Below are 72089 nucleotides of genomic sequence, written 5' to 3'. Positions count from 1 at the left end.
GATTGTCTTGATCATGATTAGAAGTAGAAGATTTTGGCCCACTATGAGTAAAACAATTCTCAGATAGACTTTCCTGGGTTGTATAGAAAAACTAGATAACTATGAACCTGTAAGTGACCAGAAAGCAAGCCGTCAATCTTTATTATTCCATGGCTGCTGTCTTTTAGATTTTTACCTCCAGATGTGTCTTTTAAATCTCTATGGATATTTCCTTCAGTGATGGATTTTTGAGTTGTAAATTTTTGACTTGCTGATTTAAACCTATCAGGTGCTGAAGTTGCTTTTAGTAATAGAAGACCCAGCTATACCATGCCTAGGAATATACCCAAAAGATGTTCCAACATATAACAAGGGCACATGTTCCACTATGTTGATAGCAGCCTTATTTATAATAGCCAGAAGCTAGAAACAACCCAGATGTCCTTCAACAGAAGAATAGATTGAGAAAATGTAGTACATTTACAGAATGGAGTAGTACTCAGCTATTAAAAACAATGATTTCATGAAATCTGCAGACAAATGAATGTAACTAGAAAATATCCTGTGTGAGGTAACCCAGACCCAAAAAAATACAAGTGGTATGTACTCTACTGTGCTCCTCCATCAGAATATATGCTAATGTCTATGTTATCTTTTTATATTATGGTTATTTAAATACTATGGCTGTTGAAAAATAAAAATTAGATCATTTAAATGACTTTAATACTGATATATGAATCTATAATAATCACTTTTTTCTATAGTAATTCTATTTTTGAGTAAGAATTTGGACATGAATATCATGACTTATAGAGAATAAAATACATTCGAAGACTTTTTAATGAGAAAGTAGATTATTGTGATTAAAATGGAACATGTAGTTTATAAATGTGAAACATAATAGATTATACTCATCAAGAATCAAATATAATTTGTATCCAAGCTTTTAATATAGTTATTCTGATCTTATTAGGATGTACTTTATATTCTTTGTTGTCATTATTTTATTTGTATATCTTTATTTGTATTATTTTATTTGTATATTTTCCTTCATATGTGTGGATAGAACAGTTGGGTATGTGATGTGCATGTGGGAGAGGAGTGTGTGTGTGTGTGTGTGTGTGTGTGCAGCATGGATGCTATAGTATAGCAATGGAATTAATAATAGAACTTGTCAGATTGGCAAAATGCAGCTTTACACATTATACCAAGTTCCTGTCTCTATGTGAATGGGTAATAATACTATTATCACAACTTACACAACAGAGTAACATCTCAATACATACTACCTATTACTAGAATTATTTTATTTTTAGTGGATGTTACACAAAATATATGCCCCCAAGTTTTTAAGTCTTGAAGACATTTAATCATTGTGTATGTCTTGTACTTTGTTTCAATACTGTGGGAGATGAGAATGACTGGAGTTTTACACAGAATATTTTGTATAATAAGTTTAGTAATTGAAGATTATATATCTTTGAAATTGCAGAAATATCTTAAAGTTTCACAACCATATCACCTCATTATTACTCATGTTTCACACACAGTTTTCTATTTAAATAAACAATATAAAATATTGTATCATTATAAAGAAATTTTTGTTTTATTTACTCAGAAGTCAAAACTATGTATCTTGTAGCATTGAAATGGTGATTTCATTTTATTTCCTGTGGAATTATTCCTTATTGAAGTAAAGAAAACTCTATAACTTGAAACTTCCTAGTTATGTTTCACATACTAATCCATGTTATCCTAATACTGTAATATATTCCCCTATCTTACCACTGTAGATCAAGATAAGCACATATTTTCATTTCTTTTGCTAGAATTCCTTCACACAAAGAAAGTACTGAGAGATTTTGAAAAAACCTGACATCTTACTTACTATCAAATGATACTAATGAGCAGCTGTTGGAAGTAAATAGTCCAATTTTGACTATTTTTCATAATACCCAGGTATGTTGCAGTTAAATTATTTCCGATTCGGTGATATAATGAATACTTGGAATAGATAGAAGCCTAGTTCTTTCCCAACATCATCAAACATAAAATAAAAAATAATAAGCAAATAAATAATTAAATTTAGGAGTTTTTCAGAACCTAGTTTTTTCTGATTCTTTTGAATATTCTCACGATACAATATGTATGTTTTAAATGGAACATGTACTTCCCAAATATGAAATATAATAAATTGTCCTCAGCAAGAGTAAACTGTAATTTATATCCAAGCTCTTGATATAGTTACTCTGGTATTATTATGTAGTACTAATAATAAATACATATTAATTATACTAATAATATATCACTAATTATAAAAATTGCTTTTTCCCACCAGTTCTAGTTCTTATTTCCTTTTAATCTATTGATATATCATATATCTCCCCACTTAGCTTTAGTGATATTTTAAAGATTTATTTATCTATATATGTGAATACCTGTATTATGGAAGTGTACTGTTTATTTGCCTTATAACTAGAGGACCAGTAAAGGACTTCAGATCTTCTCTGGAGGTACAGGCACTTGATAATTGCCTTATACATAATGGGAACTGAACCCCTGGTTTTCTGCAAGGTCAGGAAGTGCACTTAGCCAGTGAGCCCTCTTTCAATGTTGCTTTTCATACATTTTATGAGTACTTGTGTGACAGGTAGCATTTATTGGAGGCTCATTGCAAGATACCTATGATTTATGAAAAATTTCATTCAAATGTGTGCCATTCACTTCCAAACGTCCATGTTTCATATTACTTCATAGTAAATTGGATATCTTCTTTTTGCCAGAAGCACTCATTACTCTCCTGCCTGAATGAATTCTAATAAACTCATTAGTTTGAATGTTAGGCAATGCTCCTATGTTCTTTAGTTTTCTGTCTGAAAATGAGTCTGGATGCTCTAAATACCACATAAAGTAGTTTTGAAGCAGTTTTTTAAAATCCAATTTTCTAACTACTGCCCTACTTTCAGGCAATTTTAATTAGCTTGCTGCATTACCATGAAGCAACAACAGATAAAGAAGTTTCCCTAAATGTTGATTTCAGCCATCACAGAATAGACATCAGCGCTGCAAGCACCATTTTTGTCTATTCTACTGGGAAATTTTAAAGAAAATTTCTCTGGGTTACACTTGCATGAGAAACATGAGCATGCATAGAAGTTATTTTTCAGATTATTATTAAAATTTGAGATTAAAATGAATATAAATTCATGACTAAGGTAAGATTGCAAAATATCTCATGATTCACTTTCACATTGATGTCCTGTTTGAAGCGCGTGCGTGCGTGTGCGTGTGTGTATGTGTGTGTGTGTGTGTGTGTTTGCAAGACTTAAATTCAAAATCTTAATTAAACTGCATTTATGTTTTATAAGACCTTAGCCTAGAGTAGGTGCAGAGTACTTTTGAGGTTCTGGTTTGGACTTCAAAGTAAAGGCAGGGAAGTTTACTGTAATAATAGGACATTAAATATGTACCTATGTTTTGTTAGAGATGCTGATAATCAGTTTGCATTTTATTTAAATATAAAAGGATAAAAGAAACAAATCTGTAGAGGTGTGTGCCACATCACAGGAAATCTGGACATTTGAAACACACATATATGTGCAGAGTTAAAAGGCAGATGTTTCATAATTCACAAAGCAAAAAAGTTTCCTCAGAGAACAGTATTAGGTTTCATATTGGTATTAAACTTCCAGTACCCAGATGGTTAGAAATTGGACATTATATGCTACCTCACTGATGATTGCATATGGCAAACTAATGTATCCATACAAAAAAATCTGTGTAATCTATGAAACAGATGCTGAGGATATCTACAAATACCCAAATGTTTCACTAATATGTAAAAGACAATTATTTCTGAATAGAACCAACTCTTTTTTAATCAGGTTCATTTGCTATATGAGAATGCCCATCTTTGAACTCTTTAATATCTGTTAATATTTTTTCATCAACCAATACTTTGTCATCTTTACTATTCCATAATTAAAATGACTTGACATGTGTGAATCCACCAACACTGTTCTTCGTATTAAGTATTCTCCTAGCTGCTCTACATTTTTGCCTCTCCATTCAATCACAGAAAGGATGACTTGCATAAAGTGTCACTAATAATTGATTGGTAATGTTCTGTTCCTATCTATCAATCATGTGGGGTTGAGAAATATTGAGTCTGCTGTAATCATAGATACAATGTGCTTGGGTTAATTACTCATGCTTACATTTGAAAACATGGACCAGGAATAAAAGAATCTATTAGTGACATCAAGAAAGAGCTTGTTGCTGGAGACTGAGTCAAATCTAATGCACAGTATGTCAGATTTTTATTTTAACATTTATTTATAGTTAATCAGGTATGTGTCTGTAAATGCTTTTATACTTTCTTTTTAAGTATATATGAACATCATATGTAAATAAAATCAATATGTAACATATGTTTTGTGAACCATTAATATAGCATGGTCTACATTATCTTGGTAAAAACAATAATCACCAATGTCTTGATGCACTATTACCTGTTATATTTTAGATAATTTATTGGTTTTAAAATATTGACCAATGATTACCCTGACTTTTTATTCTTCTCTTTTTCTTTTTTTTAATAATAAAAATTGATCCATAAATTTTTCACTGGTTAGATAATGTTTCAACACCGAGGTGGCCTACATTTATTTAATAAGTTCCATGTCTCTAAATATCTCCCAAACCACCAATTTCAAACATTGTATGCAGAATAAGACTACTATTTCCCTAAAGAGTTCGTTACTTCCCTGGGATATCACCTTAGTCATAACATCACTAGCACTTCTGATAAGCGCGTATTGTTCTCCACCCTCTATGTCCTTTAATTACTTTGTTCCCCTAAGTAGGACTGAAGCATCCACCCTTAGGTCTTACTTCCTCTTGATCTTCATGTGGTACGAGAGTTGTATCATGGATATATCACTTGCTTTGCCTAATATGCACTTATCAATAAGTACATACCATGTGTGTTCTTTTGTGACTGAGTTACTTCACTCAGAATGATGTTTTCTAGATCCAACCATTTGCCCATGAATTTTATGAACTCTTTGTTTTTAATAGCTGAGTAGTACTTCATTGTGGAAATGCACCACCTTTTCTGTATTCATTCCTCTGTTTGAGGGACACAAGGGTTAATTCCAGCTTCTGCATATTTTAAGTATGACTTCTATGAACATAGTGGAGCATAGGTCCTTATTACATGTTGAAGAATCATCTGGGTATATGCACAGGGATACTATAGCTGGGTCCTTCGGTATAGTACTATGTCAAATTTTTTGAGGAACCACCAGATTGATTTCCAGAGTGGTTGTACCTACCAGCTTGCAATCCCACCAACAATGGGGGAGTTTTCCTCTTTCTCCAGATTTTCCAGTATCTGCTGAGTTTTTTATCTTAGCCATTCTGACTGGTGTGAGGTAGAATCTCAGGGTCCTTTTGATTTGCATTTCTTTGATAACTAAGGATGTTGAACATTTCTTTAGGTGCTTCTAGGGCATTCGATATTCCTCATTGGAAATTTCTCTGTTTAGCTCTGTTCCCCATTTTAAATAAGGTTATTTGACTGTCTGAAGTCTAATTTCTTGAGTTTTTGCATATATTGGATATTAGCCCTTTACAGGATGTAGGATTTGTAAAGATCTTTCCCAATCTGTTGGTTGTTGTTTTGTCCTATTGGCGGTATTCTTTGCCTTACAGAAACTTTGCACTTTATGAGATCCCGTTTGTCTATTGTTGATCTTAGAGCATAAGTTCTTGGTGTTCTGCTCAGGAAATTTTCCCCTGTACCCAAGTGTTTGATGCTTTTCCCCAATTTCACTTCTATTAATTTTATTTTAACTGGTTGTATGTGGAGTTCTTTGATCCACTTGAAATTGAGCTTTGTATAGGGTAATAAGAATGGATTGATTTTCATTCTTCTACATGTTGACTGCCAGTTGAACCAGCACCATTTGTTGAAAATGCTGTCTTTCCCCCCCCACACACACACACACACTGGATTTTAGCTTCTTTGTCAAAGATTGAGAGATGATAACTGTTTGGGTTCATTTCTGGGTCGTTAATTCTATTCCATTGATCTATCTCCCTGTCACTCTACCAATACCATCCAGTTTTTATCATTATTGCTCTGTAATACAGCTTGAGGTCAGGGATGGTGATTTCCCCCAGATGTTCTTGTGTTGTTGAGAATAAGTTTCACTATCCTGGGTTTTTGTTATTCCAAATGAATTTAAGAATAACAAATTTAACTCTTTCTAACTCGATGAAAAATTGAGTTGGAATTCTGATGGGGATTGCACTGAATCTGTAGATTGCTTTCAGCAAGATGGTCAGTTTTACTATATTAATCCTTCCAATCTATAAGCATGAGAGATCTTTCTATCTTATTAGGTCTTCTTTGATTTCTTTCTTCAGAGACTTGAAATTCTTGTCATAAAGAACTTTCACTTGTTTGGTGAGAGTCACTCATAAAGAACTCTTGTCATAAAGAACTTTCACTTGTTTGGTGAGAGTCACACCAGATATTTTATATTATTTGTGGCTATTTTGAAGGGTGTCATTTCCCTAATTTCTTTCTCAGCCTGTTTATCCTTAGAGTAGAGGAAGGCTATTGATTTGTTTGGATTAATGTCATAGCCAGCCACTTTGCTGAAGTTGTTTATCAGCTGTAGGAGTTCTCTGGTGAAATTTTTGGGTCATTTAACTATACTATGGTATCATATGCAAATAATCATATTTTGACTTCTTCCTTTCCAATTTGTAACCCTTTGGCCTCATTGTTGTTGAATTGTTCTAGGTAGAACTTCAAGTATTATACTGAATAGATAAGGAGAGAGTGGGTAGCACTGTGTAGTCAAATGTTTTTCAGCATCTAATGAAATGATTATGATATTTGTTTCCTTAAGTTTGTTCATATGGTGGATTAAGTTGATGGATTTCCATATATTGATCCATCCCTACTTCCCTTGGATGAACCTATTTGATCATGCTGAATGATCATTTTGATAAGTTCTTGATTCAGTTTAAGACAATTTTATTGAGTATTTTTGCATTAATATTCATAAGGGAAATTGGTCTGAAGTGCTCTTTATTTGATGTGTCTTTGTACAGTTTTAGTATCAGCGTAACTGTTTTCATAGAATGAATTGGATAGTGTTTCTGTTATTTTTTTTATTTTTCTGTTTCTTATGATATGTCTTCCTTTTCATTTTGGATTTTGTTAATTTGGATATTGTCTCTGTGTTCTCTGGTTAGTTTGGCTAAGGATTTATCTCTCTTTTAAATTTTTCTCAAAGAACCAGCTCCTGATTTTGTCCAGGTTGAATCATTGCTTTTGTTTCTATTTGTTTGATTTCATGCCCGAGTTAGATTATTTCCTGTTGTCTACTCCTCTTGCATGTATTTGCTTCTTTTTGGTCTAGAGCTTTCATGTGTGCTGTTAAGGTACTAGTGTATGCTCACTCCAGTTTCTTTTTGGAGTCACTCAGTGCTATGAATTTTCATCTAAACACTGCTTTCACTGTGTCCCATAAGTTTGGGTATGCTGTACCTTTATTTTCATTAAATTACAAAAAAAAATCTTTAATTTCTTTCTTTATTTCTTCCTTGACCAAGTTATCATTAAGTAGAACATTATTCAGCTTTCATGTGTATGTGGTAGATTTTTCCTTTGACAAGTACAAAGGATCCTTCTTAGTCTTTTTGATAACTTTGGATTGAAAGTTGATTTTGTTTGATATTAGAATGGCTAATCCAGCTTTTTTTTGGGGGGGGGGGCATTTCCTTGGAAATTTTCCAGCCTTTTTCTCTAAGGTAGTGTCTGTCTTTGACACTGAGGTGAGTTTCCCGCATGAAACAAAGTGCTGGGTCTGGTTTACATAACCAGTCTGTTGTTCTATGCCTACTTTATTGGGGAATTGAGTCCACTGATGTTAAAAGATAGTAAGGAATAGTGATTGTTGCTTCCTATAATTTTTGCTTTTAGAGGTGGAATTACATTTGTGTAGCTATCTTCTTTTGTGTTGGTTGAAAGAAGATTTTTTTACTTGCTTTATCTAAGGTATAGTTTCCCTACTTGCTTTGGAGTTTTCCATCTATTATCCTTTGTAGGGCTGGATTTGTAGAAAAATATTGTGAGCCGGATGTGGTGGCACACGCCTTTAATCCCAGCACTCGGGAGGCAGGGGCATACGGATTTCTGAGTTCAAGGACAGCCTGATCTACAGAGTGAGTTCCAAGACAGCCAGGGCTATGCAGAGAAACCCTGTCTCAAAAAAAAAAAAAAAAAAAAAAGAAAAATAGAAAGAAAAGGAAAAGAAAAATATTTTGTAAAATTTGTTTTTGTCATGGTATATTTTGTTTTCTACATCTATGGTAATTGAGAGTTGTGCTGGGTATAGTAGCCTGGGTGAGCATTTGTATTCCCTTACGGTCTGTATGACATCTGCCTAGGATCTTCTAGATTTCATAGTCTTGGTTGAGAAGTCTGATGCAATTCTGATAAGTCTGCCTTTATATGTTAGCTGACATTTTTCCCTTACTGATTGTGATATTCTTTCTTTGTTTTGTACTGGTGTTTTGACTATATGTGATGGGAGAAATTTCTTTTCTGGTCTAGTTTATTTGGAGTTCTGTAGCCTTCTTGAATGTTTATGGGCATCTCTTTCTTTAGGTTAGGGAAGTTTGTGTCTATAATTATATAGAAGATATTTAATGGCCCTTTAAGTTGGGAATCTTTGCTATCTTCTATACCTATTATCCTTAGGTTGGTTTTCACACTGTGTCCTCGATTTCCTGGATGTTTTATAGTAGGACATTTATGCATTTTGCATTTTCTTTGACTGTTGTGTCAATGTTTTCTATGGTATCTTCTGTCCCTGAGAGTCTCTCTTTTATCTCTTGTACTCTCTTGGTGATGCTTGTTCTGTGATTCCTGATCTCTTTCTTAGGTTTTCTATCTCCAGGGTTATACCCCTTTCTTTATTGTTTCTATTTCCATTTTAGACACTGGGTGGTTTTGTTCAATTTCTTTACCTGTTTTGTTGTGTTTTCCTGTAATTATTTAAGAAATTTTTGTGTTTCCTCTTTAATGGCTTCTACACTTTTACCTGTATTCTCCTGTGTTTCTTTAAGAGAAATATTTATGTCCTTCTTAATGTCCTCTATCATGAGATGTGATTTTTCAATCAGATTCCTGCTTTTCTGGTGTGTTGAGGTATCCAGGGCTTGCTGTGTTGGGAGAACTGTGTTCTGATGATGCCATGTAACCATACTCTTGGGAGGCCTGCTCACTCCAGGTGGGACCTGGGTATGGAGATCTGTGGCAAAGGGTCAGCTCCAGGAACAGATGGAAACTTTTGCTTACTTTAATAACAGTACTTCATTAAAAATTATTAGTTCTATTTCTATATACCTATAGATAACTCACAGAGAATATTGCAAAGTGAGCTCTTATTTCAACCATACTTTAAGTAGAATGTTGGAATACTTTTTGTTCCCATACACACACATGTGTTCATGTATTTTATGTATATTTACAATTCAGGTAAGGTTTAAATTTACAGTATAAGCAGTTTTTCTTCAGAAATATTGTATGCATTCATGTTTGGCAAAAAATTGTGTTATGGTAAATAAATATTATACTGAAATGTAAGAAGTAGACTTGACCAAAATTAAGATAAAGTAGTTTACTACATGAAATTGAAACTAGCCTTTCAAAATCTACATATAGAAATGCATACCTCTCTACATTCTGCACAATGTGAAGAATTGCCTGTATCTCTGTCATTTGAAATTGCTGTAGGCCAGTATTGGGAAATACTGCACACCTACATTATCACAGATACAAAATAGACATGGACACTTTGTAGAGAAAAAATCTTAATACACTTTAGTAAGAAGAAGATATATAATTACAAATTTTTTGTAGTACTGTCAATATTTTCGAACTATTTAATTCAAAAAAATCATTCAGCTCATGAGCTACATTAAAATTAATTTTGGTTGGGCTGGTGAGATGGCTCAGTGGGTAAGAGCACCCGACTGCTCTTCTGAAGGTCCAGAGTTCAAATCCCAACAACCACATGGTGGCTCACAACCATCCACAACGAGATCTGGCGCCCTCTTCTGGAGTGTCTGAAGACAGCTACAGTGTACTTATATATAATAAATAAATCTTAAAAAAAATTAATTTTGGTCATGTGTGGCTGTTAGAACTAATATATTTATTACTTTTAATAGAAATAGATGTATAAATTCTGTGCTAAAGAATAATATTAAAATTGAAAAAATCAACATGGCTGTTGAGCTGTTTCTCATTTTTTCTCATATCCAATTATTTTTAAAACCTTTGCAACCCTCTCTTCAATTTGTTAGTAAAGCCTAACCTACTCCTTAAACAGTATTGGCTATTGCTGTAGTCCTTGGTTTCCACTAGACCTTGAGTTTGAAGATATGCCTTTTTACTGAAGATGTCATATATTTTGGACACATGACTCAGAAAGTTTGATTTGGATATGATCTGTAAACCACTTCTGTGAGTCTTTTGCGATCATCATGCCAGAAGGTATAAGCAATCAATAATTCTAGGCAAGGGCTACATTTATGAACCACAAAAATGAACAGTATAGAAAGGTACCCCCTAAAAGTACAATATTAACAATCATTTGCTGGTAATAATCAATAGCTATCTGATTGGTCAAGCCTGTTTAGAAGGAATGAGACCAATGTGGGCACTACAAACCTAGTCAACTACCAGAATCTATTGAAGTCATGGGTCTTAGCAAACCACAATAGGTTGACTAGTATAGCACATTTTCTGACTGCATTCTAAATCAATATCCTTATAACCACAGATAAGTATACTTGTCATTCCTTGTCAAAGAATGTTCCCTTTGCAGCAGAAGGAGACATCACAGCAAATCTCAACAGTTTGAATTACAGACAACTGCTGATCATGGGTGCCCTGATCAAACAGATACAGCTACCACACAACTGCTATTAAGGTTAAGAAAACATAATAGAAGAGAGAGAGAGAGAGAGAGAGAAACTGTATAAGAGGAATGACTATGAAATCTTCTGTGACATTCCTTTCTTTTTTTTTTTTTTTTCTGGTGTGTGGCTGCCTTTATTGTTTCTGAGGTAGATTGGGTTAACAGCAATTTGTATTATTTAAAAGTACATGTTTTTTAATGTAATTAAAAGTAGATGTTTTAACGGTATTAGCATTATTCAAAAGTACATGTTTTTATTCTTTAATTACAATAGTGAAATTACTTCACTATAGATAGGAAGTTTAGGAAAACATCTTGCAATATACAAGTCCATATGACTAAGTGAAATGATTACATCAAGATATTTTTACAGCATTTTTCTGTACATACATACAAATGACAGGAAAGTGCAACCTGATATAGTACTATCCATAGTACTATCTAAATATGATATGAACCAAGAAATAACACTGTTAGACTTGCTAATGTGGAACAGAAATTCTGAAGTGGCCCCACCCCTAGCCAGGCAAATAATCACTGTTGGAAGAGAGAAAATTATTATTTCCGGGGAATAGACCTCATAATTTTTTATGAAATACCTAGGGATCAACCCCTAAAATCACACAAAAAGAAGCAAAAATAATCAGATTCAGCAGGATATATATAGACATAGATGTAGACATAGACATAGACATAGACATAGACATAGACATAGACATAGACATAGACATAGACATAGACATAGACATAGACAGGCATAGGCATAGACATAGATATAGATAGATATAGATATGTGTGTATGTATCTTTGTGTGTGTGTGTGTGTGTGTGTATGTGTGTTTGTATTTGTAGCAACAATGATTAAAAAACAGCTGTAAATTTAACAGGGTTAAAGCAACAGGGTAAGGACCTGGGATGAATTGAAGGATTCATGGGCAGCATAGAAATTTTGTAATCATGTCTTAATTAAAATTTTACAATTTTTTAAAAATATTAAGATATATGTCTAATAATTAAAAAGACAACTATACAAACTAAGTAATAGCTTCTGCAATTGAGATTACAGGTAACATGTAGGAAACATTTTTCTGCATAACCTCCATGTAGTACAAATAATATTTGTCATGAGAAAAATATCAGTTGTATATGAAATTCAAATATGAGTTATATCTGATTACCATTCTATAATCTAGTAACTTAAACACAATGAAACTTGCTAAAAAAATTATTTAAAATGTTTGAAGGGCCTCAAACTTACTTCATATGTGAAAGCTTTTGATGAATGTTTGTTTTCATTGGAAAGCTTTCAAACAGGATTTGATCAAAGTATATCTGTCTTTTAGCAAATTGGAAACTGCCAACAAAGCAGAAAATCCAGAAAAAATAAAATAGTGAATGTAAGCAGTTCTATTACAACTAGGGAAGAATTTTTAATGAAGTTTTATTTTTTAAATTGAAGATTTATATTCTCAGTGCAGTGGATTGAAAGAGAGAGGATACATAATTTTTACTAGTTAATTTTAGAAAACATTCAAAATAATTATAGAGAAAACTCACATGATGAGTTTTGACTCACAAATATGCTTCATCAAGAAAAGTGGTCTGTGTAAATGGAAAAATCAGCAACTTCTTAAATATTTAAGCTCAAATATTTATATACTTCAGTAAAAGATTGAAAGTGAGAGTATCCTCCGTGTACTTAAATTAAGTTTAACTCACTAGAAAGTAAACACCTGAGGAAAAAAGAAGAGAGTATATTTCTCAAAGATATAGTAATGTACAAAAAAATTAAAATTGAATATGATAGTAAATTGACATGTATTTAGCATGTAAAACAAATGAAAACATATTGTGTACCCTATCACAAAACAATGAAATTGAACATCTGTAAGGAAACAAAAATTGGAGTTTGTATATCAGTATAGAATACAGAATATAATTAGAGAAAAAACTGCCTTGATAGACACACTGAGAATCAACACATGTACACCAAAAGTAATTTTACTTACATTACCTTTAATAATTAAAAAAATTATTGAACTTGTGTATCACTGGGAAGGCCTTTCTTTTTTGCTACCACTGTGATTATCCAAGTTGATGGTGAACTGAGAGATTAGTCAATATACATGTGTATTAGATAAATGATAGTATCTGTGTATTAACTATGGTGAACAGGAATATAATTTAAAACATATGTATACTAGGTAATAATCATATTTATGTAATAGCTAGTGTACATCCCAAACAATGTTCCCTTTTTAAATTCTTAAATCAGATCTCAGTGCTAATATATTTTGGTAAATACAATTAGAATCTGTTGGTAAAATTTTACTAATCTTTTTTTCAATGACTGCCAATTTTAATGATTCACAGTTACTTCTATATTCTATGAACATTTGTAACTTAGAAAATATTTTTAATGTGGTATTAAATTAAACTTTTTTCATTATCTTTAACTGTAACCTGATTGATAATGTACTATAGCTTGTAATCAAATTCAAATCCATACAGTTCTGAAAATGTCATATTACAGACTAAAAAAAAATGTTAAATATACTGCAATTATTTTATATCATCTATATTTTTTCATGGAAATCAATATTTCAAATGTAAGCACATTAACTTGAAAAATGTGAATGATACGAGTGGAGAAACCTAATTTAATCCAACAAAACATATTTTATAACATGTGCAGAAATACTACAGAGCTACTGACAAAAATTATTGCTACATATGTTTTTAGTATTTATACACAAATTACAAAATCTGATGTTATATTATTATATATTACCTTATTTTCATTTTTAAAACCACCTTTAAGTAGACACTATCTTTATTTTTATACTATATATGCAAAAACAGGCATAAATCATTTCTCATTTTATACAAATAGGACAAATAAAGCTGTAAGACATTGGATTAGGCTTCATCTCAAATTAATGGTGTATTTTATTACTTCATTATAAGAAACAGTTTTCACCAATATTAATTGCAATTTCATACTAATTTTTCCAGAGATATAAATATAACCACTATTCCTCAAACAACTTTATGAAAGCAATGCAATATTTATAACTACTAATATTTGTTATAAAAAAAAATACACCTAAAAGTATATATGAAGTCACAATGTCAGGACTTCAGCTGATATCCACAAATTTAGGATAATCAAAGCCTTATATTGCTTCTGAACACCTAAAGTTTTATAATACTACTAAAGAATGTGATACAATCATTATGTTGGTTATTCACTAGACTAATTGTACACAGTTAAATCCGCAGAAGCAGAAGACGTCTTTGAGGAATCACTGTTACTTGATACAAAAACAAAGATGCACCTTCTCAGCATAGTAAAAGATGGGGAAGAAAACCTTGAATAAATATCACGTTAAAATAATGAAAGAGGTTCATTAAAATAAGGAATAATAAACACACAGATGCATCTTTGTATCAAGTGATACTGTGTTTTTCACGATGAAAAATCAATAATTGGGAAAACATTTTAAATAAAAAACTAAAAGTAAAAAGATTGTTCTTCTATAGAGAAAAATCCAGCTATCTGTATTAAAATTACCATGGAATATTTTGAAATTTCTCTGGTAGCGATAGTGTGTTAGGAATATACATTGCTGAAGAAGACATTTATATACAAAAATATAATATATACCTACAATTTTTTTAAAATTAAGAAAAAGATAAGCTTAATTTAAAAGAAAAAAACTAATACCTAAAATTTTGTAATGCAACAAACTTAAATGTGTGTGTGTAATAGGTCTCAATTTATGTAACTGTTATCCTGTCGTCATGCTCATATTTATGCTCAAGACAATGTCTGTGAATATCACAGTAGTGTTTGCTGCTTGCCAGTACATACTTAGTTTTATGAAAATTTTAAGGGTTTCATCCCTTCCCTCTAAACACATATATATTTCAGTACCTCAGTGGTTGTTGTATTAGGAACAGTGTTTTTCATGAGACAATTAAAAATATAAGAACAGACACTCAGAGGTTTACTGCTGAATAGCCTTAGCCTTTCTAGTTCTTTTTAAACTCTAGATGCCTGGTTCAACTCAGCTATTCTGGCTTAACCTCCTCTCCAAGTTGACTTCAATTTGGCTTCCTTGGGGTTCACCAAATTGCTCCTCTTTTTCAAATTAATTCTGGCAATTTATTTGTTCTACAATTTTGGCCTCTCCTTATTCTCTGGTTTTGACTGCATCTGCAGGAACTCCACTTCACTGCACTCCCTGCACTGACTCCCAGCTGACTAGACTGAACTCAACTGAACTTGAAGGCATTGCCTGAACTCAACTGAACCCAATCCAGCACACAAACTCCCAACCAACTAAACTCTCTCTCTCTCTCTCTCTCTCTCTCTCTCTCTCTCTCTCTCTCTCTCTCTCTCTCTCTCTCTCTCTCTCTCTCTCTCCTTTAGTAACTTCTTTTCCCTGTGCTGTTCCTATGATAGTTGGGCATATGCTATCTTTGAGTAATACTGTCACAACCTTCTCTGAATCCTCACTGTCTACCTCTCAATTAGATATCACTTTCAAACATGGCTGCTTTCTTCCTGAACTAACTTTACCATGCTGGGCGTGGTGGTGCACGCCTTTAATCCCAGCACTTGGGAGGCAGAGGCAGGCAAATTTCTCAGTTTGAGGCTAGCCTGGTCTACAAAGTGAGTTCCAGGACAGCCAAGGCTACACAAAGAAACCCTGTCTCAGAAAAAAACAAAAACAAAAACAAAACAAACAAACAAACAAAAGCAAAAAGCAAAACAAACTATACCATAAAGATGTGTACTAAAGGATTCCAGCTGAGGGATAAAAGCTGTGTTGCATTTCTGCATTACAGCTGGATCATAAAGACCTAGAAGGTCTTTGTATGTGGTCAGCACAGATGGGTTAAATTTTCTCTATGGAATTCTCCCTAGAGTCACCCTTATAGTTTACAGGAAGTTTCCACTGCACTAGGGTTCCATTGTACCCACCAGTGCTCCCTGAGTCCAACCGTTTCTCCACATATTCTCTCTCTTGATCCTTTGCTCCCCTCCCCCACATATCTGAGCCTTACCACTGCCATGGAGTACATTAGAACATTATGTGAAACTATTTCAGTGATTACATGCACAGAAAATATTTTACTACTAATCACATGTTAGATCCTATAGAAACATCACAATATTTAAATGATAAACCATTACATAATTAAAGTACTATGGATTATCATTCTGTTGCTTGTGAACAAGTGAACCAAAGTCAAAACATATATCATAAACAGAAATTGACATTTAAATAGAACTTAGTAGAAAATGAAAATGGGGTGTCATTAAATATTTTCATAATCAAAAGTTCCAATACAAAATAACTTTAAGTACATTTTCATGGTCATAGTTAAATGATGTAGATTCATACCCAGATTATCACTAAACATATATTCAAATAAATCCCAGGAAATATCAAGTCATATTTCTATTTACTATCAAACATTTATCATTATGTACAGTCTCTACGAACTTGAGTTAAAGACAAAATAGTAAGACCGAGCACTAGGGAATTTCTTCCTAAGAAGGCTTTCCCCAGCAGAAAGGGTTACTACAGGGAAGCCCTTAAAATGGACACCATCTCTGGACGCTTTGAATAGATTGGAAATTTCCCAAGGAACCACCTTGCTTTAGCCCCTTTCCCTCTCTCTGTACTACATTTCTAGCTCGATTCTTAGATCCCTGCTAGTGAAAGAATCTTAGAAGTCTTGAGGTTGGAATAAAGTCATGTGAAAGCAATATATATATATATATATATATATATATATATATATATATATATATATATATTCAGCTTTTTGCCTTAGGGCTTTAAAAAAACCCTACTAAATTATATTATTTTTAAAAAGCTACAAAAGTACTATATCTTCTCTATTTTAAAGTGGTAGCTAAACACTAAGTGGGACTCTGAAGCTCTTTAGCTCACTGTACACCTCAGTCCAAATCCTCATTTATCCAGTAACATTTAAATTAAGTTCATATTTTCAATAAAGTGATGTTGTCTTAGTTCCTGTCCCTCTAAGCAATCCACGTGCTAGTTTCTTCAGATTTTTCTCTACGATATCGCAATATATCATCACATCACTATCTCTTTGCCAGGAAAAAAAAAGCCATTAAAAAAGGAAATGTACTTAACAGACCATCAATTTTCATTTGTTTTCCATTCAAAACACTGCAACTCATTCAGGTCCTAGAATGAAAACCATTCCTAGGCAAGCTTTCTAGGCACAGATTCTTGGAAGATAGACAACTGCTCCAATGGCCAGGTTCATGGCAAAGAGCCTTTCTTTGATACAAATAGTTTTTATCCGGCATGCACATATGAAATTAAGAATATAATAAGTAATTAGACAATAAATTCCTTGGCTTTCTCATTTATCACAGGCCTTTTTACTAGGGTTTCAAATTGTAGCCTATAAAAATAGGGGTTAAATATTTATGTCTTGAGGTAATAATATTCTTAAATAAGTGGATGGAATGAATTTTCCATCATTTCTGCATTGTGTTTCTTTTTTCATTTCATTTAGTATTTACTTGAATGTTTCTCTTAGTTAAGTAATTTTGGAATGAACAAAATTATACTTCGAAAGGCTAACAAATCTTGCTCTCTTATAAGGAATAGCAAAAAATGATATTAGAAAAAATGACACAGTACTAGTAATGGATCAGTGAGTGGGTAAACATTCTGGCTGTTAAACCGAGTAACTTGAGTTCAGTCACCAGAATTATCAGAATTATCAAAGGAAACCAAAAACCTCTACAGAGTGCACCCTAACCTCAGCACATAAGCTGTTCTACTTCTGTGTATATCATAGGTCTGTTACTAGGGTTTCAAATAGTGGTCTATGTAAAATAGGAATTAATATTTATGTCTTGAATTAATATACTTTTTATTAGATATTTTCTCTATTTACATTTCAAATTTTAATCCCTTTCCTCATTTCTCCACTGAACCCTGTCTGCCCCGCCTCACATTAAAAAACTTCTGTAAGGCAAAGGACACTGTCAATAGGACAAAACAGCAACCACCAGATTGGGAAAATATCTTTACCAAACCTAAATTTGATAGAGGGATAATACCTAATATACACAAAGAACTCAAGAAGTTAGACTTCAGAGAAACAAATAACCATATTAAAAAATGGGGCACATAGGTAAACAAAAATTTTCATCTGAGGAATTTTGAATGGCTGAGAAGTAGCTAAAGAAATGTCCAACATCCTTATTCATCTGAGAAATGCAAATCAAAACAACCCTAAGAGTCTCCCTCACAACAGTCAGATTGAATTAGTATTCTTAAATAAGTAGATGGAATAAGTTTTCCATCAATTCTACACTGTGTTATTTCTAAAAGAAAGAGCATTGTTCTTTCATTAACTTCATTCTCCTGTGATTGTGCCTGTGGAGTAAACATTGTATTTTAATATTATTTTTTAAAATATCATTTAACTTGTTTCATATTTACTTTCAATTTTATTATGGAAAATGTGGTTTCATAGAAAATCATCTAAATGATATATTTTAATTTTTATTTTTTTTTATATATATTTTTATTACATATTTTCCTCAATTACATTTCCAATACTATCCCAAAAGTCCCCAATAGCGCCCCCCACTTCCCTACCCACCCATTCCCATTCTTTTGGCCCTGGCATTCCCCTATATTGGGGCATATAAAGTTTGCAAGTCCAATGGGCCTCTCTTTCCATTGATGGCCGACTAGGCCATCTTTCGATACATGTGCAGCTAGAGACAAGAGCTCCAGGGTTCTGGTTAGTACATCATGTTGTTCCAACAATAGGGTTGCAGATCCCTTTAGCTCCTTGGGTACTTTCTCTAGCTTCTCCATTGGGAGCCCTGTGATACATCCAATAGCTGACTGTGAACATCCACTCCTGTGTTTGCTAGGCCCCTGCATAGTCTCAAAAGAGACAGCTATATTTGGGTCCTTTCAGCAAAATCTTGCTAGTGTATGCAATGGTGTCAGCGTTTAGAAGCTGATTATGGGACGGATCCCTGGATACAGCAGTCTCTAAATGGTCCATCCTTTCATCCCAGCTACGAACTTTGTCTCTGTAACTCCTTCCCTGGGTGTTTTGTTCCCAATTCTAAGAAGGTGCACAGTGTCCACACTTTGGTCTTCATTCTTCTTGAGTTTCGTGCGTTTATCAAATTGTATCTTATATCTTGGGTATCCTAAGTTTTGGGCTAATATCCACTTATCAATGAATACATATTGTGTGAGTTCTTTTGTGATTGTGTTACTTCACTCAAGATGATGCCCTCCAGGTCCATCCATTTGGCTAGGAATTTCATAAATTCATTCTTTTTAATAGCTGAGTAGTACTCCATTGTGTAAATGTACCATAATTTCTGTATCCATTCCTCTGTTGAGGGACATCTGGGTTCTTTCCAGCTTCTGGCTATTATAAATAGGGCTGCTATGAACATAGTGGAGCATGTGTCCTTTTTACCGGTTGGGACATCTTCTGGATATATGCCTAGGAGAGGTGTTGCTGGATCCTCCGGTAGTACTATGTCCAATTTTCTGAGGAACCGCCAGACTGATTTCCAGAGTGGTTGTAAAAGCTTGCAATCCCACCAACAATGGAGGAGTGTTCCTCTTTCTCCACATCCTCGCCAGCATCTGCTGTCACCTGAATTTTTGATCTTAGCCATTCTGACTGGTGTGAGGTGGAATCTCAGGGTTGTTTTGATTTGCATTTCCCTGATGATTAAGGATGTTGAACATTTTTTCAGGTGCTTCTCTGCCATTCCGTATTCCTCAGGTGAGAATTCTTTGTTCAGTTCTGAGCCCCATTTTTTAATGGGGTTATTTGACTTTCTGGAGTCCACCTTCTTGAGTTCTTTATATATATTGGATATTAGTCCCTTATCTGATTTAGGATAGGTGAAGATCCTTTCCCAATCTGTTGGTGGTTTTTTTGTCTTATTGATGGTGTCTTTAGCCTTGCAGAAGCTTTGTAGTTTCATGAGGTCCCACTTGTCAATTCTCGATCTTACAGCACAAGCCATTACTGTTCTATTCAGGAAATTTTCCCCTGTGCCCATATCTTCAAGGCTTTTCCCCACTTTCTCCTCTATAAGTTTCAGTGTCTCTGGTTTTATGTGAAGTTCCTTGATCCACTTAGACTTGACCTTAGTACAAGGAGATAGGAATGGATCGATTCGCATTCTTCTACATGTTAACAACCAGTTGTGCCAGCACCATTTGTTGAAAATGCTGTCTTTCTTCCACTGGATGTTTTTAGCTCCCTTGTCGAAGATCAAGTGACCATAGGTGTGTGGGTTCATTTCTGGGTCTTCAATTCTATTCCATTGGTCTATTTGTCTGTCACTATACCAGTACCATGCAGTTTTTATCACAATTGCTCTGTAGTAGAGCTTTAGGTCCGGCATGGTGATTCAACCAGAGGTTCTTTTATCCTTGAGAAGAGTTTTTGCTATCCTAGGTTTTTTGTTATTCCACATGAATTTGCAGATTACACTTTCTAATTCGTTGAAGAATTGATTTGGAATTTTGATGGGGATTGCATTGAATCTGTAGATTGCTTTTGGCAAGATAGCCATTTTTACAATGTTGATCCTGCCAATCCATGAGCATGGGAGATCTTTCCATCTTCTGAGATCTTCTATAATTTCTTTCTTCAGAGACTTGAAGTTTTTATTATACAGATCTTTCACTTCCTTAGTTAGAGTCACGCCAAGATATTTTATATTATTTGTGACTATTGAGAAGGGTGTTGTTTCCCTAATTTCTTTCTCAGCCTGTTTATTCTTTGTGTAGAGAAAGGCCATTGACTTGTTTGAGTTAATTTTATATCCAGCTACTTCACCGAAGCTGTTTATCAGGCTTAGGAGTTCTCTGGTGGAATTTTTAGGGTCACTTATATATACTATCATATCATCTGCAAAAAGTGATATTTTGACTTCATCTTTTCCAATTTGTATCCCTTTGATCTCCTTTTGTTGTCGAATTGCTCTGGCTAGGACTTCAAGTACAATGTTGAATAGGTATGGAGAAAGTGGACAGCCTTGTCTAGTCCCTGATTTTAGAGGGATTGCTTCAAGCTTCTCACCATTTACTTTGATGTTGGCTACTGGTTTGCTGTAGATTGCTTTTATCATGTTTAGGTATGGGCCTTGAATTCCTGATCTTTCCAAGACTTTTATCATGAATGGGTGTTGGATCTTGTCAAATGCTTTTTCCGCATCTAACGAGATGACCATGTGGTTTTTGTCTTTGAGTTTGTTTATATACTGGATTACGTTGATGGATTTCCGTATATTGAACCATCCCTGCATCCCTGGGATGAAACCTACTTGGTCAGGTTGGATGATTATTTTGATGTGTTCTTGGATTCGGTTAGCAAGAACTTTATTGAGGATTTTTGCATCAATATTCATAAGGGATATTGGTCTGAAGTTTTCTATCTTTGTTGGGTCTTTTTGTGGTTTAGGTATCAGAGTAATTGTGGCTTCATAGAATGAGTTGGGTAGAGTACCTTCTGTTTCTATTTTGTGGAATAGTTTGTGAAGAACTGGGATTAGATCTTCTTTGAAGGTCTGATAGAACTCTGCACTAAACCCATCTGGTCCTGGGCTTTTTTTGGTTGGGAGACTATTAATGACTGCTTCTATTTCTTTGGGGGATATAGGGCTGTTTAGATCATTAACCTGATCTTGATTCAACTTTGGTACCTGGTATCTGTCTAGAAACTTCTCCATTTCATCCAGGTTCTCCAGTTTTGTTGAGTATAGTCTTTGGTAGAAGGATCTGATGGTGTTTTAGATGTCTTCAGGATCTGTTGTTATGTCTCCTTTTTCATTTCTGATTTTGTTAATTAGGATGCTTTCCCTGTGCCCTCTAGTGAGTCTGGCTAAGGGTTTATCTATCTTGTTGATTTTCTCAAAGAACCAGCTCCTTGATTGGTTGATTCTTTGAATAGTTTTTCTTGTTTCCACTTGGTTGATTTCACCCCTGAGTTTGATTATTTCCTGCCGTCTACTCCTCTTGGGTGAATTTGCTTCCTTTTGTTCTAGTGCTTAGGTGTGTTGTCAAGCTGCTAATGTGTGCTCTCTCTAGTTTCCTTTTGGAGGCAATCATAGCTATGAGTTTTCCTCTTAGAAATGCTTTCATTGCGTCCCATAAGTTTGGGTATGTTGTGGCTTCATTTTCATTGAACTCTAAAAAGTCCTTAATTTCTTTCTTTATTCCTTCCTTGACCAAGGTATCATTGAGAAGAGTGTTGTTCAGTTTCCACGTGAAGGTTGGCTTTCTATTATTTATTTTGTTATTGAAGATCAGCCTTAGTCCATGGTGATCTGATAGGATGCATGGGACAATTTCAATATTTTTATATCTGTTGAGGCCTGCTTTGTGACCAATTATGTGGTCAATTTTGGAGAAGGTACCATGAGGTGCTGAGAAGAAGGTATATACTTTTGTTTTAGGATAGAATGTTCTGTAGATATCTGCCAGATCCATTTGATTCATAATTTCTCTTAGTTTCACTGTGTCCCTGTTTAGTTTCTGTTTCCATGATCTGTCCATTAGTGAAAGTGGTGTGTTGAAGTCTCCCACTATTATTGTATGAGGTGCAATGTGTGCTTTGAGCTTTACTAAAGTTTCTTTAATGAATGTGGCTGCCTTTGTATTTGGAGCATAGATATTCAGGATTGATAGTTCCTCTTGGAGGATTTTACCTTTGATGAGTATGAAGTGTCCCTCCCTGTCTTTTTTAATGACTTTGGGTTGGAAGTCAATCTTATCAGATATTAGAATGGCTACTCCAGCTTGTTTCTTCATGCCATTTGCTTGGAAAATTGTTTTCCAGCCTTTCATTCTGAGGTAGTGTCTATCCTTTTCTCTGAGATGAGTTTCCTGTAAGCAGCAAAATGTTGGGTCTTGTTTGTGTAGCCAGTTTGTTAGTCTATGTCTTTTTATTGGGGAGTTGAGTCCATTGATATTAAGAGATATTAAGGAAAAGTAATTGTTGTTTCCTGTTATTTTTGTTGTTAAAGTTGGCATTTTGTTCTTGTGGCTGTCTTCTTTTAGGTTTGTTGAGGGATTACCTTCTTGTTGTTTCTAGGGCGTGGTTCCTGTCCTTGTATTGGTTTTTTTCTGTTATTATCCTTTGAAGGGCTGGATTCATGGAGAGATGATGTGTGAATTTGGTTTTGTCGTGGAATACTTTGGTTTCTCCATCTATGTTAATTGAGAGTTTGGCTGGGTATAGTAGCCTGGGCTGGAATTTGTGTTCTTTTAGTGTCTGTATAACATCCGTCCAGGATCTTCTGGCTTTCATAGTCTCTGGTGAAAAATCTGGTGTAATTCTGATAGGCTTGCCTTTATATGTTACTTGGCCTTTTTCTCTTACTGCTTTTAGTATTCTATCTTTATTTAGAGCATTTGTTGCTCTGATTATTATGTGTCGGGAGGTATTTCTTTTCTGGTCCAGTCTATTTGGAGTTCTGTAGGCTTCTTGTATGTTCATGGGCATCTCTTTCTTTAGATTTGGGAAGTTTTCTTCTATAATTTTGTTGAAGATGTTTGCTGGTCCTTTGAGTTGAAAATCTTCATTCTCATCCACTCCTATTATCCGTAGGTTTGGTCTTCTCATTGCGTCCTGTATTTCTTGGATGTTTTGAGTTAGGATCTTTTTGCATTTTACATTTTCCTTGATTGTTGTGCCGATGTTCTCTATGGAATCTTCTGCACCTGAGATTCTCTCTTCCATCTCTTGTATTCTGTTGCTGATGCTCGTATCTATGGTTCCAGATTTCTTTCCTAGGGTTTCTATCTCCAGTGTTGCCTCATTTTGGGTTTTCTTTATTGTGTCTACTTCCCTTTTTAGGTCTAGTATGGTTTTGTTCATTTCCATCATCTGTTTGGATGTGTTTTCCTGTTTTTCTGTAAGGACTTCTACCTGTTTGATTATGTTATCATGTTTTTCTTTAAGGATTTGTAACTCTTTAGCAGTGTTCTCCTGCAATTCTTTAAGGGATTTTTGTGCTTTCTCTTTATTGTCTTCTGCCTGTTTAGCAGTGTTCTCCTGCATTTCTTTAAGTGTGTTATTAAAGTCCTTCTTGAAGTTCTCTATCATCATCAGGAGATATGCTTTTAAATCCGTGTCTAGCTTTTCCGGTGTGTTGGGGTGCCCTGGACTGGGCGAAGTGGGGGTGCTGGGTTCTGATGATGGTGAGTGGTCTTGGTTTCTGTTAGTAAGATTATTACGTTTACCTTTCGCCATCTGGTAATCTCTGGGGTTAGTTGTTATCGTTGTCACTGTTTAAAGATTGGAGCAGAAGCTGTGTTCCACTCACCAGCAGTCTCTAAATCCTGCGGCGGGGGTCATGGGTAGCTGACGGTACCCCGGTGCTGGTCCAGACGGAAGAGGCCTGTGGTCCTACTCAGGCCGTTTTTCTGCTTCCCTAACTAATGCAGTCTCTGGTCCCGCGTTCAATTGGATTGGAGCAGAAGCTGTGTTCCACTCACCAGCAGTCCCAAAATCCTGCGGCGGGGGTCGTGGGTAGCTGGCGGGTGTCAGGCAACTCTGTGCTCCCGCTACCCCGGCGCTGATCCAGCTGGATGAGGCCTGTGGTCCTACACAGGCCGTTTTTCTGCTTCCCTAACTAATGCAGTCTCTGGTCCCGCGTGCAATTGGATTGGAGCAGAAGCTGTGTTCCACTCTCCAGAAGTCTTAAGATCCTGTGGCGGGTGTTGTGGGTAGCTGGTGAGTGTCAGCCGACCCTGCGCCCCAGCTGCCCTGGTGCTTTTCTGACCGGAAGAGGGTTGTGGCCCTATGTAGGCCGGATTTCTCTCTCCCCAACCAGAGCAGTCTCAGGTCCCGCGTGATTGGACTGGAACAGAAGCTGTGTTCCACTCACCAGCAGTCCCAAAATCCTGTGGCGGGGGTCGTGGGTAGCTGGCGGGTGTCAGGCAACCCTGCGCTCCCGCTACCCCGGCGCTGATCCGGCCGGATGAGGCCTGTGGCCCTACTCAGGCTGGTTTCTGCTTCCCTAACTAATGCAGTCTCAGGTCCCGCGCAATTGGATTGGAGCAGAAGCTGTGTTCCACTCACCAGCAGTCCCAAAATCCTGCGGCGGGGGTCGTGGGTAGCTGGCGGGTGTCAGGCAACCCTGCGCTCCTGCTACCCCGGCGCTGATCAGGCCGGATGAGTGATATATTTTATTATCACTGTTATTTTGAAAACTAATACATAAATAAAAATAAAATAAGAACATTCATTCCATTTATTTTTAGGAAAAGTCTGGGTAATAGTTTTAAAACGATTAATTTTTTAAATTGTTTATAATATCTCAAAAACTTTTGTGTTACAATTAATTATATATGTTTTATTTTTTCCAATGTATTTTCCACCTTTGTCAAGCTTATTAAAAATTTATTGAAGACTGTGGCCTCCCTTCCCCCAGCCTGGAACCTGCCTGCTCAAGGGTGGAGCTACCGGCTCATTCGTCCTGCCACGCCCACTGCTCGAACCTGCCTTTGCTGCCTGGAGGCACACACGTGTTCGTCCTGCTACTGGACCCTGAGTTACTTGGCGGGATATTGGGTTCCCTCCCCCTTCCTTTATAACTGAGGGTCTGGAATTAGTAAAATTGAGCCTTGATCAGAACTGGTTGTCCTGGCTTCATTCTTTTCTCTCGCCGCCTAGCCCCTCTTCTCTTCCAGGTTTCCAAAATGCCTTTCCAGGCTAGAACCCAGGCTGTGGTCTGCTGGCCGGACACAACAGAAGACAGTATAGATATTTCATTTTATAGCAGTTATAGTAATGTATTCACATGTAAAATCTAACTACTAACTAATATATGTATACATATATTATTTTAAATGGAACACTTTTCTTACAATGCAAAGATATTATGTTAGATACACTGTAGGAATCCCCATGACAAACAAACAAAAGATGGCTTTGCTACAAACTACAACTTATGAATACATTATCAAGTCAATCTGATATTTTTTATAATGATTCAATAAAATATATTATTTGTAATTGACTCACCTCTGTGCTGGTCTGCAATTTATGATCCAGATGACATTAACTAGATCACTATTACCTTCAGACGTGTTGCATAAGAGTAAAAGGCACCATAGCAATCACTGGAACGAGTTTTCAAAAAATGAGTACTAAAGATTTAAAGTGAAATCCACAACTCAGAACTGCTTTATGTGGAAACTTTGTAATCATTATTGTAAAAATTTGTAATGTATTGTTTCCATTACTCATTCTATTTACTACAAATGATATATTTTTAACTGTGCACTTTTTCAGGATGAATACTTTAGGGTGACATTGAAAGACCAAACTCCTGGAAGTTTGCTATCCAAGACTGTGACAATGATGCTAGGGGGAACTATTAGAATAAGAATCTTTATAGTTAAATGTAGATGCAGTCCTTTCAGATGTCAGCTTATTTCTCATGATATTCTAAATAACTTGGCCAAAGAGAGTAACTACAAAGAGAGAAAGTATGGGCCTACCCAAAAGTTCTTCCTCTCAGTTGAAAGATGGTATCTCATTCCACAAAGCTGCTCTGATATGAAGATATTATCTGATAATTATACAAGAGGTTTGTATTAGGCTCACCAGACTGAGACTTTTAATTTTATAAGTCTTGGCTTATGTATTTTATTATATTATGTTCATATATTTTAACCAAGAAAATATAAAAAAAAAAACCATACATTTACACTATTAATCGTTTGTGTTGCACATAAAATATACTATTCATCTGATCTCTAATTCTATATCTTATGCTATATACTTTCAACATTAACATCAGAGAAATTAAAACAGTTCATGAGGGAAATTGAAAATTACTTTTCTCAATATTAAAGAAGCACACATTAACTTGTTAGGTTATACAACAATTCTATTGCCAGAATTGAAGCTCATTCAATGTAAGTAGGTGGATATTACCCACAAAAAGTACAGAATACTTAAGTAGCAGTACAAAGAACACAAAAAGTTTAACAAGCAAAAGACCCCAAGAGAGGATGCCTCAATCCCAATTGGGATGGAAAAGAAAGCAATCACAAGAGGGAGGAGAGAGGATCCCGTGTGGGAAAGGGGACAGGGACAGGAAGAGGGGAACCTCATCAGGCATTGGGTGGGGGAAACATACTGAAGCCCTGAGGGCCAGCAGAAGGAATAGAAACAGGCAACCTCAGGAGACAGGAGGTGTAGGCACCTTCTAGAATGTACCAGAGACCTGGGAGGTAAGAGACTTTCAAGACTCAAAGGGAGGGACCATAGATGTAATGCCCTACAGTGGAGAGAGCGAACTTGTAGAGCCAACCTCCAGCAGAAAGACAGGGCATTAAATAAGAGATGGGGTTGCCATCCCACAGTCAAAACATCTGATCCAGAATTGTTCCTGTCTGAAAAAACTGCAGGAACAAAAATGGAGAAGAGCCCGATGAAAAAGAGGGCCAGAGACGGGTTCAAAGTGAAATCCAGCTCAAGGGGAGGCACCAAGGCCTGACATTATTACTGAGACTATGGAGCACTCCCAAAAAGGAACCTATCCAGACTTCCCTCTGAAATACTCAACAAGCAATTGAAATAGTCAGATGCAGATATTTACACCCAACTAATGGACAGAAGCTGGTGATCCCTGTGGTTGAATTAGGGAAAAGCTGGAAAAAGCAGAAGAGGAAGGTGACCCTTTAGGAGGACCAGCAGTCTCAATGAATCTGGACCCTTGAGATCTCTCAGATACTGGACCACCAATCAGGCAGCATACACCAGCTGATATGAGGCCCCCAACACATATACAGCAGAGGATTGCCAGGTCTGGGTTCAGTTAGAGAAGATGCAACTAACGCACAAGAGCCTGGAGGCCTTAGGGAGTGAAGAGGTCTGGTGAGGTGGACTTGAGGGGGTGTCGACATCCTTGTGGAAGGGTGGGGTGGGGATGAGTAGGTATGCAATGTGAAACAGTCAGAGGGTGGACCAGGAGGGGGATAAAAAGATTTATATATATATAATATATATATGTATATATATATTTCTATATTTATATATATATATATATATATATATATATATATATATATATATATATATATATATAAAATTCTACGTTCCTGTTTAGTGAACCTTGGGTAGAACCATACAACCATGTATAAATCCATAATTTAATAGACTCAAGAGTGTTTCTTGCACTGGTTATGGATTAGCACACTGTCAGTAACAGGCATGTCTAAGTAAGTCCAGTTCTCTTTTAGAAATTGCAAGCAATCTCTTCTAGAAGAGGATGCTGTACACTCAAAGTTCTTAGTCCATCTAAGAACTATACTCAGACAGGAAAGGAATAAGAGCTCCAGGTTCAATCATTATTTTCCTTCTTTTAAGCATGTCTGCCTCTAGTTAGGCAGAAATCATAACATGATCTGCAAACATTGCACTTTTACCAGGAAACAAGAGTTGTGACAGATTACTGAATCTTGGTTTTGGACACTGCTTGGTACCTAAAGGGAAAAATATGCAGATAGAGCTCTTGCTTAGTAGGTGAGGATGAGTGAAAACCAGATAAACCTGGCTTCCCTTGTGTGAAAGCAATGTCATTCTTAATTTGTAAAAAAATCTCTTGGTGGTTGGGTTCGGGAGGACCCTCATAGAAGCAGGGGAAGGGGTAATGGGATGGGGGCTTGTGGAGGGTAAACCATTATGGAGAATAACATTTGAAATGTAAATAAAAAAACCAATAAAAAATAAAACAATCTTCAATTAAAAAATTAATGATTCATATACCAATATATCTATAAGGTGACATTATAAATGATAACCCTCTTTCAAAACAAATGACAAAAGAGAAATAATATATATTTACTAATATTTATATATCATATATCTTCTTACATCCCATGTTTAAGATTTTCTTTCATAATGATAAAGTTTATCTCTCTACCTTCAATTTTGTCATTGACCTGGTCGACAGATAAATGTTATCTTTACTGAAAGATCTTGAGGTCTCACATGACATGATAATGGTAAGAATGCAAAATAAATTTAAAAATGCAAGTTACCATGTAGGCTTAGATTTTTCAAAGCCTATTTTAATAAAATTTCTCAAACACTTTAACATCCTGCTTCTAGACAACACTCCAACATTGGTGGAAAAAATTGTAAATAGGACAAAGAGATGTGGACCTGTTTAGAAGTAGTTCTTCAGGGCAACTTCAATATCCATTTGTCAGAATACCCACAGTCAAGTTCTAAAGCTTCACTAAACATGAATCAGCAATGGCATCATGATCCAGAAGAAACAGCCAGGTCTCTGCCAAAGCACCACAAGGAGCAACTGGAACCAATGCAGATGCCATTAGTTCTCTGCCATGCATCCTCTCAAAAAATAAACTTTACTGGAGATGGGAGACCAATGCATTATACAGCTGGATATGCAAGCCTCCCATCACTGTCTGTTGAGTCCTACTTATACTCTATAAATAACACAAGTTCTCCCATGGGTGTTGCCTCACCAAACCACCATATTTGTCTGCCTCAGCAAAACATCATGTGAGTCTATCACATGACACATCAGAAACATCCACTTCCACATATCCCAAATAATAACATGTTCCATCATTGAATAACTCAGGTAAAATGACATCAGTTTAAGACTAAATAGTTACAGAACTAAATGGAACAAATATAGAACATTCCTTTATACCACTCCTTCCTCTATGGTTACTTTCATTGAAGTCTGAAATGGAAAATGCTGAGACAATATTTAGGTCAAAATACTGAGATTGCTCTTTTAAATATCAAATTTTCAATTCATAATTTTAATTATGTTTTTTAAAGTGTACATTTTAATATCTTAAACTCTGAGCCTTAGTTCTCTAGGAGAAAATGTTACATAAGTGTAACACATACCTCTCTGTCTTTACCACAATGCCACACAACATTTTAACTTTTAAAATAACTGAACTTTATACCCATGCTTACATAAAATAAAACATACATATATATAAAATATACTTATATACTTACTAAAAATTACATATAAAACACCCACATTTTTATTAATGCTAATTTCTACTCTTTCTTAGTTTAATGGGTGATGCAGAAAACATGAAAAATTTCTATCCTTTATTTATGTAATTTACTGTATTTTTATAATGAAATTGTGTTCTCAAAGACAGCGATAGCATTGCAACACTGACATATTTGCCTCCTTCTGTAGCAAATGTCCAAATGGTATCTGTCAGCTGTACCCCTCCCAGATGCCATGCCATAAGGCATATCTGACAATACTATAATTTTGAAAATTAAACTATGGGAAAAATGGGACACACACTTTGTGGTGCAGAAAATTTTAAAGGGAAAGTGTTTCACAATTGATGCTAATTTCAGCTATAACTACAATTGGCTATAAGTTGCCCTGTGTCACTTTCAAAATTATTCGTAAATCTACTCATTGTGTATTCTGCATCGTTTTACTATTTTTTATATTTCTGAAATCATAATGTAATTACATCCTTTTCCTCTTCCATTTCCATTTCTACAAAACCTCCAATATACCCTTCTTTGCCTGTCTCCTTCTAATTTAAAATCATGGGCTCTCTTTTAAATTAATTGTTTTTACATGCATACATGTACCTATACATCCCTAAATATAAACTTCTCTCTCTGTATAAAATTACTCATATGTATGTTTTCAGGACAGATCATTTGGTATTAGATAACCAATCAGCGTTCTCTTCCTTAGGTAGGACTCTTCAGTTGATTGTGCAGGGCATTCTTGCTCTTCTCCCTGTTCACATTGCATGTCTATTTTTGTTGGTCTTATTCAGCTCCGGCTTAAGCAGTCATATTGGTGAGGTTTTATGTGTGTATCTTTTGAATGTACCAAGATACAGAATCTTACACCAAACTCCCTAAATCTCTGGGTATTATTCTCTTTCTCTACCCTCTTCCCCAGGGTTTCCTGAGCATCTGGAGATCTGGAGTGATAGTATTATTATTTTTTTTTTTGATGTACCCATTGTGAATGAAGTTCCCCATAACTCTGAATTTTGATCATTTGTTGTTTGTTTGCTGATGTTGTTGTTCTTGTTGTCTAGTGCAAAGAAAAGTTTCCTAATGAGGTGTGAAGACTATATTATTATGAGTATAGAGACAAATAATGTAGTTAGCAATTGTGTATTATGTAGTTAAGATTTTGTAAATTGATGGTTCAAGACTTCAATAGTCCTGGATAGTTGGCTAGGTTTCTAATACCAGGCATAATCTCCCTCTTGTTTAGTAGGTCTTAGGTTTGAGTATAAATATACATACATTAGTTTTGAAAATGTCTCATCTGGAATTGACAAAGCTCTTTAGTACTCGGTGAGTCCTTATTGATGCAGATACCATGCACTTCACACAAGAAGGTCTTGAGCTGGAAATGATTAGAATGCTCCTCCTATCAATCTAGATGCCATAGTATTAAAAGGCACAATGCAAGCTTCCAAAGTAGGAAGACAGCCAACAAGCCCACCTAGCTATGATGCCTATGAACCACAGAGATGAAGAATATGTCAGGATAATATAAAGATTACAGGCATAGCAAGCATCCTGTGGCAGTACACAAAAGCTCTCTCTTGTAACTCAAGATGTTGGAAACCAAACAACTCCAAGATTCTACCTCACACCAGTCAGAATGGCTAAGATCAAAAACTTAGGTGACAGTAGATGCTGATGAGGATGTGGAAAAAGAGAAACACTCCTCCATTGCTTGTGGGACTGCAAACTAGTACAACCACTTTGGAAATCAGTTTGTCAGTTTCTCAGAAAAGTAAACATAGTTCTACAGGAAGATCCAGCAATAACATTCCTGGGCATATACCTAGAAGATGCTTCAACTGGTAAAGCGACGCATGCTCCACTATGTTCATAGCAGCCTTATTTATAATAGCCAGAACTTGGAAAGAACCCAGATTTCCATCAACAGAGGAATGGATACAGAAAATGTGGTACCTTTACACAATGGAATACTACTCAGCTATTAAAAACAATGAATTTATGAAATTCTTAGGCAAATGGATGGATCTGGTGGATATCATCCTCAGTGAGGTAACCCAGTCACAAAAGAGCACACATGATATGCACTCACTGATAAGTGGATATTAGCCCAGAATCTCAGAATACCCAAGATACAATTTGCAAAACACATGAAACTCAAGAAGAAGAAAGACCGAAGTGTGGATACTTTGATCCTTCTTAGAATGGGGACCAAAATACCCATGTAAGGAGTTACAGAGACAAAGTTCAGGGCAGAGACTGAAGGAATGACCATCAAGAGACTGCCCCACCTGGGGATCCATCCCTCAAACAACCACCAAACCCAGACACTATTGTGGATGCCAACAAGAGCTTGCTGATAGGAACCTGATATAGCAGTCTCCTGAGAGGCTTTGCCAGTGCCTGACAAATACAAAAGTGGATGCTCTCAGCCAACCATTGGATGGATCACAATGTCCCCAATGAAGGAGCTAGAGAAAGTACCCAAGGAGCTGAAGTGGTTTGCAGCCTCATAGGATTGGCAGGATATATATAGAAACAATGCCCATCTTGCCAAAAGTAACATACAGATACAACACAATCCCCATCAAAATTCCAACTCAATTCTTCAGAGTTACAAAGAGCAATTCTCAAATTCACCTGGAATAACAAAAACAAAACAAAACAAACAAACAAACAAACAAAAAAAAAAAAACAGGATAGTGAACACTCTTCTCAATAATAAAAGAACTTCTGAGGGAATCAGCATCCCAGTCCTTAAGCTGTACTACAGAGCAATCCTGATTAAAAACTGCATAACATCCCTACTCTGACAGTCAGGTAGATCAGTGGAATAGAATTGAAGACCCAGAAATGAACCCACACATTTATGGTCAGTTGATCTTTGACAAAGGAGCTAAAACCATCCAGTGGAAAAAAAGACAGCATTAATTTATTTCAAATAAATCATACTTCAAATTCTATAAAGCATAGAAAATGAGATAGAAAACATGCTATGTAGTATCTGCTTACTTACCAATACTTCAGTAATATATGTCAGGATAATTGTTCCATAGGCATTGAACATTTGTGTGGATGTACATATGTACACATGTGCTCAGATGCATGGGATGCCAGATGATAAACTCAGGCACTCTTTAACATCATTTGATGCACAATCTCTAACTGATTTGCTACTTAAAACTTGGCCAATCTTGACTGGCCAGAAAGTCCTAGGAATCCCTCTGTCTACTCCCCCCATAAAGGGACTACGAGGAATTAACTATACACTCCAGGATGCCTCTATATCGTATATGAGGATAAAATTCAAGTGCTTTTAATTACAGATAAGCTTTTAATGGACCAATCCAACTTCTTAGCCTGCCCTTAACTTGTAACAACATCTGGTTCCTCCTGTCCACACTTCCACACATATTTCGTTATATTCAGTCCTATAGGTTTTTTTTTTGTTTTGATTTTTAATTCTTCTGTTCACATCCATCTACACAGAACTCTTTTTAATTACAAAATTATGTAAACATTTATTTTTGAGTAAGTTAGCAGAACAATTTAAGGTACAAGTGCCATGAAACCTTCATATGCTGTGAGGTTGTATGACCACATTCATAACTAACAGTTATTTTTTCATTGAACAAATGAATGTATTTATATTTGATCACATAAAAATAATATCAAATGAATATAATTCTGACATGTGGTGCTATATCTCATTACTTTCACCATTTCTTATGTGGATGATATTTAAAAAGACTCTAATTTTGCCCTACCAATCTTGTCAAATATCTTTAATTACTATAGTCAGAGATATTATTAAAAATTGAAAATTTCACATTATACACACCTAACTCCCGTCACCTGTTAACTTCAATCAAATTTTAATTGTAAACCACTACATCAAGTAACCACAACATATAGTGGGCATTAACTCCTAAAATACTATAATAGCTAAAGGATAGTGTGACTTCTTATTTTTCTAGCTTCTTACAATCCAGTTCATCTTGCTACAGCTAATTTACTTTCCAATTCAATTTAAATATATTTATTTTCTCCATGCTAATCTCTAAGTATGGAATAAATGAATTCAAATCTTTACATTTGTATTGCTTCACAAACTTGCTGCACATAAACATATATAATTATGTAAATGTAAAAATTTATTTACACACATAAATATATGTATATGTAGGAATAGTCTCTTTTAAAATCTTATATAGGTAAGCAAAGACATCTGAAATATTTTGCTCAGGAATATTATAATTTGAAACCCTCATCTACATTTTCTACAAAGTAGTATTGCTTGCAGAGTCAGTTTAAAAAGATTTGAGTCTAGAGAATATAAGTCCTCACAGCATGCCAACAAGAAGTTCAAATTAAAATGTTATCTATGCAAAAATTCAATTTTTCAAAATTCTAAGCTAATCATTTTATTGCTACTTTACTGATTCTATTTTCCAACTCTGAAACTGCAATATTGGGTAAAAAAGTAAACATTAGTTTTGTCAAGATTAACCTTTTGTTACACTGAAATTGAGTTTCAAACACATATATGTTTTTTTAATATCTTTGGCTGACTTGCAAGCATATATCTACCTCTAACCTTCGGGCATTGTAAAGCCATAAAAATATACAGAGAATAATTAAGTTCAGAATATATGTAGCCAATGATATGAAGCTAGGAATGTGAGTTAAGATGGTGAGAACAATAAATAATTTCTAAGGAATAATATGAAAACAGCAAATAATACAGAATAAAGAAAGTATAATCCTATAAATGAATATATTAAAAATCTACCTGCCTAGGAATGGATAGAAAATGTCTCAGATTACTAAGACTGGGAGCTAAGGTTTGGAGACATGTGTGATTTACAGTAAATCTGTTATTAGGATATGCATCTAAGAAGAGCCCTTTTCTTTGAAACATTTAACTAGTTTATCACTTTCTGAAAAAGGGAGCCAATAATGTAAAAATTCCTTAAAAGCTGAGATCAAATTACTCCTTAGACACTTAAACTACAGCCCTTGCTGTAAGTGGATTTCAAAATACATAGGAGGTGAATGCCGTTGTGTAGCCTAGATGAGCAAAAAGGAACAGTACAGGATCCATTTTATGCTTTATTTTCTATTGGTTCAGCCTACAAGAAGTATTGTCAGTATAACATGGAGAAATGAATGAACTTTGAATCTGTATACATGTGTAAGTTAGAAGAAAAGCAGAAGGAAAGTTGGACCCTGGTACTTAACAGTGACCGCTGGGGAACTTTGAAATCTAGAGCTCTTCCCCCCCCCCCCAATTATTTTCTATTAGTTATTTTCTTCAATTACATTTCATGCTATCCCCTTTCCTAGTTTCCTAACCCAAAGTCCCTTAACCCTTCCCCCTCCCTCTGCTCCCCAATCCACCCACTCCCTCTTCCTGGCCCTGGCATTCCCCTGTACTGTGCCATATAATCTTCACAAGTCTAAGAGCCTACCTCCCATTAATGGCCGACTAGGCCATCCTCTGCTACATATGTAGCTAGAGACACGAACTCTGGGGGATACTGGTTAGTTCATATTGTTGTTCCTCCTATAGGGTTGCAGACCCCTTCAGCTCATTTGGTACTTTCTCTAGCTCCTTCATTGGGAATCCTGTATGTATTCCAATAGATGACTGTGAGAGTCCACTTCTATATTTGCCAGACACTAATAGCTTCACAGAAGAAAGCTTTGTCAGGGTCCTTTCAGCAAAATCTTGTTGGCATATGCAATAGTGTCTGGGTTTGGCGGTTGTTTATTGGCTGGATCCCCAGGTGGGGCAGTCTCTTGATGGTCATTCCTTCAGTCTCTGCCCTGAACTTTGTCTCTGTAACTCCTTCCATGTGTATTTTGTTCCCCATTCTAAGAAGGAATGAAGTACCCACACTTTGGTCTTCCTTCTTCTTGAGTTTCATGTGTTTTGCAAATTGTATCTTGGGTATTCTGAGATTCTGGGCTAATATCCACTTATCAGTGAGTGCATATCTTGTGTGTTCTTTTGTGATTGGGTTCCCTCATTTAGGATGATGTCCTCCAGATCCATCCATTTGCCTAAGAATTTCATAAATTCATTGTTTTTAATGGCTGAGTAGTACTCCATTGTGTAAATGTACCACATTTTCTGTATCCATTCCTCTGTTGAGGGACATCAGATTATTTTTCCAGCTTCTGGATATTATCTATAAGGCTGCTATGAACATGAAATCTAGAGCTCCTGGAATTCCTACTTCAACTTAACTTTCTCCACCTCTTGGGTCTAAAGTTATATATGGCATCAATTAATAATGGAGAAAGTTTTATTAATTTAAATCAAAGATAACACAGCACACCCATTCTCATATGGCCTTACGATTTTCTTAGAAAACTTAAAAGTTCTAGGTAGTACCGGCTTGATCAGGTTTACATCCAGCGCCTGTTTTTGATATCTTGCCAGCACAAGACAAATAATGCATGCTTCTCAACCAGAACTTACCAATGACAAAGTCATACTTATTTACTAAACTCTTGCCTTGTAGATCTGGAGTTCATTGAAGCATCCTGGCCATAGATCAAACCAATTTAGATATTCATTAGATATTGATTACATTAACACAGAAGATGTTGGGAGAGTCTCTGCAACTTTGTTAGCTAGGAGTATTATCACAGAGTGTGATCTCAGAAATTAATTATTAGATAAATGGAAAATAATAAATTATCAAGTCAATGAACCAATCAATAGTAACCCTCACCAGAAAGCACACTAAAGTTTCACATTAGTTGAAATCCCTGGGAAAGACTTACATGATTTATTTCTAGCAAGGCATAATTTAGCATGAAATTGAAGAAGACTATAGTGTTTGGAGAAGTGATGACTATTCAAGGAATAAAATTACTTAATACCATTGTGTCTAAGAACTTATTTATGAGAGGATTATTAAAATAAATATGTCAAGCTATTTTTTTAAATCACCAAACCATTTGTCTGTGAAATATTCTCAAGAAAATATTTATTCATTTCCTATATGATTATCAATATACTAACAATTGTAAAAGCTCAAAAAGATGTTTCTGAACCTAGGCATAATATTTTATTTACACTAAAGAATAGCTGTGAAGTATTAGAGGCACACTTATAGGTTAGCATGATTATTGTCCCAATATACCTTTAAAAGTTACATTAAACAGAAAGAGATGGTACTTCTGCTCAGTTATGCAAACTAACAAATGGTATGTATAACTAAAATACTCAGAAAAGGTAAAATATTTTCACCAGTGTTCTAGAGGAAATTTAGCTAATGCTATCACAAATAGAAAAACATTGTATCACTGTGACTATTCTGAGATAGAAAAGGAAATAAGTGGAGTTCATTTAAAATAGCAGGTTTAAGTGTGTGTGCCTGCATGATATTTAAAACAGGAAAATAGCTAGGTGTAACTAGAAGTCAGGAAAAGTTATATCCCCCAGAGTGATTTGACTGTAAAAGTACACATGAAGATTTAAGACTTAACTCTAATATTCTTTTTTTCTGCGTGTGGTATTCAGTTTGTGACAATCTACTGTGGAATATACTTAAGACTTCTACTTTGGACATATACATTATACTTCATGTCATTAAAATTGATGGAAATAATGTTCTCTCAAAATAGAAAAGGTGCATACTATGGTATTTGTTTATATTGTAGATATTTGTTTATTTCAATAATGAAGTCATCATTGCAATCAAGAAAGTTTTTAGAAATGTTTTATGCATATTAATGCTTAGCACCTTGTATGGGTGTGCACCATGTGCATGCCTGCTGCTGTAAAGGCAAGAAAAGGATATGAGTTACCTTGAACTGGAGTTCCAGAGTTATGAGCCAACATGTGGGTGTTCTGCAAATGCCATTAAACCACTGAATAATTACTTCATCTCTGAGAAAAATCATCTTTTGTAAGTATAAATGTAAAGTAATATCTAGCTTTGACAAAATACCTGAACGAAATAATTCAAAGGACAAATCCTTTATTTTGGTTCATGTATTGAATTGTTCAGGAAATGATTTTACTACCATGATTTTGTAGAAGACATCATGCAGAACAAGAAGGACAGAAGGATAAAGAGGGAAGAGAAAGGGAGAAAAATAGATTAAGAACAAGATGTCCCATTGACTTACCCCAATAGTTAGATTTCTTCAGCTATTTTCAACCTCCTAAACATTTCACAACCATCCAAAATAATATTTACTAAATACTCAAAATATAAGCCTTTAGGGAGTCTATCAAATTCAAATCATAGTATTTTCTCCTGCCAGAAAAAAACAAAAACAAAACAAAACCACAAAGCTATCTCATGAAACAAAATGTATTTATTCTTCTCATATAGGAGCCAAGGTTTTTAAAGTTCAAACGTTACTTGAAGATTCCAATTTCAACGTACATTAAGAATCAAATTGTACTTTTGGCTGTGACCCACATAAGCTATAAACAAAATTCTCTATTTCCAAGATATCGTGTTACAGAATAAGAGTTTAACATTTTTTCAATCCCAAAGTAATAATGGAAAATTAAAAAGGAACAAGTAAGTAGACCTTATTTACTTTACTTCAGATCTAAGTAAATAAAATTTATCTGCTCATAGCTTAAAGCCTATAGCTCAATTATGTAATATCTAAGATGTGTACAGTAATTATACAAGCTCTGGAAAAATAGGCAGACATGCTGCTATAATTGTGCTAATGGTGGCAAGTTGCTGTCTGAGACTAGCTCCATTATGTGCATGTTTGTATGTGTCTGTCTGTGTGTATGCATGCATGCATGCTTACTTATTTATTTATTTTTGTGGCTTTCCTAGGTTGGCTATTCCACGTTCCTAGTGTTTCTACTCCTCATAGTTTAATTCCCAGAGCTTCACAGAGCAACCTTTTAGGGAATCTTGCCGCTGAAAACACCGCTTAACCCTCATGCTTCTCTTTGAAAGTCATGTATTCATTTCCCTTTCCTTTCTGTTAGATAACAGTTCTTTCATTTTCCCCAGAAAAATTATCATGAGGGCAAGAACTTTCACCGGTTGGAGTGATGGATGGACAACCTTGGTCCATAATGTTATCTCTTTTGGGGCAATGGGCTACACACAGACAGCCTTTTTTCCAGTCGAGGCTAGATCTTGAAGCCCGGGACCCAGAAGTGATAATTCACTTACATGGGACGGAAGGAGTTCTCTCATGTCTCCTGGACCCTGGTTCCTGTCAGACCTACCGCCCCCACAACCGCTCTCCCCCAGGAGAGGCCTGGCTATCATCGACTTAGGAACAGCACCAAGCCCTCTCACATCCAAATAAGGTTTCCCCCAAACTCTCACCCCAAGAAAATGAGAGGGGCTTGCTGTCAAACTCTAAATCACTGCCAGAACTATAGGGAAAGCCATGCTTGGAATTAGAGGAATGCGAGAACTATTCTTTTGTCTGGCCCTTTTGTTCCAAGAGCTATAACTTTTGGTTAGAGATCTCTCAAATTCCTCACTGGATTGTCTGCTTTGTCTGTCTCCCTGACTGCTCTCACTCCCCTCACTGGGGCCTTCCCACCCGGCCTGGATAGAGGTCTCCATGGAAAACTTCTGGTACCTAGGCCCACAGTCTCTGATTGCCAAATCATGTAAATATGGTAAAATAAATTCTGACAAAGCAACTTCTTTGCTAAATCAATGTGAACTCAAGAAAAAGCAACTTAAATTAATTTAAACTAGTATTCTGTGGTCCTATGTCATGTGTGATCTGGCTGAGTCCTAATATTTGGGGCTTGATTCTCTATTTCTGAAATGCAAAATAAATATTTCATAACAGCCATCTTCTTTCTACTTCCAGTTCCTCCTTTTATTGTCAGAGGTCAAACTGTTATGTTTGTGTTTTGCTCTTAATTCCTAATTTTCTTTCTAAACCTAGCCAGGAGCCAATAATAATAGCTATGCTGCAGATAGACTGGTATATCACAAATTTATTTTATGAAATTAATCAGTTTGTTTCTTTGAAAATCTATCCTTGTTTAGTTTTCATACCTGGAAAAAATGTAGACATGTTTACCAATTGTAACAGGAATAGGGTGTGTGTGTGTGTGTGTGTGTGTGTGTGTGTGTGTGTGTGTGTATGTATGTATGTATGTATTTATGGGAGTTCAAAGTGTTGCTTCATTCTGCTGCTTCATCTTGCAGTCAGATTGCTGGGAGCCTCTGACAGGGGTGTTTCAAACTGAAACTGGATCAGGTGGAGAAAGCGTGTGTGTGTGTGTGTGTGTGTGTGTGTGTGTGTGTGTCATAAGCCTTATATAAGTCATATATGAGTCATATACGTCTCATAAGCATTATCTGACATTGGTTACTTAAAATACAAGGAACAGTCATTGGGTCTTATTGGAATGAAAGGAAGTACTGACTAGCACAGTACATTCAGAAAATCCTTTATATATTTAAATCTGTTTATGTAGTGGTGTTGATAATGAAATGAAGCTTCACTCATTTATTCCTTTTTGTCATTCTATATCAAATGTTAGTCATCTGGAATGTTGTGAGAGGTAGGATATGAGCTTTGGAATCAGTTAGTGTCATTATGTTAGAAGTAAGATACCCCAGACTCAAATAAGATACAACAGTAAAGAGCATTTAGTCTGCAGAGACCTAACATACAGGTCTCTACCATACAGCAAGATAGAAGGCTGTGTGTGCTTTGACAGGTCAATTTAAATCCTGTGTGAGTAGTAATAGGTGACTTTTACCTTTCTTGGCCTGGATTGGTTGGCTCTGGCTCTAGGGATATGATGCCTTTATAATTGGTTAGGGCACTGGGGACTTTCCAGGGTGGCAAGGCATCCTCAGATGGGCTGCCAGGAGCTTTGGTTGACTGATGACACGTTCCTGGATCCGGGTTCTCATTTCTGGGAAACAGAATCAGCCTTGCTGTGGCTATCTCAGTCCTCTCAGTTAGAAAACAAAACTTAATGATCATACCTGTACTGTTCCTTTTCCCAGAACAAATTCACTACACTCATAGACAATGTGTCCAGAAAGTTTATGAGATACAAAATCAGGTTTTTTTTTTAATTTTATCCTTTAGGGATCTTATTTCTTATTAACACAGATTGTTTAATTCATTTTTTTAATTATAAGATCAGCACTCTTACATAATTATTTGACAAAGAGTACAATGAGGTTTAGAAAACAAAGGCTTGCTGTTCTAATCAGTGTTAATAATGACAAGGTCTTTAATTTTTTCATATTATTGGTTTAAATTATGTCTAAATTTAAGGTAATTAACTTAATCTTTGACTCATTTTCAAAATTATTTCATTATGTTTCAATGAGTACCCGGAATTTGTTTATTCTTTGAACTCTAGAATGCTGGATATGAAGTGAATATTTTTGTATAAAAGTGGATATTAATTTAAATCAAAATGATTTAAATTGTAGCGCAATTGTCTTATTCATTAAAAATAGGAAGCTATATAAGTATTGTGGCTTACAAGCACAATGAGAATAGATTTAATTGAGTAAATTAGTATATGAAATATAACTTCAAGGCAAAGAGTCTACCTACTGTTAATTTCTTATGAGTCAAGAGAAAATCCCTACAAAATAAAAAGTGTCAGTTTATAATGCCTTGCTTAAAATGCATTAAAACCTGCTGTAACCTTAGGAGAAATTCCCAGGAAAAGTTTCTACATTGTTTGTTTGTAGTTTTTTATTATTATTACAGTGTAAGTGACAGTGAAATCTATGAATCAGTGAAATTTCCAAAAGAAAGTACTTTTGCAGGAAATTTATGGAGTACAGGATAAAACCAGAATGGGATAGGGTCTTCAGGATGAGTATAAGAATATGTAGTGAACAGGATTTATGGTTAGAAAGGAATAAACAAGTCTCAAGCTCCATAGATCCAGGAAAAAAATTCATTCAAAAGAACTAAAACATTTTAGTTTTTAAAGCCTTAAATTATTAATTACAGTAAGGATGGTATAGATTTGATTATTTGGGTTGAATGCAAAAAGATCATGATAGTAGTTCCCATGAAATAGCAACAATATGTGAATATATAATAATCATGAAATTTTTAAAAGTTTTTACCTGAAGTTTGTTCATTGTACACATGTGTATGTCTGCAAAAAATGTTCACATAAGAAATATGCTTTATTCATTAACTATTTTTAGAAATGTAATTTGCCTCATGAGATATTGCTTTTATTGGTAAAATTTAACATAAAAATTAAAATAAATTTTAAAACCCAGTATTTTCTCTTGTACTTTTATTACTTTTCCAAAGCATGTTACATAAGAAAATTGAGTTAACAATACTTTATTTTTGGTTACAAAATTCAACAAGCCTGTCTAGCAAATATATCTTAGCACATAGAGTATGCCTGTAGCAGTTATATTTAATATTGATGTAATTATTTTTAGCACTGTGTGCATGTTTTAAGGAGCCAGGGAAACTCGCTACCACTGATGCACATTAATAATGTTGTTTACAGTTCAATCTTTCAGTCAATTCTCATTGCTTGATAGGAGTCAAATGACCTCTCAAAATTCATTAGCATTCTCAGTTTTAAAATATTACAGAAATTTTTAATGTGCTTTTCTAATAGATACTCAACTATTAAGCAGTTTTTAAAGGTTCTATGTCTTCTTGTACACATCTGTATACTGTCAAAACAGAATTCTAAAAGTTTTCTTGAAATCAATTGAGAGATGTCTATAACCAAGCTTCATGATACCTGCAGCAAAGGATGTTTTTCTGATCAAAAGGTGCTTTAGACTCATAGAAGTTTAAAGTCCCAACCCTGAAACTATAGGTCCTTTCTACACTATCACAGTGACCAAGAAGTTCTCCAATGCATCTCAGAGTATAGGGAAATCCACCTCAACTCCATCTCCTCAGTGTTATCCTAGACTGGAAAAATTACTGGTATATTCTTGCAGATTAGCAAAATCCTGGGTAAAAATAGCCATTTATTTGAAAAAACTACATGAACTATATTTACTACATTGTTAATGAATTTTTGAGAATTTGATACAAGCATACAATGAATTTTGATCATATTCATGTCCTTTTCAGTCCCAACTCCTCTTAGATATCACTGAAATCCCTCTAATCTTCATGTCTTCCCTTTGAAAATAACTCAGTTTTCAGGATAAACCTGTAAGAGACATTATTCCTAAAGAAAACTGACTTTCCTTTCTCTAGCAGTCATCAATTCTCACTACCTCCTCAGGTAGAGCTAAGAGGTTGTGTGCCTTTCCTCCATCTATGCTGGAATATTGACTGGCTTGATCCTTCACAGATATCCTGTGGGCAACCACAGCTGTTTTGTATTCACTAAAGCAACTACCTTCTCAAGTACAGAAGAGAACGTTTCATTTCTGGTTTCCTGGACCTGTGACTCTTATAGTCTTTTCAACCCTCTTAAGGGAAGAGATCTCGATATATATAAGATGTGTAGGGCTGTGCTGTCCAGAGACACTTATTCTCTGCATTTTGACTAGTTTTGAGTCTCTGTATTAACCGCTGTCCACTGCAAAATGATGCCTCTCCAATGGCAACAAGAGGTCTCCAATCTATGGATGTAGACATGTATATTTAGGAGTCAGTTTGATATGATGTTCCATCTATACCATAATCAAAACAGATGAGGTATTTTATGGCCCTTTCTGACCTCATTAGCAATGTTTGGTTTGACCTTGGACAGTTTGTCTCATTAAAAGCTGAAAATTATTTCTTCTTTTGAAAGACTTAGGTCCTATAACAGAGGTCAAAGTTTATTTGTGTTAAGTTGTTATAAAGAAAGTTAAGGGTTTTCTATGAAATAAATTATCACACACAGACACACACAGACACACGCACACACACACATATAATGGTAATATATATTAAAAGAGAGAGAGAGAGAGAGAGAGAGAGAGAGAGAGAGAAACATGAGTAATTTTCCGTGGTACTATTTGTCTCCAAAAATCTAAACCCTCACACTCAAGAGTTTGTATGTCCTAATAAAATATAATACAATTTGACCTGTCCAGCAGGTCCAGTTATTCGAGGGTCTTGAGGAGACCTTTTCCTAAGAACCAAATGGGGAGAGGGAGAGATGGACACCAAGTGCAAGAACGACACGGAAGTAGTCTGAGTAGCATCAAGGTGTCTCTGTATTCAGCAAGGCTCAAGGCTTAAATGCACAAGCAAAAGGGGAAGTACTTCTCAGCAGGAGGAATGGGGCAGCAGAAATGCACAAGCAAAGGAGGAAGTAATTCTCAGCAGGAGGGATGGGAGAGCGGAAATTTTTCTTTTGGCAACTACACGGGGAAGCAGGAACTTGGTGGTATCAGGGTACATCTTGTGGTCAGGCCATCTGGCGCTGACTTAGGGCTTGAACATTCTGTGATTGTTCTCTGAACGGTGCTTCAGTGGCTCACTTTGACCCCCTTTTCTTCTCAGGGTGGGGGGGAGAGGCCCAATTCGGAGATCAAGACAATAGAGTTGTCTTAATAGTTCCCAACAAAAATTCAAAGCATGAAATTTTGTAGGGAACCTCAAACACCAATAAACACCAATAAACACCATAAATCAAAATTATTCCAATCCTGAGAAAAACTAAACATACAGATTTTTTGAGGCGTTTAAGGCATATCTTGGCAAATGAAGACAATGTGCCTCTTTACTCCTCAATGGAGAGGGGAGACTCAGGGGTGTTTGCAGTGCCAAGTTCTATCTGTTTTAAAATATCGCTTATGTAATTCATACTTTTTATTTTCAGATGAACCAGATACAATGTGAGCAAATACATGGAAAGGAAGTGGTGATACCAGGTAATCTGTAGGTATAGGTAAGCTTATTAGAGTTGTATAACATTAAAACTTGGTGTTGGTAGGATTCATTAAGGCATACCTTCTAAACTCAATGTTTTCCAAATTTTAAATGAGTGTTTACAACAGAGGTTCGCAACCTGTAGGACACAACCCCTTTGGGGTTTGTACAACTTTTTCACAGGGGTCAATCACCTAAGACCATTCAAAAACACAGATATTTTTCTTTCTACATGAAATATATAGATATTTACAATATCTACATATTGATATTTGATTTTTATAATATCAAAATTACAGTTATGTAGTAGAAATGAAAATGATCTTAAGGTAAGGGTCCCCACTACATGAAGAACTGTAGTAAAGGGTTGCAGCATTAGGAAGTTTGAGAACCACTGCTTTATAGAACTATGTAAACCTGATCTGTAGAATATTAAACATATTTTTAATACACGTGAAAATTTTAAAGTGCTATATACGCAATACACTTATAATTTTTAAAAATGCAGTAAGGCTACATATCATAGAATACCATTGTTATTATGTATTTATAAATGTGTTTGCAATGCTGTAGCCAAACTCTGACTTTTAGTGAGTTGAAATGATTTTAATTGACTCCATTTTCAAATTCTGGCTTCGAAATCTGAGTGTTTTCATAAAGATGAATCATTTTCATTTCTTATTCTCACCTTGCAGTGTTTCATATGTGTATATGCATGCTTACATGTGTGTAAGGGTGAGCCTACCTATGGTGTGCATGAATGTGGATGCTCATGACTGGTGTTTGAAATTATTCTTGATCATTGTTTTTCTACCTTATTTATTCATGCAAGGTTGTCAGTGAAACCCATAGAGCCCAGGCATGCCTAATCTCACAAGCCAGCAAGTTCTAGGCCTTCCCTATCTTTGCCTTGAGAAGCTAGAGTTAAAGACAGGTTATCATTCTCACTTAGCATTTTACACAGATTCCTCTGAACTCTGGCCCTTCTGCTTGCACAGTAAGGCATTAACCAGCAAGATAGCTCCTCAGCTCCAAAGGCTATCTTTAAATTATAATTTAAATTAAATTTAGTCATGGAAACAGTGCTATCTCCCAGACCTTAACTCAACAAAATACATATGACAGCTGAAGTCATGCCTAAATGTATTTGATTTAAATGTACTACAGAAAAGAACTTAACTCCTTCCAATAGCAATTCGATGTTCATCACAACTTTATTGATATAGCACAGAAAAAAAGTGGCTGATAATTATGTACTTCATTTTATTATATTGTGTTAAATACATATTTAGCATTAGTAAATGCTAAATTATCAATAATAAATTGTCAAACTATATCTTCATGGATCTACAATATGAAGTGGTGCAAATTTTTAAATCTATGTTAGAACTGAGACATAATTAAGAAGCATATTTTTAATATTACCTCAGGGATTATAAGATTGTTAAATGATTCATTAACTTAGATGTACAGAAATAAAGATACAAATATTAAGACAATTAATTTTTTTCTGCAAATCTGTCAGATGCTAATGGGTGTCCTCACAGACCAGATTTCTATCACTTGTGTACAGAACTGTAACATCATTATTTTTACAGGAATTTGGATCCTACTTTATGCAACTTCTCCCACATGATCCTTGTTTTTGACATTAATTACAATAAAACCAAACACTGAATAACAGAATGATATTTTACTTGGTGTGTTCAAAGAAGCTAGATAAACAATTTAATATGTATAGCTGGCATGTGAAATGTGATGTGTTAATTTGTAGTTAACATGATATTAAAAACATGAGAAAAGACAGTATGGTTAGGACTTATTTTTATGAATATCATATTCTGATTTTCTTCTAGATATTCTGGTGATGTTCTCTACTGGTTGTCACTCTAAAAAAATGAATTAATGCTTTAATTCCAATTGTATAATTGTTTTTTTGTTGGTTTTTTTTTGTAGATGACATGGAGGGATGTTGCTTAAGTCAGGCTCCCCAGGGGTTCCTCAGTATAATGGTGGACCTTTCTAAGCCTGCCACCTGGCCCATTTCCCTAATAATGACATGGAGATTATATTTATTTTTAAGTGTTTGGCCTTATATCTAGGCATTGTTTCTCAAGATTTATTTATTTCATTTATATGAGTACACTGTAGCTGTCTTCAGACACACCAGAAGAGGTCATTGGACCCCATTACATATGATTGTGAGCCACTGTGTGATTTCTCGAAATTGAACTCAGGACCTCTGGAAGAGCAAGTAGCCAGTGCCGTTAACCACTGAGCCATCTCTCCAGCCCTAGCTTATAATTCTTAAGTTCTGCCACATGGCTGGCTAGTTTCATCTCCTTCTTTTCTGGTCTGCTTCTTCCTCTGTGTCTGTCCTGCTGAATTTCTGCACTGTTTTCTTTCTCAAAGTTTGTCTCTCCTTTAGGGTCATTCCACCTTACTCTCCTGCCATTAGCTATAGGCCATTGAATTTTTAAATTTAACCAATCAGAAGTTTCCTTAGACAGACAAAGAAGGGCAGAGAAACATCTTCACACAGTTTATAAAGACATCATTCCAACTTTATAGAACAGTTTTGCTGATTCATATTAATGGGTATTATCATATTTCCAATATTTTAATAATTTATACATTAATGATCAGTTGAAAAATAGAAAAAAAAACATCTTCAACTTTTTTTTATACTATTCTAACTTTGATAGAAAAAAAATACACACTTTCCAAGGACAAGCCTTAGCTTGGAGAGAGGTTCTAAGGAAGGAGTGTTTAGGTGTTACAAAAAGAACAACTGAAAGTCAAATTGTGGGTCGGAGCTGACAGTCTGATTCTGCTTGAGACAACGTCTTGAAGATCAACAGACAGCTCATCAAGAGAGTTCAAGTCTTGAAGACCAAGCTAATCTTTTATTTACGAATCAATTCAATAGTAAACACACACACACACACATGTATGTATGTGCATGGATATATATTATATATGTGTATAAATATATAACAATGCACACTTATATAAATTATGTGATTATAAAATTATTAAATAAAGTATTGATGGTTTAATTAACAAAATGTAAAGGAGAAAAACTGATGCATCTGAATAATTATTTATTTTCAATAAATTATAAATGAGACATACTAACACACACACACAATATCATGAATGTAAGATTACATGTTTATATTTATGATGTGAATGTGTATGTAGGCATGCGTGTGTGTGAGTGTGTATGTGTTTATGTGTGTAAAGTAACAAGGAGAATAGAGAAAATCAATTTTAAAGGAAGAAAATAGGTGTTCATAGGAGGAATGAATGTGTGGGTGTCATGGTAAAATATGCATAGTAAAATAGTGGAATTATGTTACAATCTCAAAAGATAAATGAGTGATAAAAGTGCAGGCATGGTGATTTTGGCATGTAATGAAATCAAGAAAAGTGGATCCTGGGACTCGTCATCCAGCCAGTCAAGTCAACTAAGTCACTTCTAGCTTAAGAAAAATACCCTGTCTCAAAAGTCAAGGTCTATATCTCTTGTGGAACTAAAGCAGCCGTTCATGTACACACACACTTATACATACATACATACATACATACATACATACATACAGATAGAGAGAAGGGGGGAGTAGGGAATTGAGATATATATATATATATATATACATATATATATATATATATATATTATATGTGTGTATGTATATATGTGTATGTGTATCATGTATACATGAATATGATATATACATTATATATATATATATATATATACACATATCAATCATGAATACATAGGAAATGAAGAAAATGAGCTATCCTACTGATAGCTGATATGTATATGTATGTATATAGATAGATAGACAAACAGACAGTCAGACAGACAGACAGATAGATAGATGATAGAGAGAGAGAGTTTTTCTTTAGGTTTTCTTAATTGAATTGATACTGTATTCTACAATTCATTCAATTTAATAATTTTATAATTACATAATGTATATGTTTTATTAACTAGTTATGATAAAACATAGTTTAGTAGGCTCTAAATATTTAAGAATTATATATAAATTTATCTGTGTCTATTTTGATCAATCTTAATTAACTAAAATTACAATTTCTAGCAGTTTTAGGTAAGGGATTAAATTAACACTATGATCATAATTTCATTTTTCTTGAAGCTACGCTTAAGTGTAACAGGAAGGGAGAAACTAGTCTGAATAACTTCAGAAAAGTAATTTTACAGTATGACACATTGGTATTTTCAGAATTGATTTAGGTTCAATAATTCAGTTACTAAGACCTTCTGTCTTGAACCAATCCCTACTAATGTTACCTCTGCCCATAGATTCCAAATACACTGTGGGCTACCAAGGTCAATGTCTGAGCATAAATCTATGCCTTTTTAATTCATGTGGCTGACTTCGTTCCTTCTCACAATGCTATGGAATATCCTTGCCTCTTAAACTTTTCTGAAGATATCATATTAATTTTTATATTTTAAAATACTCCTTCTAATATAAGGAAACATACTTTAATCTAGTATTTTGTTCACATTTCTGGTTCAATATATTACATTTATAAGCAATTACTGAAATCATTTGTGCTACAGGTGATTATTGGCAAGCTGGCAGTAGGATTTGTGATTCCAACAGGCAAGTGATTACAATATGCCACTAATAATATATAGAACAAGGGATAGCCTAATAGCTGAGAAGTCTCCCAAGGAAAAGGATATGTTGTTATAGAGAGACAGTGAGGATACTGGAGCTGGGTGAGTAAATGGGGAGGGGGAGAGACGAGGTCCATAAAGGAGGTAAGGATGATTAACACTAAAGGCCATTTGTGTGGTCATATAGAAACCTACTACCATAGAAGCTCATTAAAGTAAATACATATATTAAAATTTTAAACAGAGATTTAAACAGTTACCAAATAACAGGGGAAATATGCCCTAACTAGAAATCCTTTACCACCAAGTGAAATATTTACTGTCAAGAATGAGTTACTCTTGTTAAATGGGCCCCATTGAGGAGCCCAAAGAACCCAGGTCATTGTCAATACTCTTTAATAGTTTCTGTCAACAAACAACTGGTAAAATTCTATTTTGAAGACAATTCTTATTTATTTTATCGAATACTGATAAGTAGAGCTCTTGCCCAACTAGATACTTACCCCTACTGAGTACATACTTCCAGAAGAAAAAAGTCAATATCAATCCAGCTATAAAGCCTGCAATCTCTGATGGTGACTTGCCTGAATAATAAGCTTGGGTTATAATGACAAGAAAGGTGGGAATAAACCAACACTATATAATTCGATTTAAGGCCCTTTCAATGGAATGGAACCCTTGACTAACACTGCATGGCTGACCAAGAACCTGAGACCATATAGAGCACAGGCCTAAAGGAAACAATTTTTCTTTTGTTCTTCTAAAGGAATATTGCAATAAAATTATTCATATTGACATTAATCTAAACCCAGATTCATATGAATGCTTATCAATTGAGAAGCGTTCTTTTGCTGTAGATAGGACTAACACAGAGACTCAAAACTGAACAATGTGGAGAGTCAGAGAGATCTGGACCACTCAATCTTAAATGGTATGCTTTCCTCAAATGCCTGCCTTCAGGGCCTAAGGAAACATGCTGAGAAGAAGACAGAAAGATGGTAACATCCAGAGGGGATGGATGATGTCAAGGAAACCAAATCTTCCTGACACAACAGGACAGGTGAACATATGAACTCAGAAACCATGACAGCATGTGCAGACCCTGCACAAGATCAAGCCGGATAAATTCCCAGCACTGAAAAAGGTAAGTGGTATAAGCTTCCATTCCTAACCATGAAGCTATCTACAATTGACAACTACTTGCAAAAGAAAAACTAGTTTTCTCCAATGTACTCTCAATGTGCATAGATCTACACTTAAAGATATGCTGCAAGTCTAGTAGGCAGTAGATGTCAACACAAAATGAACTCAATATAATTTTATAGATATTTTATCTCATATTCCTTTATTTGGTCATATTTTATCTTACTGGCCTTTTGCTTATAATACAGTTTTCAATTTTGTGTTTTAAACAATTTATTTTATGTGTATATGTGTGTTTCCTGTGTTTTAAATTTTGTTTCTTTTTAAAATTTTCACATTTTTTAAAAATTTGCCTGTATTTTTTCTAAAGACAGAAAAAGTTAGGCATGGAGATGGATCTATAGAAAGGATTGGAGGATCTGGGAGGAGATGAGGATGGAAATCCATATTCTGAATAATAGAAAAATCCAATTTAAGTAAAGAAAATAGAATATCATCACTGTAATATTGTTACATGATAATAACAAATGTTTATTGTGTATTTGACACTGTGAGAAAGAGATGAAAATGGAATAATATACAACAATCAACTAAAACCAGGTAAGCATATGAAAAAGGACGAACGATTATAGCAGAAGACAATTACACACATGATAAATTATTTTGCACAGACAGCAGGTTAAGGAAGGGTGAGTCCACTGTAAACTTCACACTTCTTCACCTTTTCCCATCTGCACTCTTCAGCAGAATTTCAAATGAACAGCTTTAGTCCCCTCCATATTCTAGGCCATCTAAGCCACAGCTTGATGTTTGAATGTTCACTTCATAATAGATGTCAGTACTTTGTGGTGTGATTGAAGACTGTAAGCTCAATAATTGGTGTAATTTATCCTGAAATATGATGTAAAGGGAAAAATCAAAAGTACATTTTTTTTTATTTTTATAGAGCCTACCTCCAAACAGGAAAACAGGTCATTAAGTGAGGGAGGGGGTTGCCATCTCACAGTCAAAATTCTGACCCATAATTTTTCCTGTCTGAAAGAACTGCAGGGATGGAAATGAAGAGGAGCCTGAGGAAAAGCAGGTCCAGCAACAGACCCAAAGTGGGATCCAGGTCAAAGGGAGGTCCCAAGGCCTGACACTGAGTCTATGGAGCACTTACAAAGAGGGAGCTGTCATGACTGCCCTCTGAATGACCCAACAAGCAGGGAAGAGAGCACAGCTCTCAAAGCTGGCTGCACTGGGCCACTGACATCTCAAAGTGAAAGCACTTTTTCTGTTAACAAGAGAAGGGATGCAGGGAAAAGGGGAAGAGAAGCAGACAGGGTCTTCTTCTTCCTGCAGAGGCGGGGCTTGGGGTCAGGGGTGGGGGAGGTCTGCTCACTGTGTAGGCCCTTGGGAGCAGGAGGAACTAGAGGGCCCCAAGGGGGGCAGACACTTGGCCGGGGGGGCGGGGGAAGGAGAAGGAAGCAGAGGTGACGACTCTAGTGGCCCTTCCCCAGCTACAGCAGGCATTGTGGCTGCTCTAGGGAGCCAGGCAGACCCAGCACAGGACCCATGGGCCTCGCCCCTCTTTCTTTCTTCTCTCACCCATCCCATGGGTGGCGAATGCATGGTGGTGGTGGGTGACAAGGGGAAACCTCTGAGTCTGTGTTCCCCGGGCAATGATTTTCTGTGCCTTGGTGGCACCCACACTCACCATCAGAGTCTAGCAACTAGCTCGCAGGGCACAGCCAGCCTCTGCCGCCTCCGTGCCTGTAGAACCCAGAAGTGAACAGTAGGTGACAGAGGGTTTGTGTGCTGTTTCGCACTGAGCTCTAGTTGTGTGCTGCTGCACCAAGGCCCTAGTTGCTTGTCACCTCACCTTCATCCTGGAGCTCCTCCAAGCAGTCAGGGGGTATGAGTGGGGTAGCAGGCCCGTCAGAGTTGTTTTTCTTAACCATCACTGACAAATTCTGTCCTAAACTCAGTCCAAGTCCACAGTCAAAGACAAAGGGTTGACACAGTCTGTCCCATAACAAAAATCAGAAAAACAAACAAACAAACAAACAAACAAACAAAAACAAAGACACAAGACACTAGTACATCAAAACACACCTGTCCACATCTGGACTTATACAGTCAGCTAAACGTGACTTCCTGACAGGGGTCGGTTTCCACATCGACCCCTTCCTGAAGGGGGTTGGATTCCACATAGACCCCCTTCAACCCTTGGAACTTCTTCCAGGGTTGCAGCCTGCGGGGCCTTTGGACATCTCCTTATTGCAACCACTAGTTCTCATGGTTCACAGTGGCAGCTGCCAGAATACAAAGTACCAGAACTGGAAACCCAGGCGGGACTCAAACCCACAATCCTAGAACAGAAAAACCAAGACACAAGGTGAGACTAGAACCCACAATCTCAGAACTGAAAAACCAAGACACATATTCAGCAGTGCCACACTTAGACAATGAGACAACAGACTCACACAACATACCTCCAAGAGGTATTCTCGGGTTTCTGGGTGTCCCCAAATCCCAGACGAGCCCCCAAGATGTAAGATCCCCTTTCGGGGACCCCCACTCTAGTCTCAGGAGAGAGAGCACACCCAAAGAAACACAAGAATCCTTCTTGCTGTAAACACACGAGGTAGTTTAATGACGGAGCTCCAGGTCTAAACATATCTCACAAAGGATAGAGTGAATTCAACCCCAGGGTTCGAAAGTTAGGGGGTTTTAGGGGGTAAAGGGCTTGGGGTGGAGAATTCAGAATAGCAACACACTATTGGCTTATTCAAACATCAGGAGAAAAGTTACATGTACGTGCAGATTAGGGTGTCAGAGTTCTGTGAGTTGGATGTTTATCAATGCTAGCAGAATATCTGGTCAATTTGACTCAGTTCAGATAGCCCTGTTATATCCTCACATTCCTCTTTATTTTTATGGTCAAGCTGTTACCAGGAACAAACAAACAACCAGCAGGCTCTAGGCTCACAAACAACCAGGAATTTCTGAGAACTTAATATGACTTACAGGTCTTGAAATTTCATCTTTCTTTCATTATAAGCTTGCAATTCGATCAAAAATTGAGGAGTGTTCCTCTTTCTCCACATCCTCACCAGCATCTGCTGTCACCTGAATTTTTGATCTTAGCCATTCTGACTGGTGTGAGGTTGAATCTCAGTGTTGTTTTGATTTGCATTTCCCTGATGATTAAAGATGCTGAACATTTTTTCAGGTGCTTCTCAGGCATTCGGTATTCCTCAGGTGAGAATTCTTTGTTTACCTCTGTGCTTCATTTTTAAATGGGGTTATTTGATTTTCTGGAGTCCACCTTCTTGAGTTCTTTATATATATTGGGTATTAGTCCCCTATCTAATTTAGAATAGGTAAAGATCCTTTCCCAATCTGTTGGTGGCCTTTTTTTCTTATTGACAGTGTCTTTTGCCTTACCGAAACTTTGCAATTTTATGAGGTCCCATTTGTAGATTCTCGATCTTACAGCACAAGCCATTTCTGTTCTATTCAGGAATTTTTCCCCTGTGCCCATATCTTCGAGGCTTTTCCCCACTTTCTCCTCTATAGGTTTCACTGTCTCTGGTTTTATGTGGAGTTCCTTGATCCACTTTGAGTTGACCTTAGTACAAGGAGAAAGGAATGGATCAATTCTAATTCTTCTACATGATAACAACCAGTTGTGCCAGCACCATTTGTTGAAAATGCTATCTTTCTTCCACTGGATGGTTTTAGCTCCCTGGTCAAAGATCAAGGGACCATATGTGTGGGTTCATTTCTTGGTCTTCAATTCTATTTCATTGGTCTAATTGCCTGTTGCTATACCAAGAAATTAGTCGGCGGTTCCTCAGAAAATTGGACATAGTACTACTGGAGGATCCCGCAATACCTCTCCTGGCCATATATCCAGAAGATGGTCCAAGCTGTAAGAAGGACACATGCTCCACTATGTTCATAGCAGCTTGATTTATAATAGCTAGAAGTTGCAAAGAACCCATATGCCCCTCAACAGAGGAATGAATACAGAAAATGTGGTACATTTACACAATGGAGTACTACTCAGCTGCTATTAAAAAGAATGAATTTATGAAATTCCTAGTCAAATGGATGGACCTGGAGGACATCATCCTGAGTGAGGTAACCCAATCACAAAAGAACTCATATGATATGTACTCACTGATAAGTGGATATTAGCCCAGAATACCCAAGATATACGATACAATTTGCAAAACATATGAAACTCAAGAAGAACGAAGACAAAAGTGTGGACACTTTGCCCCTTTAAAGAATTGGGAACAAAACAGCCATGGAAGGAGTTACAGAAACAAAGTTCGGAGCTGAGATGAGAGGATGCACCATCTAGAGACCGTCATACCTGGGGATCCATCCCATAATCAGCTTCCAAACGCTGACACCATTGCATACACTAGCAAGATTTTGCTGAAAGGACCCTGATATAGCTGCCTCTTGTGAGACTATGCCGGGGCCTAGTAAACACAGAAGTGGATGCTCACGGTCAGCTATTGGATGGATCACAGGGCTCCCAATGGAGGAGCTAGAGAAAGTACCCAAGGAGCTAAAGGGGTCTGCAACCCTATAGGTGGAACAACAATATGAACTAACCAGTACCCCCTGGTGTTCTTGTCTCTAGCTGCATATGTATCAGAAGATGGCCTAGTCAGCCATCATTGGAAAGAGAGGCCCATTGGTCTTGCAAACTTTATATACCTCAGTACAGGGGAACCCCAGGGCCAAGAAGTGGGAGTGGGTGGGGAGGGGAGTGGGGAGAATGGTATGGGGGACTTTTGGGATAGCATTGGAAATGTAAATGGAGAAAATACCTAATTAATTTTTTAAAAAAATTTAACCTTTGAAAACCATGTAACAGCATACACTGGAATATCTTTTTGCTCTATATTTAATAATGCAGAGGAATCTCATGAAATGTATTTGGGATCTATTAGGGAACTGCGAATTAAAGGCAGAAATAGAAATGTTTGATTAACAGCTATAATGCCATGAAACAAGAGGCAATTCATAGACCATTATCATTGCGACTTCCATGCTGATGCCCATGGTTCATGCTACTCCTGAGGGCCTTGTGAATATAGGTGGTCTGTGCTGTTGCCAGGTCATATTTCTGCCAATGGCCATGTCTGGCTTTCTCAGAATACTGCAGCCAAGGTCTATATTGATGTCCATGGCCTATGTTACCACAGAGGGCCCTGCAGATGTTGGTTGTCTTTGCTAAAGTTTGAGGCCGTGTGGTGATTATGGTCAAGGGTGCCTGTGTCCATGATTCTACTGCATCTGGGATGGCACATACTTGTTTTGTGTCATCACAACCAACTGTGGAAGCCTAGGGTCTGTACTCCCATTGACTCTAAAGAGAAAAGAGGCTACTTTTGCTGTGATATCAATGACTACAGGTGCACAGTTGAGAGTGAGGGCCATGGAAGGCTTCTGTTACAGTCCCTACCCTATTCTTATCCCCTACTCCACACATAAAAATTGCAGCCTAGACAAGAAAGTCACCAAATAGAAATCTTAAAAGTCTGATAGGAATGATGAAGTGTATCTGTCCATAATTGACGACTTGTGGCAGAGGTGCAGAAGGAGAAGGATTAGGTTTTAGTTAAGCAGTAGGCCTCTGTGAGCTTGACTCCTGTAAGTATATAGGTCACAAAATTTATATTTTAGACTTGTTTTTTCCTAAGTTTTTACTTCTTACTTTATTTTCCCTTTTTTAAAAGGATGAGTGGAGAGGTCTGGGAAGTGCATTTGTTTGGGTTACATGCTGTGAAATTCCCAGAGAATCAATGATAATAATATTTTGAAAAAGCATGTAAGTTGATATTTACAGTGAGAATGTAAACTGAGGTTCTGACTCTGTATTACTCCTTGAGGCATAGGTGAGGAACACACTTCAAAGTTCTCTTAAATAATAAGTAGAATTCACATGTATATAGAAGAAGCATTCCTCAGTTTCTTCATGGCTGACAGCTGTCTTGAGATTTCATTAATTTATTTGGAAATTCACACTTCCTTATTCAAGTTATATAAATATGCTAAATCCTGGTATATGTAAATTTCCAAAAAAATTTCCCCTTGCAACAGATGCAGACCATTCGAGAAAACCACAGATAGTCAAAATTTAGAGGTATGACTCCCTCCCAAAGTATACGTAGCAAAATAAGTCTTAAACTAAAGCTCAGAAAGCACTACAAAAGAAATGGTAAATCAGCAGTAAGATTCACAAAGTTATCTGTGAGATTATGTCTTGAAGAACTGTCAGGAGCAATACCCATAAACTTCCAACTACATAACTGAACAAGAACAACAATAGACATGGCAAAGTGGAGAGCATAACCATAAGGTCTTTTTGAAAAGGACTGCAGACAAATAAGGAATATTGAGAGTGGAAAACTAGTCTTTTCCAGGGAATGTCACACTAACTGATTATCAGGTAATAAATGATGAGCTTTATACCATATATATACTGAGCAGATTATATCAAGGGATATATATATATATATATATATATATATATATATATATATATACACACAGAGAGAGAGGAATGAAAGTGAAAGGAGTATGGTGTAATTATATTATGGGCATAAAAAGAAAAGAAAAACATCTCATGCTGGGTAGAATAGCTTTTTGCTATTCAAGTGCCATGTGATTGTATTAGGACAAGCTAAATGAACAATATTGAATACATTTTATATATTTCATAAATAAAATAAAAGAAAACATCATCCTTTTGATCATACTGTTGTACACCTATGTGTACTAGCCTATCACATTTTCAGTTCTTGAGATTTTAATTTTAAAATGACAGGCAGAAACATTGTGTAAATTTATATTCCTTGTGGACTTATTCAATTATAGCTCCAAACCAGAAATAGAACAGATAGCCTGGCAATACTATCTGAAAAATTCCAAAAGGGAACATTCTATTCTAAGCACCAAGTACTATTCCAGTGTTGTTTGTAAAATGGAAATAAAATTTTACATGTGAAAAGTTAAAATAACATTAATCATTATTTTGTCAATAACTCTCTACAGAGATTTCTTGAAATCTTTTGGTCTTATTTAATGTATTTATAGGAGTGACTAAATGCTTTGAGACATTTCAGTATCTCTGTATGTTGCTTGTTAAATAGGTGTCTTAGTTTTACCATGACATCTTATACCTCCAGGAGAAAAACTGCATATTTAGTAATAGACAGATGCATATATTAAAGAACCTGTATAATAGAATTGGAAGTTGCCAAAATTCAAAATAGTGATTTAACTGAAGTCTTTACCTGATTGTGAAGTCATGAGCATTCAGGTTCAAAATGAAGGCATAGATTTCAATATTTCAATGTGAATAGAAAATTATAATACAGAAGTATTTCATAGAGGTTTGAATATTAACTATTTAAACAGAATTGCATTATCCTTGAAATTTCATATATGTCTATAATGAAATATGAACATATACATTTTTCATTTATTTCGCTTGTATTTACCTGACATGTCGAAACCTTTCTCAACTTCATGGTCCTCTATTGTTATAATCTACTAAGTCTAATCATTGCTTCCCATATGTGCAGAGTGTGGTGTTACCCATTGTAACATGGAAAACCTACCTATCAGTGTAAAGAATTTCTATACAGAGATTCTTTCTTCCCCAGTAGCTATCAACTATCAATAGATCCTCATTAAGAGGGGTCTTGTGTGTGTTGAAATTTCGCTGCCTTGATCTTGTGAAGACTTTGTACAGATAAGGATACCTGCTGTATACTTAGGAGTGCCAGTCTTGCCATGGTTGGAGGACAGCATTTCATAGTGTTCTTCCATTATTTCTCACTCTTCCATATTTTCCCTCTTTTGTGATATTCTCTGAACTTTGGTAAGCAGGAAGAAGGTAGTGGCAATGGTGATAGTGGTGGAAGTGATGGTGGTAATGGAATGGTGGTAGTGGTGGAGGTGATAGTGGTAATGGTGGTAGATACAACTCCCATTTAGACTGAGGATTAATTTCCTCAATATTTTGACCAATTACATGACTTGTATTGGCTGCTGCATAATCTGAAAATGAGATTCATTGACCAAGATCAAGAGTAGCTCAGGATCATGGGTGTAAATGCATATAGTTACAAGATATTTAACAGTTCCAATGACAGAAAATTGAAGAAAAAATTTAATTTGCACAAGCCATTGATCACTTGTGAAATTAATTACTGGCTTATGTTATATGGAAAAACTTGTTATGGAGGAAGGGTAGTTTTTTTATGTCACAAAGTCAGTGATCTATTATTTAACATCACTAACATACATGGAGGTTTTTTGTTTGTTTGTTTTGCTTTTTTGGCTTTTGAGACAGAGTTTCTTTATTTAGCCCTGGCTGTCTTGGATCTTACTCTGTAGACCAGGCTGACCTGGAACTCAGAATTCTGCCTGCCTTTGCCTCCCAAGTGCTGGGATTAAAGGCGTGTGCCACCACTGCCCAGCTTGGAGATATTTTAAAAATCATTTGTAAATAGGATTTTTGAAAAGAAAACTATATGTTTTTATGTGAAATGGAAGATTTTTAATGTGTAAAGCAAACTTTGTATAGTAACATAAGTCACTGGAGAATTTTTTAAATCTAATGAATGTTCTGGTGGTTGAAATATTCTGCATGGAAATAGAAATAAAATTGAGTCTGGAAGTGCATATGTGTAAACCCATCTACTCGGAAGGGAAAGGCAGGCAGAGTGCCAGTCCAAGCCCTCCCTGGGCTACAGAGCAGGTTCAAAGGCAGCTGCAGCAACTTAGGAAGATCTTATTTCTGTTTGTTTCTTACATTTTAAAAATGCAGAAGGTATAGTTCTGCTGTAGCAAACACGGAAACTCTTTGTGAGGCTTTAGATTCAGTTTTCATGATGCATCTATATATAAAAATGTAGCTAATGAGGGTACAAACACAAATTCAATCTAACTTAAGCAGTAGTTGAAAACACCTAACTACATCACATATAAAAGGGAAAAAGTAAGGAACTAAATTACATTTTGTGAATTGGCAAAGATTCTTTATATTCTTTAGTGCATATGATACAGAATGCAAAAATTCTGTGATGATTTGTGATAACAAAAAAGGGATCAATATATTGTACAACACTGAAGAGAACTGTAGTGAAAAATGGCTTCACCAAGGGAAAACATAAGAGACTAGAGTTCATATTGTTGTTCCACCTATAGGGTTGCAGTTCCCTTTAGCTCCTTGGGTAATTTCTCTAGCTCCTCCATTGGGGGCCGTGTGATCCATCCAATAGCTGACTGTGAGCATCCAATTCTGTGTTTGCTAGGCCCCAGCATAGTCTCACAAGAGACAGCTATATTTGGGTCCTTTCAGCAAAATCTTGCTAGTGTATGCAATGGTGTCAGCATTTGGAAGCTGATTATGGGAAGGATCCCTGGATATTGCAGTCTATAGATGGTCCATCCTTTCATCACAGCTCCAAACTTTGTCTCGGTAACTCCTTCCATGGGTGTTTTGTTCCCAATTCTAAGAAGGGGCATATTGTCCACACTTTGGTCTTCATTCTTCTTGAGTTTCATGCGTTTAGCAAATTGTATCTTATATCTTGGGTATCCTAAGTTTTGGGCTAATATCCACTTATCAGTGAATACATATTGTGTGAGTTCCTTTGTGATTGTGTTACCTCACTCAAGATGATGCCCTCCAGGTCCATCCATTTGGCTAGGAATTTCATAAATTCATTCTTTTTAATAGCTGAGTAGTACTCCATTGTGTAAATGTACCATAATTTCTGTATCCATTCCTCTGTTGAAGGATATCTGGGTTCTTTCCAGCTTCTGGCTATTATAAATAGCACTGCTATGAACATAGTGGAGCATGTGTCCTTTTTACCGGTTGGGACATCTTCTGGATATATGCCCAAGAGAGGTATTGCTGGATCCTCCGGTAGTACTATGTCCAATTTTCTGAGGAACCTCCAGACAGATTTCCAGAGTAGTTGTACGAGCTTGCAATCCCACCAACAATGGAGGAGTGTTCCTCTTTCTCCACATCCTCGCCAGCATCTGCTGTCACCTGAATTTTTAATCTTAGCCATTCTGACTGGTGTGAGGTGGAATCTCAGGGTTGTTTTGATTTGCATTTCCCTAATGATTAAGGATGTTGAACATTTTTTCAGGTGCTTCTCTGCCATTCGGTATTCCTCAGGTGAGAATTCTTTGTTCAGTTCTGAGCCCCATTTTTTAATGGGGTTATTTGACTTTCTGGAGTCCACCTTCTTGAGTTCTTTATATATATTGGATATTAGTCCCTTATCTGATTTATGATAGGTAAAGATCCTTTCCCAATCTGTTGGTGGTTTTTTTGTCTTATTGATGGTGTCTTTTGCCTTGCAGAAGCTTTGCAGTTTCATGAGATCCCACTTGTCAATTCTCGATCTTACAGCACAAGCCATTGCTGTTCTATTCAAGAATTTTTCCCCTGTGCCCATATCTTCAAGGCTTTTCCCCACTTTCTCCTCTATAAGTTTCAGTGTCTCTGGTTTTATGTGAAGTTCCTTGATCCACTTAGACTTGACCTTAGTACAAGGAGATAGGAATGGATCGATTCTCATTCTTCTACATGTTAACAACCAGTTGTGCCAGCACCATTTGTTGAAAATGCTGTCTTTCTTCCACTGGAGGTTTTTAGCTCCCTTGTCCAAGAACAAGTGACCTTATGTGTGTGGGTTCATTTCTGGATCTTCAATTCTATTCCATTGGTCTATTTGTCTGTCACTATAGCAGTACCACGCAGTTTATATCACAATTGCTCTGTAGTAAAGCTTTAGGTCCGGCATGGTGATTCCACCAGAGGTTCTTTTATCCTTGAGAAGAGTTTTTGCTATCCTAGGTTTTTTGTTATTCCAGATGAATTTGCAGATTGCACTTTCTAATTCGTTGAAGAATTGAGTTGGAATTTTGATGGGGATTGCATTGAATCTGTAGATTGCTTTTGGCAAGATAGCCATTTTTACAAGGTTGATCCTGCCAATCCATGAGGATGGGAGATCTTTCCATCTTCTGAGATCTTCTATAATTTCTTTCTTCAGAGACTTGAAGTTTTTATTATACAGATCTTTCACTTCCTTAGTTAGAGTCACGCCAAGATATTTTATATTATTTGTGACTATTGAGAAGGGTGTTGTTTCCCTAATTTCTTTCTCAGCCTGTTTATTCTTTGTGTAGAGAAAGGCCATTGATTTGTTTGAGTTAATTTTATATCCAGCTACTTCACCGAAGCTGTTTATCAGGCTTAGGATTTCTCTGGTGGAATTTTTAGGGTCACTTATATATACTATCATATCATCTGCAAAAAGTGATATTTTGACTTCATCTTTTCCAATTTGTATCCCTTTGATCTCCTTTTGTTGTCGAATTGCTCTGGCTAGGACTTCAAGTACTATGTTGAATAGGTATGGAGAAAGTGGACAGCCTTGTCTAGTCCCTGATTTTAGAGGGATTGCTTCAAGCTTCTCACCATTTACTTTGATGTTGGCTACTGGTTTGCTGTAGATTGCTTTTATCATGTTTAGGTATGGGCCTTGAATTCCTGATCTTTCCAAGACTTTTATCATGAATGGGTGTTGGATCTTGTCAAATGCTTTTTCCGCATCTAACGAGATGACCATGTGGTTTTGTCTTTGAGTTTGTTTATATACTGTATTACATTAATGGATTTCCGAATATTGAACCATCCCTGCATCCCTGGGATGAAACCTACTTGGTCAGGATGGATGATGGTTTTGATGTGTTCTTGGATTCGGTTAGCGAGAACTTTATTGAGGATTTTTGCATCAATATTCATAAGGGATATTGGTCTGAAGTTTTCTATCTTTGTTGGGTCTTTTTGTGGTTTAGGTATCAGAGTAATTGTGGCTTCATAGAATGAGTTGGGTAGAGTACCTTCTGTTTCTATTTTGTGGAATAGTTTGTGAAGAACTGGGATTAGATCTTCTTTGAAGGTCTGATAGAACTCTGCACTAAACCCATCTGGTCCTGGGCTTTTTTTGGTTGGGAGACTATTAATGACTGCTTCTATTTCTTTGGGGGATATAGGGCTGTTTAGATCATTAACCTGATCTTAATTCAACTTTGGTACCTGGTATCTTTCTAGGAACTTCTCCATTTCATCCAGATTCTCAAGTTTTGTTGAATATAGCCTTTGGTAGAAGGATCTGATGGTGTTTTGGATGTCTTCAGGATCTGTTGTTATGTCTCCTTTTTCATTTCTGATTTTGTTAATTAGAATGCTTTCCCTGTGCCCTCTAGTGAGTCTGGCTAAGGGTTTATCTATCTTGTTGATTTTCTCAAAGAACCAGCTCCTTGATTGTTTGAATCTTTGAATAGTTCTTCTTGTTTCCACGTGGTTGATTTCGCCCCTGAGTTTGATTATTTCCTGCAGTCTACTCCTCTTGGTTGAATTTGCTTTCTTTTTTCTAGTGCTTTTAGGTGTGTTGTCAAGCTGCTAATGTGAGCTCTCTCTAGTTTCTTTTTGTAGGCACTCAGAGCTATGAGTTTTCCTCTTAGAAATGCTTTCATTGCATCCCATAAGTTTGGGTATGTTGTGGCTTCATTTTCATTGAACTCTAAAAAGTCCTTAATTTCTTTCTTTATTCCTTCCTTGACCAAGGTATCATTGAGAAGAGTGTTGTTCAGTTTCCACGTGAATGTTGGCTTTCTATTATTTATTTTGTTATTGAAGATCACCCTTAGTCCATGGTGATCTGATAGGATGCATGGGACAATTTCAATACTTTTGTATCTGTTGAGGCCTGCTTTGTGACCAATTATGTGGTCAGTTTTGGAGAAGGTACCATGAGGTGCTGAGAAGAAGGTATATTCTTTTGTTTTAGGATAGAATGTTCTGTAGATATCTGCCAGATCCATTTGATTCATAACTTCTGTTAGTTTCACTGTGTCCCTGTTTAGTTTCTGTTTCCATGATCTGTCCATTAGTGAAAGTGGTGTGTTGAAGTCTCACACTATTATTGTATGAGGTGCAATGTGCTTTGAGATTTACTAAAGTTTCTTTAATGAATGTGGCTGCCTTTGTAGTTGGAGCATAGATATTCAGGATTGATAGTTCCTCTTGGAGGATTTTATCTTTGATGAGTAAGATATGCCTCTCCCTGTCTTTTTTGATGACTTTGGGTTGGAAGTCAATCTTATCAGATATTAGAATGGCTACTCCAGCTTGTTTCTTCATACCATTTGCTTGGAAAATTGTTTTCCAGCCTTTCAATCTGAGGTAGTGTCTATCTTTTTCTCTGAGATGAGTTTCCTGTAAGCAGTAAAATGTTGGGTCTTGTTTGTGTAGCCAGTTTGTTAGTCTATGTCTTTTTATTGGGGAGTTGAATCCATTGATATTAAGAGATATTAAGGAAAAGTAATTGTTGTTTCCTGTTACTTTTGTTGTTAAAGTTGGCATTCTTTCTTGTGGCTGTCTTCTTTTAGGTTTGTTGAGGGATTACCTTCTTGTTTTTTCTAGGGCTTGGTTCCCGCCCTTGTATTGGTTTTTTTCTGTTCTTATCCTTTGAAGGGCTGGATTCGTGGAGAGATAATGTGTGAATTTGGTTTTGTCGTGGAATACTTTGGTTTCTCCATCTATGTTAATTGAGAGTTTGGCTGGGTATAGTAGCCTGGGCTGGAATTTGTGTTCTTTTAGTGTCTGTATAACATCTGTCCAGGATCTTCTGGCTTTCATAGTCTCTGGTGAAAAATCTGGTGTAATTCTGATAGGCTTGCCTTTATATGTTACTTGGCCTTTTTCTCTTACTGCTTTTAGTATTCTATCTTTATTTAGTGCATTTGTTGTTCTGATTATTATGTGTCCGGAGGTAATTCTTTTCTGGTCCAGTCTATTTGGGGTTCTGTAGGCTTCTTGTATGTTCATGGGCATCTCTTTCTTTAGATTTGGGAAGTTTTCTTCTATAATTTTGTTGAAGATGTTTGCTGGTCCTTTGAGTTGAAAATCTTCATTCTCATCCACTCCTATTATCCGTAGGTTTGGTCTTCTCATTGTGTCCTGTATTTCTTGGATGTTTTGAGTTAGGATCTTTTTGCATTTTCCATTTTCCTTGATTGTTGTGCCAATGTTCTCTATGGAATCTTCTGCACCTGAGATTCTCTCTTCCATTCTTGTATTCTGTTGCTGATGCTCGCATCTATGGTTCCAGATTTCTTTCCTAGGTTTTCTATCTCCAGTGTTGCCTCATTTTGGGTTTTCTTTATTGTGTCTTTTTCCCTTTTTAGGTCTAGTATGGTTTTATTCAATTCCATCACCTGTTTGGTTGTGTTTTCCTGCAATTCTTTAAGGGATTTTTGTGCTTCCTCTTTAATGTCTTCTACTTGTTTAGCAGTGTTCTCCTGTATTTCTTTAAGTGAGTTATTAACGTCCTTCTTGATGTCCTCTACCATCATCATGAGATATGCTTTTAAATCCAGGTCTAGCTTTTCATGTGTGTTGGGGTGCCCTGGACTGGGCGAAGTGGGAGTGCTGGGTTCTGATGATGGTGAGTGGTCTTGGTTTCTGTTAGTAAGATTCTTACGTTTACCTTTCGCCATCTGGTAATCTCTGGAGTTGTTATAGTTGTCTCTGTTTAGAGATTGTTCTTCTGGTGATTCTGATTACCGTCTATCAGCAGACATGGGAGACAGGCTCTCTCCTCTGAGTTTCAGTGGTTAGAGCACTCTCTGCTGACAAGCTCTCCTCTTAAAGGGAAGGTGTACAGATATCTGGTGTTTGGACCTCCTCCTGGTCGAAGAAGAAGGCCCAAAACAGGACCTTTCCCAAATGCTGTGTTGCTTTGGCAGGTCACAGAAGCTGTCAGCTTCTGTGGTGCACACTCTCACCTGTGCAGACTAAGTTCCTAAGTTCGGTGGAGTCCTGGATTCAAGATGGTGCTCCCTGCTCCTGAGGCAGAGGGCTCCCGTGCAGGGCAGACCACTGTCTTCTGGCTGGGAGGGTGCCGGATATCTGTGGCCCCAAAAGGGTGCTGCCTCAGCTGCTCTGTGGCTCCCGCCTGTCCCAGAAGCTGTCTGCCTCTGTGGTGCTCACTCTCACCTGAGCAGACTGAGTTCCTAAGTTCGGCGGAGTCCTGGAGCCAAGATGGCGCTCCTGTGCAGGGCGCACCACTGTCCTTCAGCTCCACAACAATTTTTATAACAACGACAAATACTACAAAATTTAATTGGGCTTAGCTTACAGATTCACAAGTTTAGTCCACAAATGTCATGGAGGGAAGTAGGGTGGTAGACACAGTACAAGAGCAATAGCTGCAAGTTCTTTATCTGAATTTAGAAGTAGCAGAAAAAAAAACAGGATTGACTTAGGAAACCTCAATGCTCACCTTCAGTGACACACTGCTTCCAACAAGGCTACATTTATTTCAAATAGGCCACACCTTCTAATAATGTCACTCCCTAAGAACCTATGGAAGTTATTTTCATTCAATCCACCACAATGATTTCATCTGATTATTCCAATTCTGAAATGTAGAAATTTTTATAATCAAAATTAGATCTAGTTAGAAACATTTAAAAGTAAGAAACTCAAGGTTATAATATACAGGGGAATATTGTTAATTTTGCTTTTGATTATTCTGTAACTCATCTTGTCCATCAAATCAATTGATAATCTTACAAATTTGCATTGATTTTATACTAACAGATGACATTCCTACTGCTTCTATGTGAATGCAAATAAATGTGATATACTCATATTTGAAGAAAAGCTATTATATTCAAAATTATATATATATGTATATATATATATACATACTTTATTATGGGTGATTGTGTTTTAATATTATCTGTGACTCATCTCAGAATTGTATGGTATTTCAAATTATTTTTTCTAATTTAACTAAATGTATTTAATGGAATCATTAAAATAATGAAATTGTGTACTTAATCACAAATAATATTTTTTTATTTTATTTTTTTTTGATTTTTAATATTTTTATTACATATTTTCCTCAATTACATTTCCAATGCTATCCCAAAAGTCCCCCATAGCGCCCCCCACTTCCCTACCCACCCATTCCCATTCTTTTGGCCCTGGCATTCCCCTATATTGGGGCATATAAAGTTTGCAAGTCCAATGGGCCTCTCTTTCCATTGATGGCCTACTAGGCCATCTTTCGATACATATGCAGCTAGAGACAAGAGCTCCGGGGTTCTGGTTAATACATCATGTTGTTCCAACAATAGGGTTGCAGATCCCTTTAGCTCCTTGGGTACTTTCTCTAGCTTCTCCATTGGGAGCCCTGTGATACATCCAATAGCTGACTGTGAACATCCACTCCTGTGTTTGCTAGGCCCCGGCATCGTCTCACAAGAGACAGCTATATTTGGGTCCTTTCAGCAAAATCTTGCTAGTGTATGCAATGGTGTCAGCGTTTAGAAGCTGATTACGGGACGGATCCCTGGATACAGCAGTCTCTAAATGGTCCATCCTTTCATCACAGCTACGAACTTTGTCTCTGTAACTCCTTCCCTGGGTGTCTTGTTCCCAATTCTAAGAAGGTGCACAGTGTCCACACTTTGGTCTTCATTCTTCTTGAGTTTCATGCGTTTATCAAATTGTATCTTATATCTTGGGTATCCTAAGTTTTGGGCTAATATCCACTTATCAATGAATACATATTGTGTGAGTTCTTTTGTGATTGTGTTACTTCACTCAAGATGATGCCCTCCAGGTCCATCCATTTGGCTAGGAATTTCATAAATTCATTCTTTTTAATAGCTGAGTAGTACTCCATTGTGTAAATGTACCATAATTTCTGTATCCATTCCTCTGTTGAGGGACATCTGGGTTCTTTCCAGCTTCTGGCTATTATAAATAGGGCTGCTATGAACATAGTGGAGCATGTGTCCTTTTTACCGGTTGGGACATCTTCTGGATATATGCCCAGGAGAGGTATTGCTGGATCCTCCGGTAGTACTATGTCCAATTTTCTGAGGAACCGCCAGACTGATTTCCAGAGTGGTTGTACAAGCTTGCAATCCCACCAACAATGGAGGAGTGTTCCTCTTTCTCCACATCCTCGCCAGCATCTGCTGTCACCTGAATTTTTGATCTTAGCCATTCTGACTGGTGTGAGGTGGAATCTCAGGGTTGTTTTGATTTGCATTTCCCTGATGATTAAGGATGTTGAACATTTTTTCAGGTGTTTCTCTGCCATTCGGTATTCCTCAGGTGAGAATTCTTTGTTCAGTTCTGAGCCCCATTTTTTAATGGGGTTATTTGACTTTCTGGAGTCCACCTTCTTGAGTTCTTTATATATATTGGATATTAGTCCCTTATCTATTTAGGATAGGTGAAGATCCTTTCCCAATCTGTTGGTGGTTTTTTTGTCTTATTGATGGTGTCTTTAGCCTTGCAGAAGCTTTGTAGTTTCATGAGGTCCCACTTGCCAATTCTCGATCTTACAGCACAAGCCATTACTGTTCTATTCAGGAATTTTTACCCTGTGCCCATATCTTCAAGGCTTTTCCCCACTTTCTCCTCTATAAGTTTCAGTGTCTCTGGTTTTATGTGAAGTTCCTTGATCCACTTAGACTTGACCTTAGTACAAAGAGATAGGAATGGATCGATTCGCATTCTTCTACATGTTAACAACCAGTTGTGCCAGCACCATTTGTTGAAAATGCTGTCTTTCTTCCATGGAGGTTTTTAGCTCCCTTGTCGAAGATCAAGTGACCATAGGTGTGTGGGTTCATTTCTGGGTCTTCAATTCTATTCCATTGGTCTATTTGTCTGTCACCATACCAGTACCATGCAGTTTTTATCACAATTGCTCTGTAGTAGAGCTTTAGGTCCGGCATGGTGATTCCACCAGAGGTTCTTTTATCCTTGAGAAGAGTTTTTGCTATCCTAGGTTTTTTGTTATTCCCGATGAATTTGGAGATTGCTCTTTCTAATTCGTTGAAGAATTGAGTTGGAATTTTGATGGGGATTGCATTGAATCTGTAGATTGCTTTTGGCAAGATAGCCATTTTTACAATGTTGATCCTGCCAATCCATGAGCATGGGAGATCTTTCCATCTTCTGAGATCTTCTATAATTTCTTTCTTCAGAGACTTGAAGTTTTTATTATACAGATCTTTCACTTCCTTAGTTAGAGTCACGCCAAGATATTTTATATTATTTGTGACTATTGAGAAGGGTGTTGTTTCCCTAATTTCTTTCTCAGCCTGTTTATTCTTTGTGTAGAGAAAGGCCATTGATTTGTTTGAGTTAATTTTATATCCAGCTACTTCACCGAAGCTGTTTATCAGGCTTAGGAGTTCTCTGGTGGAATTTTTAGGGTCACTTATATATACTATCATATCATCTGCAAAGAGTGATATTTTGACTTCACCTTTTCCAATTTGTATCCCTTTGATCTCCTTTTGTTGTCGAATTGCTCTGGCTAGGACTTCAAGTACAATGTTGAATAGGTATGGAGAAAGTGGACAGCCTTGTCTAGTCCCTGATTTTAGAGGGATTGCTTCAAGCTTCTGACCATTTACTTTGATGTTGGCTACTGGTTTGCTGTAGATTGCTTTTATCATGTTTAGGTATGGGCCTTGAATTCCTGATCTTTCCAAGACTTTTATCATGAATAGGTGTTGGATCTTGTCAAATGCTTTTTCCGCATCTAACGAGATGACCATGTGGTTTTTGTCTTTGAGTTTGTTTATATACTGTATTACATTAATGGATTTCCGAATATTGAACCATCCCTGCATCCCTGGGATGAAACCTACTTGGTCAGGATGGATGATTGTTTTGATGTGTTCTTGGATTCGGTTAGCAAGAACTTTATTGAAGATTTTTGCATCAATATTCATAAGGGATATTGGTCTGAAGTTTTCTATCTTTGTTGGATCTCTTTGTGGTTTAGGTATCAGAGTAATTGTGGCTTCATAGAATGAGTTGGGTAGAGTACCTTCTGTTTCTATTTTGTGGAATAGTTTGGGAAGAACTGGGATTAGATCTTCTTTGAAGGTCTGATAGAACTCTGCACTAAACCCATCTGGTCCTGGGCTTTTTTTAGTTGGGAGACTATTAATGACTGCTTCTATTTCTTTGGGGGATATAGGGCTGTTTAGATCATTAACCTGATCTTGATTCAACTTTGGTACCTGGTATCTTTCTAGGAACTTCTCCATTTCATCCAGGTTCTCCAGTTTTGTTGAGTATAGCCTTTGGTAGAAGGATCTGATGGTGTTTTGGATGTCTTCAGGATCTGTTGTTATGTCTCCTTTTTCATTTCTGATTTTGTTAATTAGGATGCTTTCCCTGTGCCCTCTAGTGAGTCTGGCTAAGGGTTTATCTATCTTGTTGATTTTCTCAAAGAAACAGCTCCTTGATTGGTTGATTCTTTGAATAGTTTTTCTTGTTTCCACTTGGTTGATTTCACCCCTGAGTTTGATTATTTCCTGCCGTCTACTCCTCTTGGGTGAATTTGCTTCCTTTTGTTTTAGTGCTTTTAGGTGTGTTGTCAAGCTGCTAATGTGTGCTCTCTCTAGTTTCCTTTTGGAGGCACTCAGAGCTATGAGTTTTCCTCTTAGAAATGCTTTCATTGCATCCCATAAGTTTGGGTATGTTGTGGCTTCATTTTCATTGAACTCTAAAAAGTCCTTAATTTCTTTCTTTATTCCTTCCTTGACCAAGGTATCATTGAGAAGAGTGTTGTTCAGTTTCCACGTGAAGGTTGGCTTTCTATTATTTATTTTGTTATGGAAGATCAGCCTTAGTCCATGGTGATCTGATAGGATGCATGGGACAATTTCAATACTTTTGTATCTGTTGAGGCCTGTTTTGTGACCAATTATGTGGTCAGTTTTGGAGAAGGTACCCTGAGGTGCTGAGAAGAAGGTATATCCTTTTGTTTTAGGATAGAATGTTCTGTAGATATCTGCCAGATCCATTTGATTCATAATTTCTCTTAGTTTCTCTGTGTCCCTGTTTAGTTTCTGTTTCCATGATCTGTCCATTGGTGAAAGTGGTGTGTTGAAGTCTCCCACTATTATTGTATGAGGTGCAATGTGTGCTTTGAGATTTACTAAAGTTTCTTTAATGAATGTGGCTGCCTTTGTATTTGGAGCGTAGATATTCAGGATTGATAGTTCCTCTTGGAGGATTTTACCTTTGATGAGTATGAAGTGTCCCTCCCTGTCTTTTTTAATGACTTTGGGCTGGAAATCAATCTTATCAGATATTAGAATGGCTACTCCAGCTTGTTTCTTCATGCCATTGCTTGGAAAATTGTTTTCCAGCCTTTCATTCTGAGATAGTGTCTATCCTTTTCTCTGAGATGAGTTTCCTGTAAGCAGCAAAATGTTGGGTCTTGTTTGTGTAGCCAGTTTGTTAGTCTATGTCTTTTTATCGGGGAGTTGAGTCCATTGATATTAAGAGATATTAAGGAAAAGTAATTGTTGTTTCCTGTTATTTTTGTTGTTAAAGTTGGCATTTTGTTCTTGTGGCTGTCTTCTTTTAGGTTTGTTGAGGGATTATCTTCTTGTTGTTTCTAGGGCGTGGTTCATGTCCTTGTATTGGTTTTTCTTCTGTTCTTATCCTTTGAAGGGCTGGATTCGTGGAGAGATAATGTGTGAATTTGGTTTTGTAGTGGAATACTTTGGTTTCTCCATCTATGTTAATTGAGAGTTTGGCTGGGTATAGTAGCCTGGGCTGGAATTTGTGTTCTTTTAGTGTCTGTATAACATCCGTCCAGGATCTTCTGGCTTTCATAGTCTCTGGTGAAAAATCTGGTGTAATTCTGATAGGCTTGCCTTTATATGTTACTTGGCCTTTTTCTCTTACTGCTTTTAGTATTCTATCTTTATTTAGAGCATTTGTTGTTCTGATTATTATGTGTCGGGAGGTATTTCTTTTCTGGTCCAGTCTATTTGGAGTTCTGTAGGCTTCTTGTATGTTCATGGGCATCTCTTTCTTTAGATTTGGGAAGTTTTCTTCTATAATTTTGTTGAAGATGTTTGCTGGTCCTTTGAAATGAAAATCTTCATTCTCATCCACTCCTATTATCCGTAGGTTTGGTCTTCTCATTGTGTCCTGTATTTCTTGGATGTTTTGAGTTAGGATCTTTTTGCATTTTACATTTTCCTTGATTGTTGTGCCGATGTTCTCTATGGAATCTTCTGCACCTGAGATTCTCTCTTCCATCTCTTGTATTCTGTTGCTGATGCTCGTATCTATGGTTCCAGATTTCTTTCCTAGGGTTTCTATCTCCAGTGTTGCCTCATTTTGGGTTTTCTTTATTGTGTCTACTTCCCTTTTTAGGTCTAGTATAGTTTTGTTCATTTCCATCATCTGTTTGGATGTGTTTTCCTGTT

The sequence above is a fragment of the Mus caroli genome, unplaced genomic scaffold, assembly GCF_978045245.1.
Source record: "Mus caroli unplaced genomic scaffold, Mus_caroli_1 scaffold_6, whole genome shotgun sequence".
NCBI lineage: Eukaryota > Metazoa > Chordata > Mammalia > Rodentia > Muridae > Mus > Mus caroli.
This window is presented reverse-complemented; position numbering follows the sequence as displayed.